The sequence below is a fragment of the Nicotiana tabacum genome, chromosome 4 (assembly GCF_000715075.1).
Source record: "Nicotiana tabacum cultivar K326 chromosome 4, ASM71507v2, whole genome shotgun sequence".
NCBI lineage: Eukaryota > Viridiplantae > Streptophyta > Magnoliopsida > Solanales > Solanaceae > Nicotiana > Nicotiana tabacum.
In genome coordinates this window covers 21,647,652-21,719,740 of record NC_134083.1, presented here as the reverse complement: position 1 = coordinate 21,719,740, position 72,089 = coordinate 21,647,652, and the positions used below count along the sequence as shown (strand labels likewise).

General features: G+C 35.6%; 4 protein-coding genes across 5 annotated transcripts; 1 reads left to right on the top strand and 3 right to left on the bottom strand.

Annotated features, from left to right (window-relative positions):
* Window positions 1-870: 870 nt before the first annotated feature.
* LOC142179823 (uncharacterized) lies at window positions 871-1,483 on the top strand. The gene is made up of 2 exons (XM_075250705.1): window positions 871-977; window positions 1,096-1,483. Exons 1-2 carry the CDS (start codon window positions 871-873, stop codon window positions 1,481-1,483), a joined length of 495 nt encoding a protein of 164 aa, XP_075106806.1.
* Window positions 1,484-32,879: 31,396 nt separating this feature from the next.
* LOC107811213 (palmitoyl-monogalactosyldiacylglycerol delta-7 desaturase, chloroplastic) lies at window positions 32,880-35,517 on the bottom strand. Its single transcript, XM_016636099.2, has 5 exons — window positions 34,777-35,517; window positions 34,543-34,683; window positions 34,299-34,439; window positions 33,361-33,467; window positions 32,880-33,255 (listed from the first exon to the last, which is right to left on the bottom strand). The coding sequence occupies exons 1-5, from the start codon at window positions 35,341-35,343 to the stop codon at window positions 33,054-33,056; spliced, it is 1,158 nt and encodes a 385-aa protein (XP_016491585.1). The 5' UTR covers window positions 35,344-35,517; the 3' UTR covers window positions 32,880-33,053.
* Window positions 35,518-41,065: 5,548 nt separating this feature from the next.
* LOC107811211 (phosphatidylcholine:diacylglycerol cholinephosphotransferase 1) lies at window positions 41,066-43,275 on the bottom strand. The gene is made up of 3 exons (XM_016636097.2): window positions 42,680-43,275; window positions 42,344-42,481; window positions 41,066-41,539 (listed from the first exon to the last, which is right to left on the bottom strand). The coding sequence occupies exons 1-3, from the start codon at window positions 43,073-43,075 to the stop codon at window positions 41,159-41,161; spliced, it is 915 nt and encodes a 304-aa protein (XP_016491583.1). The 5' UTR covers window positions 43,076-43,275; the 3' UTR covers window positions 41,066-41,158.
* A 1,914-nt stretch (window positions 43,276-45,189) lies between these two features.
* On the bottom strand, window positions 45,190-55,428 carry LOC107811210 (topless-related protein 4). Of its 2 annotated transcripts, XM_016636096.2 has the most exons (26): window positions 55,190-55,428; window positions 54,912-55,030; window positions 54,607-54,786; window positions 54,389-54,502; window positions 52,743-52,901; window positions 52,447-52,624; window positions 52,204-52,324; window positions 51,895-52,010; window positions 51,480-51,648; window positions 51,268-51,377; window positions 51,108-51,177; window positions 50,527-50,600; window positions 50,328-50,423; window positions 50,145-50,240; window positions 49,450-49,577; window positions 49,129-49,363; window positions 48,879-49,043; window positions 48,710-48,808; window positions 48,299-48,442; window positions 47,552-47,662; window positions 47,245-47,424; window positions 47,015-47,143; window positions 46,803-46,898; window positions 46,281-46,469; window positions 45,866-46,026; window positions 45,190-45,771 (listed from the first exon to the last, which is right to left on the bottom strand). In XM_016636096.2, the coding sequence occupies exons 2-26, from the start codon at window positions 54,989-54,991 to the stop codon at window positions 45,573-45,575; spliced, it is 3,399 nt and encodes a 1,132-aa protein (XP_016491582.2). In that variant the 5' UTR covers window positions 54,992-55,030; window positions 55,190-55,428; the 3' UTR covers window positions 45,190-45,572. The 2 variants fall into 2 exon arrangements, with proteins under 2 accessions (XP_016491582.2, XP_075107634.1); XM_075251533.1 differs by lacking the exon at window positions 48,710-48,808.
* Window positions 55,429-72,089: the final 16,661 nt, after the last annotated feature.

Genomic DNA, 72,089 nt, shown 5'->3' with positions numbered 1-72,089 from the left:
ACTTTCCAAATTAACTTCTTTTTTTTCACACTAAGCAAATTATCTACATTCTTCTTTGGATTATCAATTCTCTTTCAATAAATAATCATTTATAATTTTTTATGTTATAGGCTATTAATTATCGAATCTTTAAAATAGTTATCAAATCTAATTTGTGAAAATTACCTACAAATAGGTAATAAATTTGCAATTGCATCGCATAATCTATATATTATTAAAAAGAAGAAAAAACCTCCACATTAACCCAAGGGACACTCTCATAATAGGTCACTTGGCAATTTAGGAGAAAGTTAGTTATAATAGATAATAATTAGTTTCTTTTTAAATTTTAATTTTAAAAAAATAAATTATGCATTATGCGTTGTTAATGAATACATTACTACACAGATTGAGGAAGGAGATGGCCTTCTATTATTCCTTTAGAAATGCAAGACAAATTTTCTACTAATATGGAGGCGTTGTGTAATAGAATTAGAGATAAAATTATTGAGAAATATTATCATGTGTGAATGACTTTGCTTATTATATCATGGTGGATTATCAATATATAATAATAGTGCAATGTGCTTCTAATTCATACTGAATGATGACAATAAGTAATTATACTAAATAATATTATGTGCTTTGATATAACTATATATGTTATATTGATTTAAATATTTAATATGTACTAGACTTTGCTAGAGCATTTGATTTGGTGATAACAAATTCGAGTTTCCCGAAGAAGAGGAGCACTTGGTCACCTTCCGGAGCTCGGTGGCTGAGACTCAGATTGATTATTTACTCTGCAGAAAGTCCTATAGAGGTCTTTGCACGGATTATAAGGTCATCCCGAGTGAGAACCTCTCGACCCTTCATAGGCTCCTGGTCATGGATCTTAAGATCACGAGGAAGAGGAGGAAGATGACGATGTATAGCCAACATATGATCAAGTGGGGAGCCTTGACGGAAGCTAAAGCGCAGGAGTTGGGGGACAAGTTGGTGACTATGGGGCTTGGAGGAGTAGTGGGTATGCAAGCACTATGTGGACCACGCTGCGCAGTGCATTAGGGAAGCCGCGGGAGAGGTATAAGGGGTTTCAAAGGGTTACTCTAGTGGTCACAAGGGAGACTGGCGGTGGGATGGAGAGGTGCAAGAAAAAGTAAAAACCAAGAAAGTAACGTATCTGAAGCTAGTGGAAAGTGTAAACGAGGAGGAGAAGAGTGCGAATAGGGAGGATTATAAGTTGGCTAAGAAGGAGGCAAAACTAGCAGTTACGGCGGCCAAGACTGCATCATTTAGTCGTTTATATGAGGAACTCGAGGGCCGAGGTGGAGATAAGAGGTTGTTCAGGTTAGCAAAGGCACGAGAAAGGAAGGCGCATGACATGGACCAAGTAAAGTGCATTAAGGACGAAGAAGGTAGAGTTTTGTTGGATGAGGGGTTTATGCGTCGGATATGGCAGACCTACTACCATAGTCTCTTAAACGAGGGAGGGGGATAAGAGCATTGTATTATGAGATTTGGAACTCTCAGGGAGTCGTTGTGACTTTGGTATTGTAGACGGATTAGAGTTGATGAAGTTAAGGGGGTTATGCGTAAGATGAGCAATGGCAAAATGACCAGGCCGGATAAAATTCCGGTAGAGTTTTGGAAAGGTGCGGGCAAGGCAGGCTTATAGTGGCTCACTAGGTTATTTAATGTCATTTTTAGAACGAAAAATATGTCCGAATAGTGGAGGGGGAGCACGATGGTTCCTGTATACAAGAACAAGGGTGATATCAAAAATTGCAATAACTATCGGGGTATCAAGCTGCTTAGCCATACTATGGAAGTCTGGGAGAGACTTATTTCTCATTTTTAACTACTACACATTTTTGAGAACCAGATTAGGAAACAATTAGTTCCCCCAGACTTTATTCCCCCTTCTGGCATCATTAAAAAGGCACAAATAGATAAACAGCATAAAGAAGTCTAGCCGAGCTAACTCATGCCACATATGTACACATAATATGATAGAGAAGAGAAACATAGAAATTAAGCATTGAGATAATAAAAGAGGATAGATTTGATATTGATGAAAATTTTAAACACCTGAATGAGGACGGTGGATAGGGACTCAGACCATTTTCCGGTTATGATGGGGTTGCATCAAGGGTCGGCACTCAGCCCTTTTTTGTTTGCTCTGGTGATGGACGTACTGACGCACCACATCCAAGGGGAGGTTCCGTGGTGCATGCTATTTGGAGATGATATTGTATTGATTGACGAGGCGCGAGATTGTGTAAATGCGCTGTTAGCGGTATGGAGGCAGACCCTGGAGTCTAAAGGTTTCAAGTTGAGGAGGACCAAGATAGAATACTTGGAGTGTAAGTTCAGTGGTGAGACTCAAGGAGGGGAAGAAGAGATGAGGCTGGATTCGCATGTCATCCCTAGGAGAGGAAATTTTTAAGTACCTTGGATCTATTATTTAGGGGGATGGGGAGATTGATGAAGATGTCACATATCGTATTGGGGCGGGATGGATGAAATGAAGACTCGTTTTCAGTGTTTTGTCTGACAAGAAGGTACCACCGAAACTTATGGTTAAGTTTTATAAAATGGTGGTCAGACCACGGCGATGTTGTTTGGGGCTCAGTGTTGGCCAGTCAAGATCGCTCATATCCAGAAAATGAAGGTAGCAGAGATGAGGATGTTGAAATAGATACGCGGGCACACCATGTTAGATAAGATAAAAAATGAGGTTATTCGCGACAAGGTGGGTGTGGCCCCTATTGACGACAAGATGCGAGAAGCGCGACTTAAGTGGTTTGGTCATGTGTGGAGGAGGAGCACAGACGCCCAAGTGAGGAGGTGTGAGAGGTTGACAGCCTCGCCTCCGAAAAGGTAGAGGTAAGTCAAAGAAGAGGTGGGGATAGGCGATTAGGCAAAACATGACGCAACTTTAGCTGACCGATGATATGACCCTTGATAGGCCGGTATGGAGGTCGAGGATTAGGGTAGTAGAGTAGGTAATCTAGAGTGTTCATAACAGTAGTATTGATACGTAGTCTCGCTTTCTGTTGGTAGTAGATTTTTTTTTGACTAACCGTTATTTTCTTACATTGTTGATCACCTTATTATCTTGTTTTTTTCTGCTTTTATATGGTTTTTTGGTACTCTCCCTTCTTGTCTATATTTTCATTAATGCGGTGCTTATACTTTCTTGAGCCGAGGGTCTATTGAAAACAACCTCTCTATCTTCACAAGGTAGGGGTAAGGTCTGCATACACACTACTCTCCCAGATCCCACAGTGTGAGATTATACTGGGTATGTTGTTTTTGTTGTTGTAAAATAAAAAATAATAAAAGTCTCTTACGATTAATATTTAAGTTCATTCTTTAAAATAATTATAAGACATTGGTACTATCCTTTTTGGTAATTTGACACTCAAAAATACTTTTTAGAAAGATTGGTTAAACACAATTTGTTTATCAAATATTGTAAAAAGTAATTTTTAAGTTAATTGGTCAAATACCAACTATTGATTTTCAAAAATACTTTTGAATCAAAAAATATTTTTCAAAATAAATAATTTTTTACGGCTTAGCCAAACGGGTTCTAAGCAATTACGTATGCTAGGTCTCTCGATCAACAAATCTTTTAAAAATCGTAAAAGCATAGATAACCGAACAAACATTCTTATTGTTTATTATACTTTAATCCAATGTTAAACTAATTAACCCACTTTTGAAATTGTCTCTTCCTCCATGAAAGTCTAAAACATACTGCACGCTTGGAATTACATTAGAAAACTTTGAGAGCTCGGAAGATGAACCCTAAAACTTTGGTTATTAAAATTAATAATAAAGCACTTTTGAAGACGTCCATGCCCAAAATGCTTGTCGAAGTTTTTAATATGCATAGACTTCATAATCATGCTTTATGCTCCCGTGCTTATTTACTGTAGGTGTTAATTACTACTTTCAAAATACAACTTTCTGACTGTTGCTAATTGTTATTTTATAATTATACCCAACATGTGCTGTCTTTTGGCCTTGAAATTCCAAATGTATACTTCAAAACGTTAGTTAACTTATCAATAATCTAATAATTCGTGCGCTTCTGAAAAGTTGTTAATTAGGACACAATGGCATCCTCTTCATGTCACGTTTGTACTTCACAGTGGCATTGATACATTGCTCGAGATCACCATTATTTTGCCTTTTTAATTGCCTGATTACCTCTTATGAGTGGAATACAGAATTCAATAGCTAATGAAATTATTTGTCTACCTATATTCTACAATAATTCAAGGTAGTATCATAATTTCATTTGTGAGAATGCGCGCAATTAATTATAGTTTTCTTTTTTTATAATGAATCAGAGTGACAAATGATTAAATATCAATGGATCGTGACGAGAATGCCTGTCATTTACAATACACTATCGCATTGTTAAGTTGTAAGCAAAGGACGGAGCACAGAGCCACAGACTATTCTTTTTTTCTCTCAATAGTGAAATTTGGACAAAAGTAAGTATTTTCTTTATTATTGTTGATCAGATGACACCAATTTCATTTCAGGATATTCAAAATAATTGACATAACTGTATTATATATTAATAGTATTTTATTTCTAAAAAAACCCAGTCATTTAACTAATGAAATTTATATCGACTGCCTGTTAATTAAGAGAAAAACAAAATGTGTTTTCAAGAAAAAAGAGAGCTTCATTTATTTTAGATGCTTTGTAATTTTTTTAATCGTCAAAATTCAAATTACAAGAAGTATTTGAATTTCAAAATCAAGAAGTATTCAAATACATGGCTATCCAAGCAGCTGGTTAATACTAATAGGAAACCAATTAACACCATCCTATGCTTTTTGAAACCAATTAACACCATCCTAGGCTTTCTCTTTACAGTTGTTATTTATCATATTTTAAGAAGTTTCGTATTTGTTTTTTTCAGCTAAATAGTATAGATTTCATTTAATTTAGGTTGATCTAGGGCAGTGAAGGCCTACGTCAAGATACCTCAGCCTTTGAAACACTTTGGTAATGCTCCCAAATGATGAATCAAAGCACATAGAAAAAAAATTATGTCTCCCATGATGAAATCTGATAGTAAATATTTACATAATCTTCTTCTGTTGAAAAAAAATATTTATCGAAATAGTAAGTCACCATTAATATCGGCATATTTGAGATCTCCAAATGCTCGAGGGTTCCGCTATTCAATCTTTTTCCTTCTTTTTGTTGGATATCTCATTCGCACACATTATTGAAAGAAATTGCCGCAGGTTTCAACAAAAAGTGCAGAAACAATTTAGAAGGAAATTGTTTTACAGCTGCACATAATTGTGGGCAAAAGCATTGTAGATGGAAGAATGTGTTAGTTAATTTGAATTGTTATCCCTGTTAGAGGTAGTTGATGTTAAGGGAAGCTTGACTTATAACCTCCCTTGAAAGGGATAAGTCTAAGCTACAAATTGTTTCTGCTAGGCATAGGTCTTTAGTGATCAGTTTTGGTTATTTTTGCACACATTCTAGCCCTAGAATCTAAAGGTTAGTTTGTGTATATCCCTTACTTGGATAAATATAATTTTCATTTGACAAAAACATAGTATTCAAATACATGGAGATAACTTCAATTGCTAGTCTTCCACCACTTAAAAGATCTAATTTGTTATAAAATAAAGATTGTAAAGTAAAAATAAGTATAGAGAGAAACTAATATATTATTCAAACTTCAAATTTATGTACATAATGAACTGAAAACTCCTCTATTTATAGAAGAAAGGAAGCAGCTGCGAGGCTTTTCAGGAAGCAACTGCAAAGCTTTTCTTTAGCTGCTTGTAAGTTGTCTACATGAGCTGCTTGCAACCTCTCTGTTTAATAAGAAGCTGCTGCAAATTATTTCATTGAGCTGCTTGCAACCTGCCTGCATCAGCTACTTGTAGATAAACTTCAACAGAGTACTAAATGAATTATCTATAGCAGAGTAATAAATGGACATCCACAATATAATTATTTTCATGACACTCCCCTTTGGATGTTCATTAAAAGGTATTGTGCCTCGTTAAAACCTTACTAGAAAAAAACCCTGTGGGAAAAAATCCTAGTGAAGGAAAAAGAGTACACATATTTAGTAATACGCATTGATAGATGCCTCATTAAAAACCTTATAAAGAAAACCATGTGGGAAAAAACCTTAGTAAGGAAAAAAGAGTACATCGCGTATTTTACTCCCCTTGATAAAAATCTTGTTTTAAATATTTGAGTCTCCGCATTCCAATCTTGTATACCATCTTCTCAAAAGTTGAAGTTGGTAAAGATTTAGTGAATAAATCTGTCGGATTGTCACTTGAACGGATTTGTTGCACATCAATGTCATCATTTTTCTGAAGATCGTGTGTGTAGAATAATTTTGGTGAAATGTGCTTTGTTCTATCTCCTTTTATAAATCATCCCTTCAATTGGGCTATGCATGCAACATTGTCTTCGTATAAAATTGTGAGTTTTTTTTCACATTCCAAACCATATTTTTCTCCAATAAAATGAATTATTGATCTCAACCATACGCATTCCCTACTTGCTTCATGAATAGCTATTAGTTCAGCATGATTTGAAGAAGTAGCAACAATAGATTGCTTTATGAATCGCCATTATATGATAGTACCTCCACATGTAAACACGTACCCGATTTGAGATCTAGCTTTATGAGTATCAGATAAATAACCTGCATCTGAATAACCAATAAGATCTGCACTATCTTTATTAGAATAAAATAAACCCATATCAAGAGTTCCCTTTAAATATCGTAATATATGCTTAATCTCGTTCCAATGTCTTCGTGTAGGAGAAGAACTATATCTTGCAAGTAAATTAACAGAAAATGCTATGTCGGGCCTTGTAGCATTAACAAGATACATTAGTGCACCAATTGCACTGAGATAGGGTACTTCGGGACCAAGGAGTTCCTCATCCTCTTCTGGAGGTCGGAACAAATCTTTATTCACTTCAAGTAATCGAATAATCATTGGTGTACTCAATGGGTGTGCTTTGTCCATGTAAATACGTTTTAATACCCTTTCTGTATAGGCAGATTGATGGATAAAGATCCCGTCTGCTAAATGTTTAATTTTAAGACCAAGACAAAGTTTTGTCTTTCCAAGATTTTTCATCTCAAATTCTTTCTTAAGATATTCAATTGCCTTTTGGAGCTCTTCTCGAGTTCTAACAAGATTTATGTTATCAACATAAACAGCAAGTATAACAAATTCTGAAGCCATTTTCTTTATAATAATATATGGATAAATAACATCATTTATGTAACCCTCTTTCAGCAAATATTCACTGAGGCGATTATACCACATGCGCCCAGATTGCTTTAAACCGTACAAAGATCTTTGTAATCTGATTGAGTACATTTACCGAGATTTTGAATATGCTTCAGGCATTTTAAATCCTTCAGGGATTTTCATATAAATTTCATTATCAAGTGACCCGTACAGATAAGTTGTAACCACATCCATTAGATGTATTTCAAGCCTTTCACGTAAGGCTAAACTGATGAGATATCGAAATGTTATGGCATCCATAACGGGTGAATATGTTTCTTCATGATCGACTCCAGGTCGTTGTGAGAATCCTTGTGCAACAACGCGAGCCTTGTATCTTTCAACTTCATTTTTATCATTCCTTTTTCGCACAAAAACTCATTTATGACCAACTAATTTTATACCAGCAGGTATTTGGACTACTGGTCCAAAGAATCTTTTAGCAAGTGACTTCAATTCCGATTGAATTGACTCTTTCTATTTTGGCCAATCAGATCTTTGTCGACATTCTTCGACAGATCAGGGTTCAAGATTCTCACTATCTTGCATAATGTTAAGTGCAACATTTTATGCAAAAATATTATCCACCACTATTTCAGATCGATTTAAATTAATCCATCACCAGTAGAACTTATTAAAAGTTCCTCACTCACTCGAGTCTCGGGTTCATTGATTTCTTCAGGAATCTCAGAACTAATTAGATCTTGGGTCTCTTTAGGAGATCCCTTCATAATATCATTTTGATCATTTGTCGATTTTCTTTTTCTAGGATTTCGATCCTTAGAACCCAAAGGCCTATCACGCTTCAGGCGTGCTTTAGGTTCACTAACTCTCATGCTAGTAGATGGTCGTGCTAGGACATCAATTCGGATAGGAACATTCTCTGCAGGGATATTTGACTTACTTATCCTTTTCAAATCAGTAAATGCGTCTGGCATTTGATTTGCTATATTTTGTAAATGGATGATCTTCTGGACCTCCTGATTACATATAGGGGTATGTAGATCAAAGTGAGATAATGATGAAACTTTTCACACAATTTCTCTTTTGATTTCCTTTTTCTCTCCCCCTAATTATGGGAAATTTTTTTCATCAAATCGACAATCTGTAAATCGAGCAGTAAATAAATCTCCCGTCAATGGTTCAAGATAGCGAATAATAGAGAGTGATTCAAACTCAATATATATTCCTAACCATCTTTGGGGGCCCATCTTATTGTGCTGTGGTGGTGCTACTGGCACATATAAAGCACATCCAAAAATTCATAGATGGGCAATATTTGGTTCATGACCAAAAACTAATTGTGACGGAGAATATTTATTATAATGTGTCGGTCTGAGATGGATAAGTAATACTACGTGCAAGATAGCATGGCCCCAAAGAGTAATGGGCAATTTTGTTTTCATAAGTAGTGGTCTTGCTATCAATTGCAGTCGTTTAATAAATGACTTTGCAAGGCCATTTTGAGTATGAACATAAGCCACATGATGTTCAACTTTTATTCCAACTGATAGACAGTAATTATCAAAAGCTTGAGATGAGAATTCTCCAGCATTATCAAGGTGAATAACGTTTATATGATAATCTGGAAATTGTACCCTTAATCGAATTATTTGGGCTAATAACTTTGCAAACACTAGGTTGCGAGATGATAGTAGGCACACATGAGACCATCTTGAAGATGCATCCATTAGGACCATAAAATATCTAAACAACCCACTTGGTGGGTGAATAGGTCCACATATATCCCCATGTATACGTTCTAAAAAGGCAGAGGATTCAATGCCAAGCTTCATTGGTGATGATCTAGTGATCATTTTGCCTTGATAACAAGCATCACAAGAAAAATCATTATTTGCAAGAATCTTCAGGTTCTTTAATGGATGCCCGCTTGAATTTTCAGTAATTCGTCTCATCATTATTGATCCAGGATGGGCCAAACGTCCATGCCAAAGTACAAAAGTATTTGAATCAGTAAACTTTCGGTTTACGAAAGAGTGTGCTTCAACTGTACTAATCTTTGAATAGTATAAGCCAGAAGATAAAGTTGGTAACTTTTCTACACTACATTTCTGGCCAGAAATATTCTTTGTAATACAAAGATATTCCACGTTCATTTCATCTATTGTCTTAACATGATATCCATTTCGGCGTATATCTATAAAACTCAACAAATTTCTTCGGGACTTGGAGGAGAACAATGCATTGTCGATAATAAGTTGTGTTCCTTTAGGCAGAAATACAGTAGCTCTTCTGGAGCTTTCAATCAAACTTATATTATCAGAAATTGTAGAAACATATGCTTTTTTCTTATGCAAATAAAAAAAGTATTTCTGATCTTTGAATATGGCATGAGTTGTTCCACTATCAATTACACAAATATCTTCATGATTGGTCTTTGATCCAAACATAATTTGAAGATTATTTATATTCTTCAAAATGACATAAACAAAATAAATATGAAAGTAAATATTATTTTCAAAGCATAACTTTTATTTATGTACAACAATTATATAACCATACTATCTACTACAAACGATAAAAATTAAAATATTTACATTTCTACAGATTCACTACCGATCACATGACTTATTTTTCCTTCTGGGAGTGTAAAATAATCAGCTACATCCAAATGCATGAAGTCTAAATTATCTTCAGAAATAAAATTTGCTTCAGCATTTTTCTATGTCTTCTTCAGGGAGGCTTGGTACAGCTCTACTAGGTGCTTTGGCATACGGCATGTACATGACCAGTGCCCTTTTCCTCCACATCTATAGCATGCATTTTCTGGCTTTGCTACTTGTACCGCTTCATGCTTTTATTCCTTCCTTTTCCACTGCTAGTGGTGAGGAGGGTTCTTTGGTGTATTGTTATTATCATGATTAGAGTTTCCTCCCCGACCATGGCCAGGACCATGACTGGGGCCACGTCCTCTTTCACGCTTAGCTTGGTAGAAGTTCGTCTCATTCACTTCAGGAAATGGACAAGAACTAGTAAGTTGGCTTTCATGGTTTTTCATTAATAGCCCATTATGTTGCTCGGCTACAAGAAGATTTGAGATAAGTTCAGAATACTTTTTGAATCCCATCTCTCGATATTGTTGCTGCAGGAGCATATTCGAGGCATGAAAAGTGGTGAAAGTTTTCTCCAACATATCATGATCAGTAATATTATCACCACATAATTTCAATTGGGAAATAATTATGAACATAGCAGAATTATACTCACTGATAGATTTAAAATCTTGTAGCCTTAGATGAGTCCAATCATAACGTGCCTGTGGAAGAACGACCATCTTCAGGTGGTCATATCTATCTTTCAAATTATTTCACAGTATGACTGGATCTTTAACAGTAAGATATTCCATTTTCAGGCCCTCATCAAGGTGATGACGTAGGAATATTATTGCTTTGGCACGATCTTGGTTTGATGCCTAATTTTTATCTTTGATGGTATCTGCCAGACCCATCGTATTAAGATGAATTTCGGCATCAAGCACCCAAGACATGTAGCTTTTGCCCGATATATCCAGGGCTACAAACTCAAGTTTAGAAAGATTTGACATTATTTAGAAAAAGAAAGTTCGTACCTCTGATACTTTCAAAGTATTTTCTCGAGATGGCAGAGTCTCGTGCTAATAACGTGTTATAAAATAAAGACTGTAAAGTAAAGACAAGTATAGAGAAAAACTGATATATTATTCAAACTTCAAACTTATGTACATAATGAACTCAAAACTCCTCTATTTATAGAAGAAAGGAAGCAGCTGCGAGACTTTTCAGGAAGCAGCTGCAAGACTTTTCTTTAGCTGCTTGTAAGCTGTCTGCATGAGCTGCTTGCAATCTGCCCGTTTAATAAGAAGCTGTTGCAAATCATTTCATTGAGCTTCTTGCAACTTGCCTGAATCAGCTACTTGTAGATAAATTTCAACAGAGTACTAAATGGATAATCTTCTTCAGAAAAATTATCTGTAGCAGAGTAATAAATGAATATCCACAATATAATTATTTTCATAACCTAATTTTTATTTTAAGCTCGAGTATTTTATTATATAACGCAAATAGAAATTATTGGGAGCAGTATGATAGAACAACAAGATATTCGTTTGAAAATGCAAAACTAAAGCTTAAAACAGAATCTTTGAGCTTGACGTCGGATAGCTCTAGAATTTGATTTCTTGAATGTTATCCATTGGGGAAAGTTTGTTTGTCACTAACTTATTTGGAAATCATTGACTAACTGTAATACAATTTCAAGATAACAATTTCCTGATTGCAATTTGTAGGCTTCTGGAGCACTGGAGTGTCCTTGAGTTTGTAATGCGCTGAGATGATGTCTTGAGCTTCTCAAAACTCACCTCACAATTATCGGAACATCGAAACGGAGCACACTTCTGAGTTAATTTGGTTAAAGGTTCTGCAATAGATGAAAAGCCCTCCACGAATCGGTGGGGGGGGGGGGAAGGTGAAATAGCCTATTTATAACTAGTAATTAAAAATTGAGAAATTTTTTGACTATTAATTTGTTATAGCTATCATTTATTTAATTACTTCCTACAACTATATTTTTACTTGTTATAGAGTGTATTCGATGTATTCAAGCTATTGTATTCATGAATACAATAACAAAATTCGGCGAAAAACAAGTAAGTCCAACTAAACATAAGCTGTATTCATATGTATTCGCGAGCTGTATTCGTGAATACAGTAATAAAAATCTGCGAAAAAAAAGGTGTTCAGCTGTTTAAAAATGGTAAGTGAATCAATTAACGCGATAGACTCCTAATATAACTCAACAAACTCAATTATAACACGCAAAATTTATATTTTTACTAAAATATTTTTTAGTGGTATCTTTTAAAAATAGATCTTCAGAGAAATTATATAATTATATTGAATACAGTTAAATACATAAAAATACATTGAATACATGAAGTATAGCAGGTCATCTATAGTGCAAAAATATATGAATACATACTGCAGATACATTTGAATACATATATACATCTGAATAAAAAAATATATGAATACATACTACAAATACATTGAATACATATTGCTGAATATATACTGCTGGACAAAACAGTAAAATAAAGTGAAGCTTTGAAATTATATATCAACTTGAATACAGTTAAATACAGTGAATATATTGAAAAAGTAGAAAAAACTAAATTCGTGAATACAATGAAATACATGGAATAAATCAAGATACATTGAATACAATGAAAATAAAGGTAACGGACTCTTCAAGTTCCTCAGCTCCAAACTCCGTCCCCAATCCACCGATATCCAGGCCGCCGCCATGTGAGGAGTCGTCCCCGGTACCAACGCCCTCTGGGTCGTCCAGGTAGTGAATCTCTCATTTCTGCTTTGAAAAATTTGAGATCTGCACTTGTATTTCTCCAGATCTTTGTTTCTCCTCTATCTTTTTCTATTTCGTTTTGTCTTGTCTTTTCCATTCAATTCCGATACCAGCGAAAATCTATCAACTTTAACACTTACCACAACTTTTTGGAGCAAAAAAAATTAAAACTTTCGCGAGACAATGGAGATGAATTAGTCGAAAAGGGAGAGAGAAATGAGGGAGAAGAGAGAGAGAGAGAGAGAGAGAGAGAGAGAGAGAGAGAGAGAGAGAGAGAGAGAGAGAGAGAGAGAGAGAGAGAGAGAGTGGGGGGGGGGGTGGAGAGAGTACGGTGGTCTTGTGAGAGAAAGAACAGAAAGTAGGAGAGAAAAAAATATTACCCAGCGTATTTAATGTCTTAATGGTAGGAAGTAACCATAAATACATATTTTTCTATAAAACCTAAAAGGTAATATAGAAAATAATATTTTAAAAGGATATTTATTTATAATAAATAAGGTGTAAAACATTGTTATAAGAGGTAAAATTTTCTTTAAAATTAGCCATAATTTCAAAAGTAATCGAAATTTAGTCATTTTTTCATATAAAAATAAAATCTAAACAAAAACACCCTTGAAAAATTCGAAAAAATCCAGCACAATGTGTCGGAGTTCGAAATTTTTGCATATGAGATTCCAGTATAATGTGCTGGAGTTCCAACAGAATATACTGAAAATTTATACGTAGAAGTTCTATAATCCAACATATTATGCTGGAGCTTTTCATGTTTCAGCTAGGGTATTTTTGTCCTGATTTTTTCTCCACATAAAATAGTGATTATTTTTCAATGACTTTGTAAATGCTAACTATTTTTCAATTACTAGCCCGAAAACTGGGTAGCTCATGCTATTTTTACGTACAAATGATTTAAGAGAAACTATCAGCTATATATGTCCATTTATAAGTAGTTTATTATAAAAAATTGATCAATTCATTAAATATTACTAATATTAGCCAAATATTACCAATATTAGCCTACTAGCTATTTGTTTCCAAAAAAGGTTCATTTTTTTGAGTGGGGTATCATTAGAATAGATTGAGTACATCTTAAGGAGTTTGAATATCAGTTTTTGAATGATTTGGCGGAGTTTTGAGGTGGTTTGAATTGAAAATTCGAAGTAGAAGATGAAACATGAAAAAAAATGATATGTGTATCACATTGTGCATCATTTGTGTATCACATATGTATCATATTTATATCAAATGTGTTACACATGTATATCCATATATACTTGTGTGTATGATACATATTTGATACATGTGACGCGAAAAAATTTATTGAACTCGATTTTAACTACAAATTTTGATACCAAATCACCTCCAATCTTTCTCAAATATTGTATATGACTCACCTATATCTTTTCAGTGAGTTTCAACCTTACCCATTGAAAAATATCCTTTTTTGCTTAGATTTTTATAATTTTGTATAGATATATATATTTTTGTATTTCATCACTTTGTTTGCTACCTCATCTATAAAAAACATTTTTTGTCTTGCATCTAATATTGTTGATCACGCTTAAAAATATGGAAGGAGATCTTTGCGTGTAATACTTGGAGAGAAAGAACCTTATTTATTTGGTTTTTCTATTTTTATATGTGTTTGGCTAATTTTGATAAATATATGATTAATGGCTAGAGATTGGTAAGTCGGAACTTTTGATACATTTATGTAAGATTCTTATGATTTAAACAAGCCTGTTTTCCAAGTTTCTTTTCTTTTTTATGGGCCTAATTAAAGTCGTTTGTAGGATAGGCCCAAACCGTATTCCATTGTAAGGCCCATTATTGAGACTAACCAACCTCTGCTCCAAGAATGGGTGGGCTATAAATATAGGAAGTTTTATATTCTATAGCAAACTATTAGAGGCAATATCACTTTTAGCCACTCGGCTGAAACTTTAGACAAGTTCTAACCCATAAATCTATTATGTAATTTGAAGTCAAAAAATTAATTATAACAGCTAGCCAGTGAAATAAAAATCACAGTAGTCGTATTCTAAACCCATGTCAAATATTTCTCAAGTAATTTTTTATCTTAGAAATCTCATTTACAGTAATAAAAAATATATCTTCTGTCCAAAGCAATGTAAAGTATAAAACTATTTCAGTCAAATAAGTTTTCAATTACACAAACAGAACAATTCGGTCAAAAGTCTAAAAAGCTAGTGAATTCAAAAAAATATAATATTTTCAAAAGAGAAAAACTTACTTAAAAACTCAACTCAAGAAGAAAAAATACAGACAAATAACGAGATTATATGTGTGTGTGTGAGAGAGAGAAAGAGGAAGGGAGGGAGGGAGAGAGAGAAAGATGTACATTTCACAATGTATACAAGATAAATTTTAGATACACAAGCACGCTCGAATACACTCAATATACACAAATGACACACTGCCAAACTTAGAATATATTGCATATATAGTTTTAATATTGTATAACAGTATCTTAACAACTTCTATATAAAATTAATATATAAGTACCATGTATATACAACTTTATATGAGTGTATATACAATTTTTATAAAAAATTACAACTTTTAAGAATTAACTAAAAGAGAAAAATGTCACGCCCCAAACTAGGAGAAGCACGACTGGCACTCGATACTGTATTCGATCGAGTTAGCCACTAAACATACTAGCTAACTAGACTGGGGGCCCAACATATCGGGCAGCATAACATCTGAAATACTAAGCCTGGACCATAAGGTTATGACATGAATAACAATAAGCCATATAAACATAGGTAGACAAGCCAAAATAATAAAATACTAGCTGGCCGACGAGGCCGCGACTGAAGACATACATGCCTACACACCTATATATACATGCCAAGCCTATGGGCTGGAAACTGAAAGCAGCAAAAAGAAACCCAGAATATTGTGTCCACAATAGTCTCTAAGAGTGTCATAAGCACTGTCGGGATAAGACCCCAACTATACCCAAACTGTACAACAAAAGTAACCATCCTATGAAAGCTCCAGGAAGAGGCGGAGCTTACCAACTCACAGCTGAACCCCGAAATCCTAGTGGAGGGGTCGATCAGAGCCCCTACCTGGACCTGCACGCACGAAACAAAAATGCAGTGTCCCTAGGCAACGGGACATCAGTACGAATAAAAATGTACTGGTATGTAAGGCAGAAAGTAGAATCATACATAGCTGATGTAAAAAGGTAATAAAGATACCACCTGACATTGAAACTCTGATAGCCTCCATGGCCGACATCCAACCTCATAGTAATAAAATATGCATGGTATGCTCGTGTAATCGTATGTCGTGAATACATATATATTGATGTAAATGCATGACATACCCAACCAAATGCTAGCAATGGCGGTCTTTTTCGGTAGCTAACCGGTATCATATTGCCAACCCGTGACCATCTATATAATATATATAGTCTTTCGGGCAAATAGGCCCCTTACCTCCGATTATAGCTCGAAGTCCATGCATAATATGTCATGTATGATATGAACTTTGAATGCACATAATAGGCCGTAACAAGAACTTAGCCAACCTTGGCTCATTGGTACTCTTATTCTCATAATCTCATAATCACCTTCGTATCGCATACAAATGTCTCGTGGAACCTCATATCTTTTTTTAATAAGTTTGAAAACTTAACTCGACTTTTAGAAAGATAACTTAACTCTGAATATGTTCATAAAAAGCTTCAGGTGCTTCACTTAGTCTTTATACCTGATTTCTTGATAATTAGTAAAAGAAAGTATTTTAAAAAAAAATCAAATGTTTTAGTAGTTTAAACATAAAAATTATATTTGAGAATTTTGAAATCGACGTGTCACTTTAGAGATTTTAAAATATACTTTAACAAGGAAGAAGGACTGATCACCAATACTAAATGCCTTTATTTTTAAGTCACACAACCCAAAGATGAATAAGAATTCATATATATGGACATATATTTAAGAAAGCCGACAAAATGACATATATAGATGTCGAATATCCTTTTTAACCGAACGAGTGGAATATCAACCTAATAGCATCATGAAAATACTTCAGCTACGATACCAATGCCTTTCACAGAAGGTCTTTCCAGCAAAATAATAGTAAAATATCACATTTGGCGTGTTAGGAATTTCCCAAAATTCGTGCTAAAAGGAAGGACGAAGCTTAGCCTTAACATACCTCTCCAACGAACGTCCGAATGCCTGTAAATTCCTTCACGAAAGTTATTCCTTACGTCCTAAGATTCGAAACCACTATATATATGCAGCTTATACTCACCTATAAACAGTTCATAAATGAGTTTAAATCGGCAGATTTGCCATATGACCCTAACTTGACGAAACGCCCGTAGAATTTTGTAAAAACAATCATAAAAGAGTCCCAAGATGATTACCTTGGTAAACCAAGTATAAATCCTGAAGAACCAGCAAGAACAACAATTTTTTATCTTCCAAAAATAGCTCCAGACACAGCTAATAGAAGGGAAAAACGATTGCAAAGCGTAGAGATTGCGCTTCTAGGCAGGGGGCAAACTTTAACGATAGAAATCATTAAAAATGCATCTTAATCATTCAAGAACACCATGAAACCCTCTCTTAAGCTTTCTCACTATTTTGGGACGAAGATGAAATATTTTGGGGTCTTAAAAGTTGGATTTTCTGACTTATACCACTTGTTTGACCCGACCCGGTTTGCGACCCGATTTCAGCCCGGATAGTCCGCGGTAAAATAGTCATAACGTTTTACTCCAATGTCGTTTTGATGTGAGATTTCTTTGGTTGCAAACTAGACTTGTAGACCTTCGATTTGGTAGGTTGTGGGTCCCATAACTCTTTATATATTGGGAGAAATGATCTGATACATTTGACCCAAAGTTTAGAAAATTTATTAGAGAAATTTACGATAACTTTTGCTGACCTTTATTTCGCAACTTGCTTGACTCCAAAACTTAATATGTGACCAGTGTGATATTATAATACCTCATAAATGGAGAAAATCAAGATCTTTGCAAAATCTTCCAAAAATAATAATTTAAGATTTAGAGGTCGAATTGTTATTGAAATTCGATAAAATTTGTATGGTTGAACTCGTATCGGAATGGGTGTTCGGATTTGGTAAATATTATGTCGGGTTTCGAGATGCGGCCCCGCGTTGACTTTTGTTGACTTTTTAGAATAATTTTTTAAGTCGGCGTTTAATTATCCGGAATTATTTCCGATGAAGCTTAATTGGATAACACCAAACTAAATTCCAGACCAGGTGATAAGTAACTTCAATTCAATATAACACTTTAAACATGACTAAGTGATAATTGACTAAGCAGCAGATCAGCAAGTGAAGTCTTCAAAGTAGCAGGCAATTTCAGCTTAAGCATACAAATTTATCAACAGAACAAGTGTAAACAGATTTGATAGTTAAACACAATGAACATATAGATTTAGACATGGTTATGAAATCAACAATTTAACTCGTCATTTCTACATTCAAAGGATAGTTACAGATGAAGTTTCTACAAACCTAGCAGCAAATATCAACAGAAGAACTTGACCAAATAAAGGTCAAAAATGGAAGGTGAAATCCAGTAGCAGAAAACAGCAACAAACCCAGCAACTAAACAAGCAATTCTACAGCTTGAATGCCACCCGAAATCCCAGAAATGTGAAGCAAACGAGTAGAAAATAGACCAGATTTGAAAATATCTTTTGTTTGGTTGTTGCATTTAACTTTTAAAATCTTTTCTTTTGAGATATGAGTTCAGCTTCTAATTCCAAAGATTTTTTATTTTTGCTATTTTGAAGATGAGGCGTGTGTGAGATGAAAAATGAGAGTGAAGATTAGTGAAAGGGAATCTCTAGAATGCAGAATCAAATCACTGAAAATGCAGAAAAAATGAGTGTGTATTTATAACAGCATTTTAGGGCAACAACTAGATTTTTCTAATTTATTTCCACCCTTTTAACTTTCTGTTATTTACCTTTTTCCCCCAAATTCTGACCTATTTTGTTTTTTCCTTTGCAGAGGCAGTCGCTTTTTCTTTTTCTAGAAGTTTCTTCTCTAACTAACTAAGATTCCATAAGCTAAAATCCCCAATAACTCCTCTATTTACTGTTATTTACCCCTATCTAACAGTATCCGCATGGGCCTTAGGCCAACAGGCCTACTAGCCATGCATTTCCCATGTCCAAACCTCAAATTTAATGGGCCTCCCTGTCAAACAAGGCAGGCCCAAATCTTATGCTCAAAATAAAGACACAGAAACAAATCACTTTCCTAAAAATAAATAGAGAATTCAAACGAAATTGAAATCACTAACTAAACAATCAATTTATTGGTTGAAAAACAAACAAACACAAAAAATTAACCTGCAACTTATTACTGACTATTCTAGAAATACACAATTGAAGATTGTTTAAGATTGAAACACTAATTGACTTGAGGAAATGAAAGAAGGAAGAAACAACAAAGAAAAATAGAAGAAAAGAAAAATGATGATGAAGAAGAGGAATTATTAATCAAAATAAAAGGTATGGGATTACCTAATTAAGCTCAAACGAAATGACTGAAAGGATTTCCAGAACAACTCCGACCAATTCATAATCATTTGTCCAAAATTCGGCGGCTTTGGAATGAACCAAAACCAACGTCAATTAATTGTTCTTGTCAAGAACAATCAATCGACGTAGGTTCTAGGTGAACACGAGTTGAGTCCACTGAGGAATCGAGAAATAGGCAAACTAGGGTTCTTGCGATTTCCAGATCTAAAATTTTGTGAAATTTGGTGGGGATTTTGGGAAAATTAATGGTAGTTTAGTGAAGAGGGGAGGCTGGGGGTTGTGGCGTGATAATTTGGTGTGGTTTGGTGTGGTGTCGTCGCCGTAGGCGATTTCCGGCGGCGGCGGAAGGTGGGGCACGAGAGAGAATAGAAGAGGGAGTGTGTGAAGGGTTTTGAGGGTTAGGGGACCCGGTTCGGATAGTTATAAGAAAAAAGTATAATCAGTTCGTGATAGTTGGATTGATTTTGAGGGATGGTTGGGATTAAACGATGCCCAAACAGTGTCATTTGGTTTAGTAGAAGAGCTGGGCCAGGTTGGACCTAATAGGGATGGGCGGGTGGTTTCTATAACTGGGCTGCTGCATTTCGTTAGCCCTAATCGAAAACACGACTGACCCAATTTCATCCATTTCCTTAATTAGTTAAATGATTCTCTTTTCAATCTTAGCCATTTTAAATCCAATTGAATCTATTTTGCAAAAATGACTTGATTAGAAATTGGACCAAATTAAACTAGTTGATTAGTCAAAAAATGTAAAGGAAGCAAACTAATGTAATTTGTTTTGTGATTTTTATTTTAACAATGCTTTTAACGTAAGATTAATTCCTAAATGCAATTAAGATCCTAAAATACACTAAATGAAAGATTAAAAAAATATTTTTGATGATTTTATGATTTAAGATATTCCTAATTAGGCTAAAAATGCAGCTGTTGGAATCGCACCTGCAGAATTTTGGATGCAGAAGCGAGGATTTCACCGCGTAAGCAAATATGGAAGGGCATGGCAGTGGTCACAGGTGCGAAAAATTTCCCGCACCTGCGGAACCGCAGAAGTGGGAAAGGGAGGCGCAGAAGCGACTGCTTTCGCAGATGCGCAGGTTGCATCGCACCTGCGAATGCACAGAAGCGGAAAGGAGTCCGCAGGTGCGATGGGGTTGTTGGCAGTGGTCTTTTGAAGAAGCGAGAAGGGTCTCGCAAAAGCGGCTTCGCAGAAGCGCAAATATGTCAACAGAAGCGGAAACTGGGCAGAATGTTTAAGGACCAAAAATGGTCATTTCATCATTTTCGTTTCAGATTTTTGGAACTCGGATTAGGGCGATTCTGGAGGGATTTTTCACAAGATCGGTTAGGTTAAGTGTTATATATCCTAAAGTGATTATATTTCATGAATCTATGGTTATATTCGCATATTATACACTCTTAGTCTTATCCCACAGGTGCAAGTTAACTTAAACCTTCCGAACGCGCGGGGTGCTACCCGAGCCATTTCTTTAACCATGAACCTTTGTTTAAGGGATTCCTTTGACTTAAAGCTTTAGTTTAGTTCCTTGATATTACCACACATTTTCAGTCTTATTCTCCCAATGTGCTATACCCAATCATATATACCTAATATAACCACGCCACGTTACGTATATTACGTAAGAGAAGAGTGAAACACCTGGGGTCTCACAGAATATGTGTGATATGTGTGGTGGTCAAGATGGTCATTACAAAAAAGAAGAAGAAACCCAATTGTCTTCTCCACAACCACCAAACTACTTCCTATTATACACAAATTACAATCCCTTTTTTATCTTTTACAAAAAAGAATTAAATTTTTAGTGATCCAATCTAGAAAATATAATATTGCATAAGCAAAATTATCCATGATATAAGAAGAAGAGGAAGAAGGTGATGTATAGATTGTACACGTACTATACATATTATACACTACTATAGTGTGTATAGACACTTTTTTATATATTGTTGAACAAATATATATATATACACTTAAAATATATAATACGCTCGGAATACACTAAGAATACATTATCAAACTCGAAAAATACTGTATATAAAACTTTTAAATACTGTATAACTATAAATATATATATCTTCTATACACATATAACAGTTTATATATAATTTTTATACAAAACTACACTTGCACAATATGTATCAATTGTGTATAAAATATGTATATACTATACTATATAATATTATATAGTGTATATATACTTTCTCTCTCTCGCTCTCTCTCTCTCTCTCTCTCTCTCTCTCTCTCTCTCTCTCTCTCTCTCTCTCTCTCTCTCTCTCTCTCTCTCTCTCTCTCTCTCTCTCTCTCTCTCTATATATATATATATATATATATATATATATATATATATATATATATATATATATCCACTATTGGGGTGTTGTCACTTTTAGCCCGCGCCAAAAACTAATTACATATGATAGTCGAAAAAGTGTATAAAACTGTATAATTTTTGTATATAACATAAAGAATGTATATATATGTTTTCCTTTACATATAATTTTTCTTTCCTCACGAATGTGTATGTATATATATATATATATATACAGTTTTTATATATTTTTTTGGCTATTATTTTTACAGTGACTATCTAATGTCTTTTTTCGCCTAAGCAAGACTTGCTTCGTGAGGAAAGTTGATGAGCACTACAGACACGAACTGGTACTAGTTGCAAGACAACTAAGTTCTATTTTAAAGGAAATTTGCCTTGCCTTAGGGAAAAGGGTTAGCGGTACCATGGACATCCGGATATGAAACAGTCGGGGGCAACATCGGAGAGCCAAGGTCTCCAGGAAGCTATACAGAGAATCCAAGCATCTCAGTACCATACTGGAAGAATCAGTTCTTCTACAGCAGTGGCCGTGACTTCAAGCTACTTAGGGCATCAAGGCCGCAAACCAACCACCACTTTGAAAACTCACAGTTTTTCTTTGTTTGAATCAGGAACAAAGCAATGCAGAATGGTGATTCTCAAAGGACGAATATCACCAAAGGTAAGTCCCTCAAAATTTCCATTTTATTTTATTTTTCAGCATGCATCACTACTGTCTATACCTCTCATTTTCATAGCTTAACCCAGGTAGAACCGTTTCGCCTAGGGAGATCGAGCTCATAGTTCCGGGTAGAAGTACTCTTCGCTCAGGGTATTTTATGTAGCTTAACCCAGGTAGAACCTTTTCGCCTAGGGGGATCCAGCTCATAGTTCCGGGTAGAAGTACTCTTCGCTCAGGTTATTTCACATAGCTTAACCCAGGTAGAACCTTTTCGCCTAGGAGGATCTAGCTCATAGTTCTGGGTAGAAGTACTCTTCGCTCAGGTTGTTTTACGTAGCTTAACCCAGGTAGAACCTTTTCGCCTAGGGGGATCCAGCTCATAGTTCCGGATAGAAATACTCTTCGCTCAGGTTGTTTTACGTAGCTTAACCCAGGTAGAACCTTTTCCCCTAGGGGGATCCAGCTCATAGTTTCCGGGTAGAAGTACTCTTCGCCCAGGATATTTTACGTATCTTAACCCAGGTAGAACCTTTTCGCTTAGGGGGATCCAGCTCATAGTTTCCGGGTAGAAGTACTCTTCGCTCAGAATGTTTTACGTAGCTTAACCCAGGTAGAACTTTTTTGCCTAGGGGGACCCAGCTCATAGTTCCGGGTAGAAGTACTCTTCGCCCAGGATGTTTTTCGTAGCTTAACCCAGGTAGAACCTTTTCGCCCAAGGGGATCCAGCTCATAGTTCCAGGTAGAAGTACTCTTCGCTCAGGTTATTTTTCGTAGCTTAACCCTGGTAGAACCTTTTTGCCTAGGGGGATCCAGCTCATAGTTCCGGGTAGAAGTACTCTTTGCTCAGGTTATTTTACGTATCTTAACCCAGGTAGAACCTTTTCGCCTAGGGGGATCCAGCTCATAGTTCCGGGTAGAAGTACTCTTCGCCCAGGCTCGCTTTTCGGAGCTTAACCTAGGTAGAAACTTTTCGTCCAGGGGATTCATTTTTATTTCAGTAATACAGGGCACCATCCCCTGGTTACATTTCTTTTCCGCAATACAGGGTGTCATCCCCTGGTTACATTTCCATTCCGTAATACAGGGTGCCATCCCCTGGTTACATTTTCTTTCAGTAATACAGGACGCCATCCCATGGCTACATTTTTTTTAGTAATACAGGGTACCAACCCCTGATTACATTTCCTTTCAGTAATACAGGACGCCATCCCATGGCTACATTCTTTTCAGTAATACAGGGTACCAACCCTTGATTACATTCTTTTTCCGTAATACAGGGTACCAACCCTTGATTACATTCTTTTTCCATAATACAGGGTACACCAATCCCTGGTCGCTTTTCCAATATAGGATCTCCACTCCTTAGTTTCTTTCATTTTAGACATAGGGTTTCCATTCCCTAGTCTCTATTTTTTTTTTGGGTACACCATTCCGGACCTTTTATTGCTTTCACTAAAGAAGTAGTTTATAATTTTGTTACAGTAACTCACAAAATTTTCCTAGTGCAAATTGAGGCAGAAAAATTTCGTTTGTTTGTTTGTTTTGGTGTCTGAGTAGGTTTTACCTCGAGGCACAGGGTTCGAGATGGCCAAAAGAAGAAGTCTCGATTTATAATAAAAGAAAAGAAAAATTAGGTGAATCCAAAATACAAAAGTAGTTGAAAAGATGTGGAATGCTCAAGACATGACTGAAGCCACGAGCATTGGAGTCCCGCTTTCATTAGAAGAAGCTATAGAACAATGAACTAGCCCCTACAGCTAGCTAGCATCAAGGTTTAGATCAGAGTCTGCATGAAGAACCAGTCCAGACTCAAGATCAAGTTTCAGAAGACTCATAGATAGGAATCTTGTAACTCATAGCTGATAGGCTTGTTTAGTTTCTTTTTTATAATAGCAGGACCGCGGACCGGAGCCTCGGCGGAACCTCACTCGACTCCTCAACTCATCATTCCACCATTCTCCTGGAACTACACGTGACCTGATTTCCTATAACCCGGGATATGTAGGCTGTCCAAAATCAGGACTCGGTTGCACCCTATCTTTTATTTTTTTTCCTTTTGAATAACGGTTTGGTCAAAAATTAGTCACAGGGTTCACCTAGTCTTTTCCTAAAAACTCTTCATGTTTCCAAGCAAAGAGGGGCAGCTGTGAGCGCCTAATGTTTTACTATATTTGAATTTTTACCACCTTCTACTATGTAAATAATTTTAGAAATTTAGTATATATTTTTCTAGCTTTGTTACATTTTTTTTTACATAGGATAAGAATTAAAAATAATTTAAAAGTTCAAATTATTACTATTAGTATTATTTTTATTTTTTATATTTATTTTAAAATAAAATAAATTAAAATAAAACCAAAAAAATTAAATACTTTTTAAATTTTTGGATGGGAATAAATAATAGAAAAATTAAAAGTATGGAATAAAAAAGTAAAAGTAAAAGTAGGTGAAAATTATTATTTTTTTAAAAAGTAAAAGAAAGTAAAAAATTAAATAAATAAAAGTAAAAGAATGTGAAAATTTAAAAAATAAAAAGTAAAAGAAAGTTGGAATTAAAAAATAAAAGTAAAGGTAGCTGAATTTTTCTTTTAAAAAAGTAAAAGAAAGTAGAAATTTATAAAAAGAAAAGTAAGATTAGTGGAAATTAAAAAAAGATAAGATAAGTGGAAATTAAAAAAATAAAAGTAAAATAAGTGGAAAAAAATAAAGGTAAAGGAAAGTGGGGAATTATTTTTTTAAAAAAAGAAGAAAAATGGGAAGTGAGAATTCTTTTTAATTAAAAAATAATAAAATAATAGAATTTTAAAACAAATCTGAAAATATTCAGAATTTTTTTTCTATAAATAGAAGAGAAATGTGAGGAGAAAGAGAAGAAAAAAATAGAGGAGGGAATTGAGAGAATTTTGTGTTCTTCTTCTATGCTAAGAGAATTTCTACTCGTGTCATTCTTTCTTCGTCTCTTCTTTTCGAACTATCTAGCTATTCATCAACCAAAACCCAACAAAAATACTTCATAACATCCCTTTTTATACGCCAAAAAGTGAAGTCAATAGTCGAGGTCGAGGATTCCGTTGGAACTCCGTTCACTAGCTTTGATGTTCTTCTTCGCTTATGCTTGTTCGACGTTAGTTTGAGTTACTGTACTTGTTCTTGGAAACTCATTTAATTGGAAATTTTGCATTAAAGGTTTATTCTTTCCTCTATTCTTTTAATATTATTTCATGTGATTTTATTTATTTGCCTTTAAACTTTATAAATAATAATATAAATTAGTCCTTAAATGCTATATACTTAATCATGTTTCTGGAAATATGGTATTCAAACTTGCTTTAAAGTTGGGACGATTAGGACCCTAATAAGTTTGGGCTTCAATTATTGGATTGTAGGGTATTGGTATATGACGGTTTATTTATTCAAATATCTAAAATCATACACTTCTTCTACAAGCAATTTCATAATTTATGACCTTACAATAATCTCAAATATATAGGAAGAATAATGAACATTGATAGAGTGCTTTAGGTACGCCTTTAATTAGTTTATCGCGATTATGTATACGTTCGCGTGGCATAATTGTGATTTCCAAAAATCAAACTGATGTGTTAACTATGGCCAAAACAATCTTAATAATAAAATTCTATTAATTGTGTACACGTACGCGTGACAAGAGTTTGGCATAACAAACAAAATGGATTCACACACGTGATTCGTTTCAAAGATAATTTTATATTTTAATAATTAAAAGCGGATAGATTAAACATGAAAATCAATAAATCACTATTTATCCAAAATTAATTCAAGCAAAGTTGTAGTTAATAAAGCGACCGTGCTTGAACCACGGGACTTGGGAAATTCCTTACACCTTCTCCCCGGTCAACAAAATTCCTTACCCAGACTTTATTTTCGCAGACCAATAATAAAAGAGTCAAATCTTCCTTTGAATAAGGATTCAAATAAAATGTGACTTGGAACACCCAAAAAATTAATTCCAAGTGGCGGCTCTGTAAATAAAATAATCCCTACTCAAATTTGTCACTTTAATTGGAAAAACTCTTTAACCCACAACAATTCATACACATATCTTTTGTGGGGTAAAAGGGGGTGTGACACTCTTAGACGAACTTATCTGGCCATAGCTATGCCGGAGAAGATTTGAGGGCCGGATTTTTATTCGTCTCTATTTTTAGTTTTAATACAATGTGTACAGTATTTTGCTTGGCCGTAAAAAGCCATCTCCGACGAACTTTCTTTTCTTCTTTGCTTTTTTAGTCACACACAATGATACAAATACATTATATTCTGTACAAATACACTCAAATATTTTTTTTTGCATAAATACATTATCTTTTTACTTGTATTTATGTATTTTGAAGGTCTATATTTTCTGAATACAGTCGAATATCACTGTGTTTTGTGATTTTTTATTGTTTGAATACAGTCGGATTAAATACAGTGAATTGAATACAATGTATAATAGTGAATAATGAATATTTGTGAATTGAGTACAATGTATACAGTCGAATTGAATAGAACGGTATACATCCTATTTCTTGATTACCTCATTGTATTTATAAATACAATCGTGCGAATACATGGAATACAACACAATAGCAACAAAATTTATATAGCATTGATTTTGTTGAGTTAAATTAGGAGTGATACACGCTAATTGATCCTCTTTCCGTTATTAAACAACTGGACTCGCCTATTTTTTAGGCAAATTCTGCTACTGTATTCATAAATACAGTAGCGCGAATACAGCGAATACAATCGCACAAATGGACTCCTTTATTATTGTATTCATGAATACAATAGCGCAAATACAATGAATACAATCGCGTAGCAGCGAATTTATATAGAAATAATTTTATTGAGTTTAATTAGGAGTGATACACGCTAATTGATTCTCTTTCCGTTATTAAACAGCTAGACTCCCCCATTTTTTATGCGAATTTCGCTACTGTATTCATGAATACAATAGCGCGAATACAGTCGCACAGTTGGACTCCTCTATTTTTTTAGGCGTAGCGCGATTTCAACAAATAGAGTCGCGTAATAACTAAATAATAGCTATAGTAAATAATTATGTATATAATAGCTATAGGAAGTTAATATCTACTAAACAAAAGTACTTTCTGAAAATTTCTCATAAATATAACAGGGAGATAAGTGTAAAAGAATATTAGGAAATAATTGAGACATGTATTAAAGACAGGAATATATGTATTTTTTAATCAAAAATTGTGTAAGGTTCTCGATTTGTTGATCGTTTCTAAAAGGCGAAATACATAAATCATCCATTTAAGTTGTCCTCAACGATAAGCCAAACGCCCTAGCTAAGCCAATGACCAACTAAACACCGCATGTGTCTATTAAGAGTATCAACTAAACACCCACGCATGACTTGGCATATCGCGTGTTGCACACTCATGTAACAGCAAGTTGTCTCAAATTTTAACCCATTTTTAGCGGTAATAAATGGGTGTAATTCCTAATTTTTCCTTAGTCTAATTTTATTCCCAAATTGAGATACCTAATTACCACTTTCTCTTCAACAATCGCAGTCTTTCTTCTTTGTTTCTTCACCGTCTCTCTTTTCACCATTAAAACCAAACCTACAAACACAAAGCATTCATCTTTCTTCTTCCTATCTTCTTCTTCTTCGATTTTTTTCTTCCTGGTGTTTCTTTTCATGAATGCACCATAGCCCCCTATAAACAAAAATTCATATATATCCATTAAATACAAAATCTCCACCTTCAAAATCATTCTATTGCTGTATTGCACCGCTCTTTAATGCCATAAATACTAAAAAGGCAAGAAATTCTAATAACAAGTCAAATTGATGCAACTTCGAAGGTGGAGCAAATTAAATTTTGAAGGAGCCTTTCTGGGCGAGTTCTTGAGGGTAGGTTGGTTTCCTTTCCGAATCGTTGAGCTTTCTTGATTTATTTGCAATCTGATGAATCTATGGTTGTGGGATGGAGATCAGGTGGGTCTATGACAGTGGGGAGTGATAAAATGGTTGTATATGGATAATCAAAACTAGGGAAGCTAATGATTTTAGAGAGAATGAGGGGAGTGTTCGTTTTAGGGGTGGCAAGTGGGCCGGGCCCGGTCCTAAGTAGGCTTCGCGGGCCCGGTCCTAAGTGGGCCGGTCCTATGCGGTCCGGTCCTGGGCTTCGCGGGCTTATTGGTGGGCCGGTCTCGGGCCTAAGTGGGCATAAACGGGCCCAAACGGGCCTAAGCGGGCTCAACAGATACTTTCTATTTTTAATTTTTTTTTATAGAAGTTAGAGAAAAAAATAGTAATAAAGATATATAAGCTATATTCGATTTATATACTATATATACATCTTAAAATATATATATATATATATATATATATATATATATATATACTATATTATATATACATAGTATACATCTTAAAATATACTATATATACATCTTAAGATATATAAGCTATATATATATAGTATATCTTAAGATGTATACTATCGAATATGACTTATAAACTATGTATATATATATTATAGTATATATATAGTATATTATAGTATATATATATAATATATATATATATATATATAATATATATATATATATATATATATATATATATATATATATATATATATATATAATTATATACACACTATACTATATATACATAGTATATTCGATATACTATACTATATATACATATATATATATATAAGCTATATATATATATATATACTATACTATACTATATATACATCTTAAGATATATAAGCTATATTCGATTTATATACTATATATACATCTTAAGATATATATATATATATATATATATATATATATATATATATATATATATATATATATATATACACACACACACACACACACTATACTATATATACATAGTATATAAGTCATATTCTATAGTATACATCTTAAGATATACTATATATACATCTTAAGATATATATATATATATATATATAAGATATATATATATACACACACACTATACTATATATACATAGTATATAAGTCATATTCGATAGTATACATCTTAAGATATATATAATATATATAGTAAGATGTATATATATTATAGTATAGTATAGTATATACTATATATACAACTTAAGATATATAAGCTATATTCGATATATTCGATATACATATATATATATATAAGCTTATATATATATACTATACTATATATACATCTTAAGATATATATATATATATATATATATATATATATATATATATATATATATATATATATATATATATATACTATATATACATCTTATATATACACACACTATACTATATATACATAGTATATAAGTCATATTCGATAGTATACATCTTAAGATATATATAATATATATAGTAAGATGTATATATATTATAGTATAGTATAGTATATACTATATATACAACTTAAGATATATAAGCTATATTCGATATATTCGATATACATATATATATAAGCTTATATATATATATACTATACTATACTATATATACATCTTAAGATATATATATATATATATATATATACTTAGTATATCTTAAGATGTATATGTAGTATAGTATATATAGTATATCTTAAGATGTATATATAGTATAGTATATATAGTATATCTTAAGATGTATATATAGTATATCGAATATAGTTTATATATCTTATGAGATGTATATATAGTATAGACTATAGTATAGTATAAATATAAGCTTATATGTATACTATACTATACTATAATATATATACATCTTACTATATATAAGCTATATTCGATTTATATACTATATATACATCTTAAGATATACTATATATACATGTATATCTACTATATATATCTAGTATATCTAGTATACTATGTATATATAGTATATCTTAAGATGTATATATAGTATAGTATATATAGTATATCTTAAGATGTATATATAGTATATCGAATATAGTTTATATATCTTATGAGATGTATATATAGTATAGACTATAGTATAGTATAAATATAAGCTTATATGTATACTATACTATACTATATTATACTATATGTATAGCTTAAGATATAAAAGAACAGAAATATTGTAAAGAGATATTCAAATCAATGCGTTATATTTTTATTATAGCATTAAAAATCATGATAATATCTTTCTTAGTCTTCCTCCCCCGTATGGAATGAGCACAACAAGGTGCTAATACCACCATTGAGAAGAAAAAGAAACTAATCAAGATGTGCCAATATCTACAAATATTCGCAATCATGCTAGAAATAAACTGCCCTGTGTGACGTGAATTAATTATTCTATAAGCAATAATGCGCTTTTGCATTATCCAATGCTCATCAATCCAATGACTGGTAACAGTAAGGTAATCATAGTCATTACCACTTCTACCAATATCAGTTGTAATAACAAGACGACAATTTATATGAGTAAATAAATAGCGCAAATATTGTTCATATTCATGTTTATATTTATAAATATCACTCTTTACGGTTGTGCGAGGAAAACATTTATAAGTAGGATTATAAATTTTTCTAATATAATGCACAAAGTGGGGGTTAGAAGGAAAACTATAGGGTAAGCACATAACAGTGACCATTTTTGCCAATTCTTCCCGATCTTTTTTTGGATCATAATATAAAATACCACCGGTAACAGTGTTAATTCCCGGTTGAAATTGATTTGACCCGGTACTAAGGTCAGCCTGACTAGGTACACTTGTCCCCTCAGCCAAAGCTTTCATACGAAAATATCTAGCTTTATCTTGAGGGTGTAGCAATATGTGTCTAGTCAAACTTCCTGTCCCCCCTCCCCCCGACTTCCAACATATTGAAAAACTAACTCTTTGCCACAAGTTTTACACTTAGCCCTATTTTTTTTCTTAGTTGAGTAAAAAATTGCCAAACAAGAGATGTTTCTGCCCGTTTAGGAGGTTGTCTAGAAAAAGTAGGGGCACTAATAGGAGGGTCAGATGGGGGATCATCTAAATTATTATTAGTTGGGTTAACTTCAGGAGCAGGACTAGTGGGTGTATCATCATCCGGTTGCGTTTCATCAAATCTATTTCTTCATCATCATTTTCATCAATAGTTGGATTACCATAAAGAGCATTCATATATTCATGGTTTAATTGTTCACCGGGTGCAATATTATGAAAAAATTGACTCTCGGTAAATTGTAATAAACTATTATCGCTATCAAGAATAGGAGGTGTAGGACGGGTAACATGTTTGGGTCGGGGAGCCGGGGGAAGTGGAGGAGGAACATATTGGCCACTAGATTCACCACTCTTCAATTTTTTCTTATTTTTTACTAAACATATTTTTTAAGGAATAAGCCATCTTAATTAATCAAGCAAAGTAAATAAAACAAACAAAATTATAATATTAAAAGTTAAGAGTTGGAACGAGTTTACCGAATTGACGAACAACTTGTTGGAAATTGATTATCGTTGAAGACTTCAATTCACCAACTTCACAATTGTTTCACAAATTGTAACAATAAAGTAAGCAATAGTAGAAGTAAATTAGAGAGAGATTGTGATAGATTGATGATTTTGTAAGAAAAAATAAAATAATGGTGGGGTATTTATAGTTGAAAATAGGAAAAAAGTGTAATTATAAAAAGTTTGGGATTAAAATAAAGTTGAGGGGTTAAATGGCTATTTCATAAATAGCCAACGGCTATTTTTGACAGTCCAACGGTAAAAAAAAATAGCCGTTGGGCCCGCTAGGCCCGCTAAGGGACCGGGCCGGTCCCGGGCCAAACGGTCCCGAACCTGACGGGTCCAATCATAGGACCGGCCCACGAGACCGGACCAGGCCCGCTAAAACCGGACCAAACGGTCCTGGCTCGTTTAGCCGTTTGGCCCGTCTGGCCCGCGGTCCTGGGCCGGTCCCGGGCCTGGATCGGCCCACTTGCCAGCCTTAGTTCGTTTTGATAGGAAAATGGTGGCCGAATTGGATGGTTCTGTGTGGTGTATGGGTGATATAGGAAAAAAGTTTTTTTTTTTTCTTTTCTTTAAGTGTATTTCTTTGTTAATTACAAATTCAGATTTTTTAATTATAAATTACACGTGTCATTGTTTAATTGGTTCATTTGACACGTCATCGGCAAGTGTAACTCACGCATCTAGTCTGCTGCAGTGTCTATTTGATTTACTTAACAGTCACTTGAAGTGTTTAAATAATAAAGGGGTCAATTGAGGTGTCTGGCTCATCGTTGAGGACAACTTAAAGGGGCGTATTATGTATTTCGCCTTTCTAAAATGTACCTTACATTCTCAAGACTAGACTTCGTCAGGTTATCTGAAAAATACATTCTTCATTAGTTGGGATTTATTCTGTGACAACTATTTTGTTATTTACTAACAGTGTAATTCAGCATATTGTCATCAGCACGCAGACATACAATTAAGATATGATCTCTAATACAATCCCCTTATTAACCTATGCAACCCTTTTAGAATATGCTATGATGCTAGCAAGCCTAATTTCCCTTGGCAAATGCTACGAGCCGCCATTCGCATAACCATCTGCTTCTTAAATTAAAGGAACTGACAATTTTCCATAGTATAACAGCTATCAACTTTAATGGAAACTATGGCAAAAGTGCTAGCAAATTGAGCAAATGTGGTTTTCATTCTAAGAAGTTCCAAAATGAGGAGCAGAAGAAAGAAGCTTCACCCGTGTGCTCAATGTATAGTCACCTTAGTAGGCAACAAATTACTGAAAAATCTCAATTTCATGTGATAAACTTCGACGAAGTTGAACCTCAAACAATATTGTATTTTGTCCTAACTGTCAGCTAAAGCCAGCCTCTGTTTATGAGTGTCAGTTGGCAACTTGACATCAGAGGCCAATCCAATAGCTTGAAGAAACCTTACTACATACCAAGTCATGTCAAGTTGCCACCATTCTAAGCCATGCCTAGCCGAATACTCAAATGCGTGGTGGTTGTTGTGCCAACCCTCTCCAAATGCAAGCAACGCCACCCACCTACATTGTATCAAATCAATTATCTCGAGGGAGTCCAAAAAAGGGGGCGAAAATGGATTGAGTTTAACTTTTATACACGAACAATAAAAAATTAACGATGCATACCAGTTGTTCCTTGAAAGGTCACCAGTATTCCACGCCTGCTTTCCCCAAACATGGCATGCTGAATTTACCAGCCAAGTTATGTGGTATACCCACACAATTCTCACCCCCTACATGCCCCAGCAAATTTAGCAAATGAAATTTCAAAATCTCCTAGCACTAGATGCATAATAGCAACGAATTCACACTTGAATAAGCTTGTCCTGTTGTTCGTTTTATCAAAAAAATTAAGGACCCTAACAAGAGATACAACAGCAATTGTCTAACACACAAAATTGGCTCACAACTTGAGTTAGGCGGGTAGAAATATCCAAAACCGTTGGGAGATTTGACACATGATGAAAATACAGTACTCTAGCGGGCAGAGGCGGAACTATGTATTATATTGAGGGGTCACCGGACCTCGTAAACTACGACAGAAGTCTTGTATATGTTATGTATATATCATAAAAATGATTAAATTAAATCGCTTGGCATCCTGAACGCTAAAAGCCTTTAGGGGCAATGATTGAACAAAATATCGTATTAAAATTTTGGGTCCGCCTCTATTAACGGTCAGTTTTCTTACACAAGATTGGCTCACAACTTGAGTTAGGCTGGCAGACACATAAACATATTGGGATATTTGAAAAGATAATACTTTCTAAACATTGTTATAAATACCAACAAAAAAAAAAAATCAAAAATACCTAAATAGAAACAAATTAAACAGCAAACTTCATAAGCCACACCACCTTATGTAAATTTCCTTTTACTCATTTGCACATATGGTATTTCAAGCTTCAGGGTTGTCTATGTGGAAATTAAATCATACTAGTATAAGTTCTATCAACAAAATCATCCTTTTCCCCATTCCAATTGTTTTCCCAAAATGTTGAAAGGGGAAAATGAAAGGTTTCTCCACAAAAGCAGTTGTGCAGAGGAAGAAAAGCTGCACTTACCATGCCCCAAACAATATAAGGAAATCCTCCCATTGCATATAACAGAGCTGCAAGTACGACGGGATGGAAAACGTAAGTGTCACGAACAAACTGATAGAAAGGCTGCTTCTCCAAATCCCCCACATTGTTGGGCTTTCCTGTCTACACATTAAAAAAGACATAATAAACAAACACAATTAATACACAAAAAATTTCTATATTTTGTAGTACTATATATAAAGATACAGTAGAATGAAGCAATTACCCTCTCAACAATGGTGTCAGTATCGAACATCCAACTCATATGACTGAACCAAAATCCTTCAATAGGACTGTGAGGATCTTTATCAGAATCACAAAATTGATGATGATACCTATGAGTACTCACCCAATCAATTGGATTTCCCTACAATCACACATATCAACAAATATAAACCACAGTGAAATTATAAAAGCCAAATACTGTACTAGATAAAATTAACGCACTGATTTTATTTACCTGAAGTGCTTGGACACCACAATAGGCAAAAAAGTATTCTAACCACTTGGGAAGTTTGAAACTTCTGTGAGAGAGGTTTCTGTGAAAAGAAAGAGTAATCCCCAAAAGTCCAGTTACTATATATAAGCCAAATGCAATTCCAACAGCAGCCCAATTGAAGTTAAAGGGTGCAAGTAGACAGAGCAAATGCATAGCCACAACCACAGCAGCTGAGCCCAAATCCACTGAATTCCACTGCCTACCAAAAAGTACATTCCTAGGCCGCTTCACCACTACATCAGAAAACAGAATTCTGTTAAAGCTTGATTCTTTTCCATTTTCTGATACTGTCGTCGATGCTGCATTCACAATTGACATTACTCTTCTGCTGATCCTAACTTTTCCTTCCAAACTATAGCCATTCCACTTGTTAAGTACGCTTGTTTTTGTTGACTTATATGATAGGGTATTTACATTCTTTGTTGGTTGAGCAGGGGAGAAGCTTCTCGCCGGCCTATGAATTGGTTGAGGAAGCGGCGAAAATGGGTAAGGCTTAGACTTGGACGGCGGTGGTGCAAAGAGGGCCATATTTGGGCTTGGCAATTGTTTGGTTGGGGTTTCTTTGGCTTATATAATGGAAATGAGAAACATAGAGTAGAAGGGGGTTTATGGTGGAGATTTAACGTTGTGAAAACACCTCAGTTGCAACATAGAGGCGGAGAGCCAACTTGACAAAGAAGGTGATATTACTGATAAGGCGGTGGGGCTTTTAAGATTTTGGGATAATTGGAAATTTAGTTAGTTAGAGGCCGCAGATACAATAGTAGATTTTTGTGGGGCCACAACTTGACGCCTACGTGGGAAAACGATTGTCTTTCCTTTATTTTTCTTTTTAAGATAACTCGAACAGCTTATGTATACCTCGATCACGGGTATTTGAAAATTTACTTATCAGAAGATTATAATTTTTGTCTAAGCCGAAATTTAATATCTGCTCTCCCATGATTTTTTTGACAGAAAATTTATGGTTGGGGCAGTTGGTGTTAGAGATATTTCTGCTAACTCCATGTTATTTTTTGGTTTATGTGGTTGCGTTTCTATATTTCTCACGCTACGTTATCCAAGTGTCTCTCTACTCCATTTGCACAATAGCAGCAACGGCTGCAACAAGTGCGTCCATGTAGCAAACTAGCAATGCCAGTCCCTTCGCTATATATACATATGTTGGTGTCTTGCTCCAAATTATTTCAACTTATTAAAGAACATTCTTGATCTGTATATGACTCAATGTACTTAAATATATATGACAATTCACAGATAACTGCTTATTGTTATTTCAACCCTGAAGATCTTGAAATTTATCCAATTTGTTTAATACTTCGAGATGAGTCTGATGGTTTATGGGCACAAAATGTTGAAATATTAAGATCAAACTAGATTGTTGACCAGCAACTGACCAACAAAAATATGCAGGGGAAGAAAGAACTGAACAAGATTCATAGGATATTTTCTGCGTGCCTTTCGAAATCTTGTAATTTACTTAAGAGGAAGTATCAATGTATGGTAATTGAATTAGGGAGTTGCAATTTTACTTGCTAAACAGACAACTGTTTCATCTTCTTTAACCTATACTTCTGTATACCATGAAAATAGTTACTATAGCGTCTGCAGTATGTTTTACATTTCTGAAAAGATGACTTGCTTTCATTGAATTAGTTCTCAATACCTTTTTACCTAGACCTACCTGCTTCTGACAAGGGAGAGACCGAAACTTTTCCATAATCTGGAAACAATCTGGTGCCTGATGAAGATTTTGGAACTGCTTTTAATGGTAAATTTCTTGCTTCTTTTGAAGAACTGAGTGTAGGAATTTCCAGATCACATAATAGTACTAAATTAATCAGTAAGTGTGCCTCTTGACAAAATCATCAGATTTCTTCCATTCTTTTTTCTCCCTTTAATTTTCTTGGCAATTTGGGATAAGTTCTCCCTTGGCTCACAGCACTATCTTGCAAGTTTTTTTCTTTTTTCTCTATTTGTTTGCGTCAGGGGATAGCTGTGTGGAATGCCAATTGACTTACAAAAGTTAAGTACATAAAAAAATTTGTTCTCAGTCCTCTGCATATGCACAAAATGTTTCATGTTCCTTAAACAATCAGAATTAGAACCTAGCGTAAAACTGTATTTATAGTACCTCTATTTCACAGGTCCAATGCTGAACTTTGAAACTTATGTTGGCAGGAGGTTTTATCAGTCAAAGTTTCATCTCAATGCTAGTGTTGATCAGTGAGGATTATCGTTGCAATCTGGACCTTGTACCTGGATGTACTGATCTAAACTTGCCCTTGTTCAATCCACCAGACACTTATGAGGATGGATTTTGTCCACCATATTCAGATTCTGAGGACTAACTTAAAGTATACATGCATCTCAAGCCTTTTGCATTGGATTCACATTTCTTTTAGTTTCCGGTGACACAAGCTGTACCAAGACTGGGCATATAGCAACCAAAGCTCTTGTCTCGTGGTCCTTTTTTTGGGCATATATACCGCTAAAAAAAAGGGGAAAAACCGACTGCCAAAATCGACCGATGTTGGTAGGTAATTGGCAAAAATCGACCGATTCGTGGCGGTTAGAGCCAATCGACCGACTTCGGTCGATATTGTCCGACCGATTTACGTTGGGCAATTAAATTCCACAAATGACCGAAAACTGACTGATTCGTGTTGGACGGTAATCATGTGGTCGGTAGAGCCAACCGACCGATTCGGTCGGTCAATTAAATTCCACAAATGACCAAAAAAGAAAAATATATGTCGCAAAAGCAGACCGACTTGGGAATCAAACCGGAGTCTATAATGTGTAAGGATACTATTCTACCACTAGACTATTGGTGCATTTTGGCATAAGACTTTATTTTATTTTATTTATATTCTTTAATTGCATTTTCGAGCGAAAATAACCAACCGATTTCGGTCGGTTCTATTAAAAAAAATAAAATTACCAACCGAAATCGGTTGTTTTTTTAGAATGATCGGTCGTTTTCTTTAATATTAATTATAATTTATTTTAAATGAAAAACCGACCAAAGTTGATCGGTTTCTTGAAAAATAAATTTTGCGGGAAGGAAAAATAGTTTCCCGCATTTTTGCCCAGAAAAAAACTGACAGAAGTTGGTCGGTTTCATAAAATATAAATTTTGACAAATAAAATATTTTGAAAAACCGACCGGCTTCGGTTGGTTATGCGGCCAGTTTTTTGACCAAGCGAAGTTGGTCGGTTGGCCGTGGTTGGTAATGGCCAAATTTCTAGTAGTGATATAGAATTTTAAATATAATGAAACGAATGGGAAAGTTAATAATTTCAATAAGCTTTAAATTTATTTATTTATATATTTTTGAGAATTAGTTGAGGCAATCAGGCAAAGCAAACTAGTTATTCAGGCTGAAGCTTGCAAGTGAGATTTTTCTAGCAGTATTACATTTAAACTATATTCACTAATCGTGCTCGTGCAAAAGACAAAACTGACATGCTTAGCATATTTTTAGATAATCTATCTGTACTCTTTTCAAAGTTACTCATCTACGCTGAACATAGACAATTATATATGACTTTATAAGTAATCTGACTCTGTGTAAATATTTTGACAAGTCAGTGAACATATCACAACAATGGTTAGCCCCTCCAAACCATTACCGGCTCCCGCCCTCCCCAGGGCCCACCCGGCTACGTGGCCAGGTTTTTAGTGGACACATCACAACAATAGTAGGTTATCAAGTTTTTCTTAGGAAAGTAGAAGTAGTTGGGAACTTCTTATGTTGAAATATGGTGAGGTCCAAGTCGGTGATTTTATGTAAAGAAGGAAAGAGAAAAAGCAGATAGAATTGCAAATGTCAAGTGAAAAATGAACGAACTGGAGAGACATTATCAAAATACTCGATTAGGAGGCACTTCTTTGCTTTCCCGTTCAATTCTTACACGTTTTCTCTATATTTTTAGCACCATGCTTTTGCACTTATCTTTCTATATTTTGAGGTTGTTAGGAAATTGGGGCCTAACGGTAGGGCGGTTCAAAACTGATCCGTAATCGTTAATCGAATCGTAAAATTGATTTATTGGCTTATTGTATCGGGTTATCGGGGTAATGGTTGGTAAACGGATCAAGAACAACAACAACAACAACCCAGTGGAATCCCACAAGTGGAGTTTGGGAAGGGTAGTGTGTACGCTGACCTTACCCTTACCCTGGGGAGGTAGAGAGGTTGTTTCCGAAAGACCCTCCGCTCCAGAGGGTGGTGAACGGATAAAGATTTTATAATTAACGGCTTAACGGTTTGGGGACGGATTACTCAATTTCCTTATCGAGATAAACTATTAACATGTTAAAAATTTTTATATTTATACGTTTACCTATAGGTATATAAAGTACTATTTGAAACACTATATCCTTAACCATAGAAATTTATGGGGAGACCAATAAGGGTGGCACACATTAAAAGATATATGAGAGAAGAAACAAAAAAGAATTTCCAGTCCCAAAAATTATCATCTAAATTGATCTCTGTGGCAGAATGAGCTAAAGCTGCTGGAATTTGAATGTTATTCCTGTGAGGAAGTGAGTTTCTAGGCCCTTTGTTTGTATAGTAGGATCCAGGCGGATAACTTGAAAAATTTTGTGTCAGAAATTTTAATATGGCTTCATATACGTACCCTGTTTCTTTTGTTGCCTATATTATCCGGATTATGTTCTGTTTTCTGTCTCTTCTGTTTGTTTAGTGGCGAGGACAAAATGTTTAATTAGGTATAAGCTTCAAGACAAATGTTCACTATGGTAATTGAATGCAATTCGAAGGTGACACATCCAAAAAATTTCCTTATCTCTAATTCTCTATTATTTTTTTTATTGTCTATTTGATTAGCCGATAAACCGGTCGATAATCGATAATTTGTTATCAATCAGCCCGATGTCTTATTGGTTGGCTAGCGAATTATTACATTTATAAACAAATAACCGATAAGTCAAACCGTTAAACGTAAATATCCGTTCAATCTGCCCGATAAGCGCCCCTACCTCACGGCATTGCACTAATTTTCTTTTCTCTACCTTTTTTTTGGGTAGTGCAACTCTTATTTTCAATGCTCATGCAATGTTTGCTTTATATAAGTTTTTTCTTAGTTTGGTTTATTTTAAACAATAAGTATCTAGTAGTAACAGTTTGTCATTCATTCATACAAGTCTTGCAAATGAAAGATAAACTTGGAAGGTATATTAGCAAAGATTGTGTTGAAAGTACGCAATGGTACGGTCAAACTAAGAATAACTTTGATATTACTACCAATGTTTTCCATTAGATATTGGTATTTAAGAATTGGTTCTGTTCATGGACGGAGAAGACCTGAACCCCATGCTAATAATGTGATCTTCGTGCTTTGTGGACCTCCGCCTTAAGAGTTTTTTTTGGGAACTTATAAGACCTTAAATATCTTACGGGTATATTGTCCCGTCAAGATTTAAATCATTAACAAATGTGTCTATTTCCTTGAAAAGCCCTGATTAGTATACATCCGGAGGCGGATCCACGGTGTAAATCGTGGTTTACGTGAACCCGTGGTCCTCCGACGATATCAAATATATTGTGTACATAATTTGCGAAAAATGACTTATTATCACTTGATGGAATCCATGATCAAAAGAGGCAAAGGGGTTCATTGGTTTTGGCCCCTTATTTCTTGCTAACGTAAGTTCATGGGATCGAATCCCTTCAAAATTACTGCTTTAATTTCTTATTCTTAAGCCTTTCTTTTTCTTTTTTCAACGGTGCATCCATGTTGTCGAAATCCTGGATTCGCCTTTGTATACATCTAGTCTAGTACTAATGCAGCAACAATTTTAATAGTCAAAGGTTTTTCTTTATTTTATACAACATGGGGAGTTAAGATGAAAATTCCTATACACAACAACAACATGGGGAGTTGCTTTTCTTTTTTTGGGGTGGACGGTGGTGGGAAGCTGCATTAATAAAAAGCCTAATTGGAATAAAAGTGCATTAAGACCCTACAAATTGACTAAGACAAAGTTTTCTTTACATTTCAAGATAAAATCCACTCCACGTTTGAGTGGATACGTTTTAATTTAAAGATACGCTTTGATATTTGACACCATTCTCGTGCTTAGGGGAAGAGGTGTGAAATAACTATTAGTGCCATTACTACCATTCACATCAAGCTGCTAACGTTATCAAAACAAAATCAAGAAAAGCATGGAGAGTTGTTGTTGATTTTCTTTTTTGGGTGGGCGGGAAATGTAATCTGCAGTCAAAGAACCTAATTGGAATAGAAGTGCATTACAAATTGACTAAGCCAAAGTTATCTCTACATCTCAAAATAAAATCCACCCCACCTTTTAATTTGAAGATACACTTTGATATTTGACACCACCATTCTCGTGCTTAGGGGAGGTGGCGTGAAAAGCACCATAAGTAGTCCCATTAGTACCATTTGCAGCAATATCTTTTGTCCTAGTCTCCACATACTTTCCGGCCATAGAATCAAACAAAATCCCAGCTCCAATTCCAACAGCCAAATCAATAGTGTAATGACCTCTAGTGCTTAGCAACCTCACCACTTGCAATACATTCAAGGTGTCAAATGCTCGAGCCAATTCCCATCTCTGCATCCGTTTCATATCCAGCGAAGCAATCACGGAGGCCGCAACATGTCCTGAATAAAACAAGAAAAACGACACATTCCCTACTGGGAAATCGACCCCCGACCCCAAGAAATCCTACAATTGGAAAATCAGAAAGCGATTTATCAGTGCATTTTATATACTAGTACTAGTATTAAATTGAATCGTAGAATAAAATTATCGCAGCACCTGTAATGTAATTAAATAAATGGTAAGAGAGTGACCACTTGCCAGTTTCAAAGCTGAGTGAAACATATTTAATGTTTTAAAAAATGCAGAACTACCACCAAGCAAATAGTATACTTGTACCGTATTTATTAGACAGCTACATAAGCCCATTAAGGCTAAAACTATATATGAATGACAGTTGGATACGTGACATAATGTGCAGTTGGGCCATATGGTCCCCTTATTATTTACGGAAAATAAGGTAGTATATAAGCAGAGCAACACTTTCAGCATTACTACTTTTGTTTTAAAAAAAAAAATTGTTTGAAACATAACGTAATTGCTTCTTTGAGCACAAGACTACACGAAAGTTCAAGACAATCCGTCAAGAAATGCTATTTTAGTCAAGAGTTTAAGTTATAAGTAACATAGCGTAAAACTTTTTTAGACACCCAACTGATACACTAAACCTCCTTAAAACATGAAATTTGTAGTCCTAAAAATAAAATATTCTAAGGTATCTGCTACAACATGTAAATTTGACCAAACACTGTCAGTTAGCATAGTTTACATAGCTTAAATGATGTTGTATATAACTTAAACATCCTAAGTCAAATGTAGACGGTTAACTTTTTATCTAAGCGATTAAAGTGGAAAGGATACTTTTCTAAAAAAGCTTGAAAGCAAAAGACATATAAAGCCTGTAAAAAAGGAAAGGCAAAGAAAAAGTACCTCAGGCAATGGCAGCTGTGTAGCATATCCAAGAAGGCCTCTGAATGTAAACATGAACAGCGCCGATATTGTCGCTCGCGGCCGCCCTTCTATTAAAAAAGTCCCCAAAATGTACGCCGTTTGCATAGCCACGAACACCTAAACAAACCCAAAGTAGATTTGTCAACCAAAAAAAAAAGGTCCACCAAAAATAATCCTACACTATCTTAAATCACAAAAGAAAAAATGAATGAATTTTGATTTTATGGTAGAATTCTATCGATAAAAATGCAGACATTGTAGATCCAGTACATAGCAAGAAAAAATAGACATGCACAGATTTAAACAAGTGTTTACCGTGTTTAATCCAGCAAAAAGAGTGTTGAGAGCGGGTTTGGCAGCAAGCAAACGATTAAGAGGAATCGTAACAATGAATCCCAGATCAAACGGTGGAGAAGTAGATGGGACCATACGAAGAGTGTATTCCACTCCCATGAAAAACAACAACGAAGCAGCAAAGACACACGGTATCGGGTGGTACTTCACCACACCGAATACATCCTCCGCCTTCCACTTCATGAAATACGCATTACCTAGCCACCCATTATAACCACCCAAATCCGACGACGATTTCTTCTTCATTTCTGTAATCTTACCGTTCTGTTCAGTTTTCTCCTTGCCGTTATGTTTTCCGTTAATGCTACGTCTATTGCTGAGGGTAGGGGAAGAACCATTACAAGCGTCTCCGTTCATTGCAGCCGTTAGAGATGGCGGAAACGGAGACGGAGAAAAACATAGTGAATGTAGGTGTAGTATTTATATAAATATGGGAATGAAAAGTGACGGATTATCCAAAGATGGGTGTCGTGGAGATTTTGTAGATCTTAGTCTATGTCTATGGCAGAAACCAGAGGAAAGGGGATAGATAGAGTTTTCACAACAAGTGTTGGAAATGCAGGACAATAGGGATACCTACTTGTCGACTAATTATAACGCCAAATAAAGGAAGATGTTAAAGATTCCACACGCGACTCTAAACGCGTAGAATAAGGAACTTTCGTAAAGTGGTGCGCTGTTTCAATAGAATATGGGGGTTGACACCCACGTTAGTACATTATAGAGGAAAGAAAAAACTTTACACGGCATGGCCATCACCCTCACTTGCCTAACTTCCTATTTGGGATCTAAAACTTTTTTAGTATAACCAATTTCTTAGATTCACTCCTACGCCTTTACTTTACTTATTATTATAGATATAGATTATAGATTATTATAACCCTTTAAACACTTTCTGGAAAAGTTGATGAACATTCAAATACATATCTATCTATCTAAACATTAGGAATAATATGATGCTACTCTGTTTTGTTCGCATTATCTGGCTTGTTTTCTATACTATTTAAAACAGACGTTTAATAATTTTAATCGTAAAGTACTTATCAGAAGTCAGAACTACCAATTTGTATTTCTTTACATGTCTCGCTTAATATCAGAAGTCAGAACTACCAATTTGTATTCTTTTAGTGTCTCACTTAATAACTAATGCCTAATTGAAAAAACTGTAGATTTGAAAAATGAAGTAATAAATGACTAGTACAATTAAAAGCAACAAATACGTACTCCTTCCATTTTAATTTGTTTATCTTAATTTGACTTGGTACAAATTAATAAAAAGATAAAGATTTTTGAAATTTTTGGTGTTAATTACGCTATAATATTTGTGTAGCTAAAAAACTTATGAAATTTGTAATTTTAAATAAGTCATAATATTTATGTGACTATAAAATATTCCCGTTAAGAAAATATTGCAACGTGCCAATCATTTTGAAATAGAATATGCCAATTATTTTGAAATACACTAATAAAAAAATAGTGTCAATCTTCTTTAAACACAAAGAGTATTTATTCTCAGTACAACAACAAAGGGAGTATTTATTCTCTGTATATAATGTTTTATGGGATATTGGTCCGGCGGGATCCAGCCGCTATTAATACAATATAGAGTACATATTAAATACAGACTAGTACGTTAGTAATTTGTTTCTTCAATTTTTGTCTCCGGTCTATATATAACACACGCTTTTCAGTCCATTTTAAGTGATCGTATTAATTAACAATGAAATTCATCATATTAACCTTAATTTGTTTATTGTAAATATAGCACATTACTTATAGGCTCTTTACTTTAAGGATAACTTTGAAAAGAAGAAATTAATTTTTTCTTGATATCGGAAGAAAAAAAAAATTATGAACCACAAAAAAATAAAAAAATCACTTAGCGAAGAAGTACTATAATACGATGGATGGATGTTATCACAATGTCACTACATTTTGTCGTTGTCCCCATGCATTTGCACTCTTTCTACCTCTCCCATGTGTTGTTTTTCTTCTTTTCATGCACTCTCTTAAAGTGAAAGAGAAATTTTCTCAAATTAGTCGTTTGAGGAATTGATAATTACTAAAAAGAACAAAAAGAAAAATTAAAAGAAAAGGACAAAAAGAATAACAAAAAGTAAGTTGATCTATTATGTAAATGAAGAACTTACCTCGGTTAAGAAGCCATTTCCTTTTAAATAGTTTAGTTGGTAAATTTTATAAAGAAAATGTAAATAAGTGAAATATAGTACTACTTGTATAACTAAAGCAGTTAAAATGATAAGGTTTTTCTGTTTCCTTTTCCAAATTTGAACCTTTTAATTATTTTGAAAAATAAGATTCGCTATACCATTTATATATCGCTACTGTTATGTTTTTCCCTTAATTTAACACTACTATAACTTTTATACAGTACTACCGCTTTTGTACTTAATTTATTACTTCCTTTTACAAAGTTTATTACCTTTAATATCATTCGGAAAAAAGTGCGCTTTTTAACCTGATTTAGTTCCTTGTTGAAATGTCACGCTTGATAATGCCGATAGGTGACTGACTTTCTGGAGCTGTTAATAATTACACTGCCATAGTTTAGTTCTAGAACAGAAAAAACTTACAGGCAAAATTTCTCAGAGGTTGAACTGATTACCTATTCCTTTACCTATGAATATCAACATTTTGGCTTTCCTTGAACCCTTGTATAAATGAATACTGATTTCCGTAGTGTCTCAGCTTCCAACTGGAGACGGCACCAATCTTCTCATCACTGGTGTCAGGTGTATCCTAGATCTGAAAATCTACAGCTCCCTCGAAAATATAGTACAAGAGCACTTGATGGGCATATTAAAAAGTTGCATCAGAGAGGCACTGTGAACAACTACCTTGATGCTTGATCAAGACCAGTGGCAGCAGAGCTTATGCCAGCGGCAACACCATTTTCATTTGGAGGCGGCGTACCCCATTTACCTTCCGATTCCAGAGGCTCAAGCACATACACTCCGCCATCAGTAAGTCCTACTGCGCACTGGTTTGCTTCAGATGGATGAGCAGCAATGACAAGTGGATACACTCGGGAGCTGTCAAGAAAATCATCAGACAACAAGAGGACAAACATGAGAGAATGTGAAACTAAACCAAGTTTTAGTCTGTTGTCCCTGATATGATTCATACCTTGGGTTAGAAGGCAAATAGGCAGCAGGATTCACTCGACACCTCAGTTTGAGTGCTGCAGCAGTAAAGATACTCACACTTCCATCATCAAAACTTGCATAAATTGACTGGCTATCACACGAGTACGTCGCATCAGTAATTGCAACATTTGGTGAAACCCACTGCAACGAAAGACTTTGAATGAGTTCAACCTCCTTTCTTGAGTTGATCAGATCAGACAAACATACAATGACTAACAGCAATAATTTTGATGATAATTCCAAGTTTGCGTGATTACAGTCTATTTATCTGAAAAAACATAGAACTATCTCCCACCATGCAACAATATAATGTTTGCCCAATAAAATAGGACATAACATTATCGTAACCCACCAAGAGCAAAGCAAAACGTAAACCAGATGTATGCCTTACAAACCTGCTTCACGCATTCAAGCTTTGATGCCTCATATATAGCTATTTGCGTTTCATGAACAACCAACAAGTGCGTCTGATCTTGATGGAACTGAACGCGTGTCTGAGCAAGAGGATTTATTGCTCTACCAGAGGGAATCTGCAAAAACTTGCTGGCTTTCTTCTCCCAGCCATCCATGCTCCAAACACAAAGCTGAAGAGTGTAAAGGTAAGAAACACAGTTAAAAAGAGACATTCATGCCACACTACAGATGTCGCACTCGAATACATTACAGGATGGAAATATTCTGAAGAAACCAAGAGAAACAATTTTGGAAGGAAGCTGCTGTGTTTTAACTTTTCCACCATAGACAGATAATAAGAATGACAAGGTAGAAAGCTTCTTTATTTTTATGAGAAATTCTACACTCTTATCACCTACTGAACTTTCTTAAGCGCCAATCACAAAAGCATCACTCAAAGTCCCTAAAGTCCCAACAGTAAAATCTGGGTCCTGCAGAATTTCTAAGTAGAACTCGGGATTTACCTGAGCATCAGCTCCGGATGATACCAGAACATTCAAAACATTAGAGAAGGCCAAGCCAGTTACTCTCTTCTGATGACCTTTAAGTTTGCTTTTCACCTGTAGATTTTATTCACACAGTGAACTAAATTGTCGCATAAAAGCAAAAAGTAATTCATCACATTATGCACACATCACATATCTGTATGATATTTAGTCTTAATTTATTTCAGGACCTCATCAACGCGAACATTGTAGATTTGTATCGAAGAGTCCTCCATTCCGATAGCAATAATGTTATTATCCTGTGGATGAAAGGCAAGAAAAGTTGCTGCAGGTGGAGGGGGCATGAAAGTTGTCATTGTCTGCAAGGCATTAAGTGCACGTTAACCCTAATATTAATCACCGCCAATCACACCGATACACAAGCTATACAACCAAGCCAGGAACATTGGTTTATGAATACCTTAAAGGTCATCATGTTAAACAAGGAAATTTTTCCACCAGATGCTGACATAACATACGAGTCATTCTTGGAAAGTGCAAAGCACGGAACAGCTTCTTCGGGGTTTGTCTCGCTTATATCATTTGTCATCAGAATTCCACTGGAAGGTTGCCATAATTGAGGCGGGACAACAGTAGATGCCTGGAGAGATGTATTGCGAAAGGTCTTCAGAAAGAAACATTAACGATCAAGGTAAAGGGGAAAAAAAGATAATTGAATATGGAATATGGGAAGAGAAAAAGAACCTCAAACAAAAAGTCCTAAGTACCTTTCCCGTAACATTCCTCTCATTCCGTGGCCATTTCCAAAGTTTGTGTACAGCATTGTATGCCAAAGCCAGAATTGCACCTCCAGAATTTGTATACATTAATCTAATAATCTGAATAGAGCAAATAAAAAAGTATATCCAGAATACGTCAAGTTAGTTTAGATATCTGAAATATAAACTTGATAGTAGATCAAAGGCGAAAAGCGCAAAAAAGCTCTAATGCTTGTTGGGGTTTTAAGCGCAAAGCGCAAATACAACATGGGTTTTAATGAAAAAAGGCGCAACTGAAGAAAAAGTAAAAATATGTATATGTAGTCCAAGACCAATAATTATAAGCATGAATAACAAATATATGGACAAAAAAAATTGAAAAGAAATTACGATAAAGTGAAATATCAATTGTTCAGTGTCGCCTTTTCAGGATTACACTCATTGGCTAGGAAAAGTATGCCTTGGAGTCTTGATGCGACAGTGAAGCGCCCGCAAACCAAGGCGAATCGCTCAACATGTTTTGAGCCTCGCTTTAGGGCTTAAGCGCGCTTTAAGCATGCCTTTGACAACACTGGAGTAGTTATGAAACCTAATTTACAAAACCAGTGTAGTTACCAATTGTTTCTTTCCAGTAAAATAAATTGACCGGACAAAAACTTGTTCGGGAACAACTAGCTAACAGTGAACTCCTAGACACCTCACCCACAAGCAGAAGAAATAAAACAAATAAGCAACAGAAAGGAACCATATGCTTACTCTCACGGACAGTAGACTATCTGGAAGCCTCGAGGAACGAACTTGAGCAGGTTCACTAATTTCAGTCAGTTTCCAAATTTTGGATTTCTCCAGCTCATCAGAAACCCTGGGCTTGGCATCTTGCAGGCTGCGATTATCTCCATTCTGAAAGGTAGTCTTAGACATAGTCAAGAAAATATTCAAAGAGTTCAAATTGATGAACATACAATATCTTGCACATGGAAACATAAACATAACAAGAGCTGACACCATTTAATTAGAATGAACATAAAATATCTTGCACATGCAAACATTAACAAAATAAGAGCTGATACCATTTAATTTAAAATAAGTAAAGAATGTTATTCAGTGAAAACCCAGCAGCTTTGAAACCGACTCTTTCAACCGCATAAGCTAAGTAGAAAAACCTACCAGCTGAACAACGGCGTTCACTGGCGCAGTTCTATCTGCAATACTCATACTAGTTCCAGCAGTGGAACTAGAAGCACCATATGTGCTGATCATGGGTGCCTGCCAAGAGTTAAAATATAAAATGAAATAATAGTCTTAAACTAATACTGATGCCACCAAACAAATATACCTTCGCAACAGCGCCAGGAGGAACTCTGGAGGGATCAAGAGCACGGCTTTCAATAGCACGGATCAGGCGAACACCATCAGCATTTGCCAGTATTTTAACACCATTCTCACTGGTTGATACAGCCAAAAGTGTCCCTTCTTTACTAAACCGGATGCATGGAGATGCCTAAAGGTGAATTTGCATATTTTTAAAAGTGCTTGACATTTTACACAATAACCTTCAAAGTAGTAATAAGATTTTAACTACATACTGGTAATCCGCCCTCAGCATCTATGCTTGTTAAGAGGTTTGTATTATCCATGTCCCAGAATTTGATTACAAACTCATCACCAGCAGCCAAGAATCTGTTTTTTGTTGTATCAAACTGCACCACCCCGACAGATCTCTTCCCAAGACCAATATAGGTACGTTTAACAGCACCTTCACTTTCATTCCACTCCACAAGGTATGATTCACCATCTTTACTGGTGCCACAAGAAAAGAGCCTACAGTTTTTGGAAAAAGAAAATATACTTAGGCACTTTAACCTATCACCATTACCAAGAGCAAAGGCCACTAACTAGATTCCTACCTTGCTCCATCAGCACTATAAGCCATTGTAGTACATGAGTGGCCTGGAGCATCATAATCAACCCTGGATCCCATGTTGTCATACAACCAAGCCTTGATCTTCCCATCAACCGCAGTTGCAAAAATGAACTAACACAAAAAAGAAGACTTTGATGAGAAAGAAAAAAGATTTGATGAGTAGGATAGATAAAATCGAAGGAACTCTCTCAAAACAAAACTCATTAGGAAAATACACAAAAGTTCCTTGTCCTTCTGTGGACATGCCTAGCAACATAGCGTATCAGATAGTTGAAGCTACACAAAGTTTTATGTCTAAAAAATGTTTTCAAGATATAATTACAAAGATGCCTAAACAGTAAGCAGAAAAACAAGATTAGAATAAAAAACACATCCTAATTCAGCGTTGATTAATGCAAGTTTAAAAATATGCAGTGGCCACAAAGGTAAACAGCGATGCCCAAAAGCGTATCTTAGCAAAAATAGAAACATTTGTTGACATTACATTTTCTCTTGTAATGGTTGTCCACATTTTTTTGGGGGAGGGAGATAAACATGCATAGGATGTTCCCCTATCAATTTCACACTCTTCCGTCGTCCACAAAAAATCTTAAAAATCTTCCATTAAAATGAACTGCAACCAACAATCCATATATATCTCATCATTCTGATTCTATGGATGTACAAATTAGATGGTACCTGAATGTTTTCCTTATAGTGAGGACACACAGAATAGACAGGCGCCTCATGGCCCTCAAAAGTATATTGCTTAGATCCAGTGGCAGCATCCCACACCTGTGTGAACACCAAAGACTCCAAAATGAGACCCTTTGATAATTTAAATTCAGCTTTAGAAGACTGACAACTAACAACAATGTATACCCTGATAGCCTTGTCATCTCCACAAGTTATGATGCATAATTGTTTGTTTGGATGAGAGAAAGCAAGATCATTAACATTGCCAACATGGGCATCAATCTAGAAAGAAAAAAAAGATCAGGTAATAGTTGCTTATAAGATGGTGACAAGATCTCAGACAAATAAAGCTTAATAGAACTGAAACCTTAAGATCAACACAAACCTCAAGGTGGTTTCTCAAATCATCACCACCATGGTAGGAGTATAGATGAACTATGTGCTTAGAATACGCAACACCTGGATCAACATTGAAAATCAAGAAAATAGCATGATTAAATAACAGAAACCACTGACCTTATAAATTTCATTTGTAATATCACATACTAAAACAGAAAATAGTGGTTCAATTCACTTTCACAAAATCTTATGGAGTGGGAAAAACTTGTCATACTCGAATCCTACTTATGCACTTTTTCGACATGTATGTGGCTAGAAATTTCTATTCTAGTCCATGCTATTCTCGTCCATGCTACTAATGTAAACCAAGATGGTTTTGGGTATATAAAAGCATTTCATACAACTATACTTAATTTTACCAAATATGAATCCATCCATAATCTCCTCTTAGCACCTGAAAACCAAATGATATAGTAGAGAGTTTTTTAAAATTTAACAATGAGCTCTCAGTCCATCAAAAATTCTGCAGACTACAATTACTCTCTCCATAGCAGCAGCCCTATCATAATGCCTCCACCCAAGAAAAAATCCTCACTCAAAATGACAGGAAGGATGATTATTACATACCAAGAAGGTTCCCATCAGGACTCCACATCACACGGTTGACTGTAGCAGTATATTCATTCGCTAAAGAAGCCTATAAGTAAGAAAGAGGAAATTAAAATCTACCAAAATTGGAAGGAGGCCCTTAAAAGTTCAATCAAATACTCTGTAAAGATACACTAACCTGAAGATTCATTGAACAATTACTTATCTCCCAAACTTTGAAATTTTTAAATGCAAGCCTCTCCCTGCCACCAACCTCCCATATAGCAATGTCGCCAAGGTTTGTTCCAACTGAAAAGGTAGACAAGCGCAATCTTCAGAAAGATAAAACATCACATGCTTAGAGTGAAAAGCAACATGTATTTAGATAATTCAGTAACATGGAAAGCTGACCAAGAAGAAGGGTTTGTTGCACAGGATGGAAATCCATGCTCTTAACAGCAGACCCTTGGTTCAAGTTCACCACGACAGTCTTGGGTAAGTCATCAGAAGAATACAAATTATGAGCATGGCTCTGACCAGGATATGTGACAGGGAAGATGTTGACGGGGAGATTATTGACCTGCAGACGTCCATTTAGACCAAGAAATGAATACCGGATATCCCATTCTCAAGCACAGTTTGACATTTTAAGATGAGATGATATAAAAAGGAGAAGTAAAGTCTATATCAGGAGTTAATAATTCCCTTACTCCAACAAAAGTATCTCAAGAGCTGCAGAACTACGAACTAACCCAAGAAATAAAATGACACCCCACCCCCACACCCACAAAGGAGAGAGAAAGAGTGTAAATGGCATATTACATACCTCTTCTGACATCCCAAAGGGTCTTGGCCTCTTCAGCACATGCTCAGAATCTGCAGTTTGGTAGTCCAATGCTGGATTATTAGCAGGAGGAGTCCTAGGATGCTTTAGCATGGATGCTATCGTATTGCACACAGACAAAACAAGTCAACAGATTAGCCAGAGGGAAAAACAGTAGGAAAAGAAGAACCATAAAATTAGATGTTTTTTTCAATCGTTAGAACTGTAAAATTAGATGTTAACACTGATATTGCAATAGGAAACAGATATAAACACTCAAATGACACTCATTAGTAGGAAAACCAAAATTACCGGCATTAACAGGAGGGCTTAAGCCTATTGGTCCTCCTGAAATAGCTTGGTGTGGCATAGAGGGTGGATTAGCCATCCATCCTCCAAGTGAAGCAATAGGTGCTGGTGCTGGCTGGAACGGCTTTCGAGACAAAGAAACAAGAATAGTTTCAAAAAGAAGTTTAAAAATGTTCTAAGTGAGCTTATATTATTTATAAAAAGGGGAAAGAAAGAGAGGAGGTAGTTGTTTTAAGGAACACATACTCCATGGGCGCCAATAGGTGGAAAACCACCTACTTTAGGCATAGCACCAATAATGGGATTAGCAACTGGAGAAGGAGCCCGAGCACCATTTGCTTGCCCACAGGCATGGTCCACAAAGAGAGTTTTTATGTCAGGATTGGGCTTCGGATTCTTGCATAGCTGATGCTGCCAATTTAAACTGCAAAACAATAGAAAGGAATAATAATGATAAACACTTAAACTTGGCCAGAAGAAAAAACAGACTCTTCTGTTGTTGAGAAACACAGTGTAAAAGGATAAGTGTGTTCCTTGCTCACCTCTGGTTTATCAATGTCCGCAGCCTTGAGTTCTTTAAGCTAGGAAACTGAAGCTTGTCTCGGAAAAGAGGATTTGCCTCGATCAACTTTTTTAGCTCAACAAGCATTATAGCCCTAGCAGACTTGGTATCTCCATACTTAGAAAGCTGCTCATTCTCCCTAGCATTAAAAATTTTCCACCATAAATTTTTTATCACGAAATAAGCAATGAAAGATAGACGGGAAGGAAAAGAACATAACCAACTGCTCGCCAACAGATAATTTCCTGTCCCACAGTTAACAATACTAAAGGCAGAGAGATACTAGCATATTAATATAGAAACCTTACAATTATGAGAAAGGTCTTTTTTCTTTTCCCAATTAACCATTTTCTTCTTTATACAACTTTGTCGAGCAAAAGTGCAAGCCCCAAGAAAGTCAGGATATATACAAGTAACAAAATTATTTTGCCAACCCATCCAAATGTTATAAATTCAAACCGCTGAAAGAGCCTCTTGCAGAAATGCAACGCAGAAACAGCCTCTTACAGAAATACAAGGTAAGGCTGCTTACATAAGACCCAATGTGGTCTAGCCCTCTCCCAGACCCGACGCATAGCAAAAGCTTAGTGCACTGGACTGCCCCTTTTTATCCGGACAACACAGAGATCACTTAATAGAATGGACCTAGCAACCTTTCATCTAGAGTAGGACGTAATCAGTACCATATCAAACCTCCCCGCGAAACAAGAAATAAACTAGCTGTGTAATCTTTGATAGTAGTTGCACCGAAGCAATCAGATTATAACTAAATTCTTAAGTATCTCTTTCCAAATTCAAAAAGGCGAAGGGACGACTTTTGGCTTTAATGCAAATAAAAGCGGGGCCGAATAAAGGAAACCAAAGCCAGATCATCAAGATCTCCTAAATCTATGTCGCACAGATTCTTCATATCCCCTTGCAGCAACGTATCAATCCAACACGATTTGGTGCGCGTGTGGGATACGCATTGGATTTGGTCAACTTATCTTGGGTGCTTTGATTGAGACTAGGGCAAAAAAGTATCGGATTGATGGCTTTTTGGTTTCTGTTTTTTGGGTTTTTAGATATATGGAAACATGTGTGTGTGCGCATGCGTGTGTGTATATATATTCACATAGTACTAGAACACTGCTAGAACACTGTGCTATTACATGAGATATCTTACTAGGTATTAATAGGAATTTAATTAAACTAGTTTTAGTTCAATGAATTCAACTATTTATCGAAATATAAACTTATCTATGTTGTACTATACATTTATAGCCGTATCTCGACACCTATACTCCTTTGACCTTTCCACAACCCGAATCTTAAGATAACATTTAGGTGATGATGAATCCGACATCTAGATCTACGCCCGTACCCGTGTAGATCAAAATCCAAGAAGGAAATTGTCCACTTCACAGCAAACCTGCTTACTTATAGCCATTTATATACCAAACATATAAAAAGCAGATTGCCGGGAAAACAGCCATTCTGCATTCATGCTGAATAAACAATTTTGCTCAATTAGTACTTCTCAATTTCTCAACCAAAGAAAACTACACACCAAATCATGAATGCTAGCATCTCTTCACTGTAACAACCACTACCCTCTTAAATTACACCAACATAAAAAAATTATACCTAAAATTCTGCAACGTCAAGAGTAGTGTTATTTCCTTAAACAAATCTTCATTAAATGTGGAAAATACTTTCAGATCTTTCACTAGAATCTCCACAGCCTTTGCTTGATCATTCCTGCAACAACAAAAAGAAATTAAAAAAAATCACCCAAATCAAATCAACAACGAAACGGCTAAAAATCAACATGGAGAATAAGGCGCCATAAGAGCCGGTAGTACCTGTCGAGTGCTTCAAGATACTTCTGTTTTCTGATCTCAAAAAATATTTTCATGGAGTAGCGGTTATCATCTACCTTAGTAAAACCAGATAGATACTTTTCCACATCATCCCACTCTCCATTAGTAACCGAATCCTCAAAGTACCTCATGTTGAAGAAGAAGCCCGACTCCTTCTCCAACCTTTAATCAGAAACAGACAACATAAAACAACCAAAAATCCTTTTAAAAATTAAAATTACTAACAAGGAGAATTATTACCAAAATAAAAACTAGAAACAGAAAGAGCAAAAAGGAGCAGTCTTTACCTGTGAACTGTTTCCTTGAACTTCTCTTCATCTAAGAACTGAAGTATAAGAAACACCAGTTCTCTGCTCAACGAAGTCATCACGTTGACTGATCAAACTAACCTCGTACCTAGATCCACCTTAACAACCGCCATAGGCAAATCAATTTAGGGTTTTCACGACCGATCGAGTCGAATCAAAAAACCAATGAACAAACATGCACCAAACACAATTGGAAAAACACACGCGACAATTAAACAACCACAAAAAATAGAACCAAAATTAATATCAAAGTATACCTTGAATTCAGCAATAAACACGTACAGATCGGGATTTGCAGAAGGAAGCAGACAACGACGAAGAAGAAGAAGGTGAGGTTTTTTTGGGCTTTTGCGGTGGGCCTCCGTCTTTTTCCTTACTTTTTTCCTTACCCTCGTCTTTCTCTTTCTAATCTAATCTAATTTTGTGCTGCTTCTTTCACTCTCGCACTGCTTTTTATTTGAAAATGGAGAAAGTGTAGCGAGAATGTTCCTTACGCGCCTGCATTAGTCGTGAAGTAAACGATAACACAAGAAATTTTGGTCCACCAAACGCGTCGACTTTTGAGTAGTTCTACAGCTCGCCACGTCGCAGTATGAAGGTGTGATAAGACATGAGTTATTATCATTTAAAATAGTTTGAATAAGGTGATAACTAAAATAACAGATCGATATAGGATTCCATTAATGATAAGTAAGAAAAAGAACAGTTGATGATAAGTGTGATGACTTATCAGCGGTAAGTTTTGCGTGTTTGAATGGGAAAGGTAGAAGGTATAATAAGGGTACAACGACCAAGGACTATTCTTGAATGTGCTTTAATAATTTGATCTGATTAAATGGTGGTCCCCACTTTCTTCAATTATTAGCTTTACTTATGCTATAAACACAGAGTATCTAGTTTTTCCGCAAATGAATGTTTTAGCATAAATGTATGATAATTGAATAGTACGACGTTTACGGTTGAAAAGGATCCGTTTATTTTTAACAAAAAGTTTCGAATATAATTTTAAATATGAAAAAATCATAATAAAGAATTTTTTTATATATATTTTTCACGATTTGAAATTCATTTCCTATGAGAGCAAGAAAACTTTCCAATATGAGAGCATGTACAAAATTATTTGCATAAATATGGATATATACATGTGTCTACTCTTTAATTGGCTTACTAACCCCTATAACTTGTTGATTTAATATGAGAAAACAAAATTTAGATTCTCTCGTCAATGATTCTAATTCATTTTCATAAAAACTTTTGTTTATATCTCTAAATGAGTAATTGCACATTTGCACAGTAGTGTATTTTTTTTTTTTACAAAATCATCAAATTTGGTAATTTTATAAATTTTCAACTTTATCTTTTATTAGAAAGAAAAAGTAAAAATAGAAGGCCTTTAGATTCTTAGATGTTGATAGAATTAGTTCCAACACGCTAAACCAAATACTCCCTTCGATCCACAATAAGTGATCAATTTGCTTTGGGCACACCTATTAAGGAAATATAAATTTCTAGACAAAAATAGGTAGTGTGACTAAATTATCCTTAATTAAATGTTGCAGCATAATTAATGTGAGGAGTAAAAGACTTTTTAGGGATACATACATAAGGGTAATTTTGGAAAAATAAATTGAATTTTTTCTTGATTATATAAATAGACACTTATTTTGGACTAAAATAAAAAACTAAATTGGTCACTTATTGTGGACCGGAGGGAGTAATTGGGAATATCAGAAAAGACAATTAATTTTATGATTTGATTTTCCCCAAAAAAAGAAAGTGGAAAACACATGCTCTACTTTTAAATTCGACATACATTCTTTTTGTACAATTTCTCGTTTGCATTTGATTTGAGCGTGGGAAATTAATCGTCTTATATTACAAACTCGCACAAATACAAGATGCGGTCAAAGAAATAATTGATCTTCAAGTCTATCTTCTACTCTAATTAAGAATCATTTTCATAAAGTCTGCATGCTTCGTATTTAAACCTAATAAATTAAGTAAAAAAAAATTGTCCCACTCAAAATCAATGTACCTATAAGTCAAAGTCAAAAACAAACCCGTGACAAGTTTACTACAATACCATACAGACTGTTGTCACTTAAAATAAAGTAAAATTAGAAAAGGCTAAAGCCGAATCAGTTCGACGTTGAAAATTATTTATTGATGTTATAAATAATATTAAGAGCGAACGTTAATGTATTATGAAATTACTTTGGAGCAAATTATGGTCAAGTGGCATGGTCCTTAACAAGTGAAAGGGTCTTTCAACAAATGTAAAACTTTCAACGAGTGTCAAAACCTTTTCAACAAATGTCAAGATTTTCAACAAATGGCAAAGCATTTTCAACAAGTGTCAAGACTTTGGACAAGTGGCCAAATACTTTCATGCAAAAGTACCTATAAATAGGCCCAAACACTTGAAGAATAATATGGAGAAAAGTTTATTAATTATCTCCCTTTAAATTCCTCTTGTTTTACTTTATTTTCTATTATTCAATAATATGTTATCAGCACGAGACTCTACCATCTCAGAAAGCTTTTTGAGAAGACTAGGGTATAATTTTTCTCCTATTTTAATTATAACTGATATTATGAAAAGAAAGTTCGTTGCCCTTGAAATTCCGGGCAAGAACTATATGGCATGGGTGTTGGATGTTGAAATCCATTTAGATGCAATGGGTCTTGGAGACGCTATTAAAGATAAAAATAAAGCATCTACCCAAGACTGTGCTAAGGCCTTGATTTTCTTGTGCCATCACCTTGATAAAGGATTGAAAATAGAATATCTCACAGTCAAAGATCAACTTGTTTTGTGGAATGGCTTAAAGAAAAGTTATGACAACTTAAAGTTGGTCACACTTCTACAAGCACGATATGTTTGGGCTCATCTAAGGCTCCAAGACTTTAAGTCTGTTTCTGAATACAATTCGGCGATGTTCAGAATTACTTCTAAATTGAAACTTTGTGGAGATAGTATCACTGACTATGATATACTTGAAAAAACGTTCACAACGTTTCATGCCTCCAATATTGTTACGACCCAATTTCTCCTATAGGTCATGATGGCGCCCAACGTCGCCGCTAGGTATGCCAACGGTGAACTAACCATGTAATTGTTCTTTTTAATAAATTTTCAAGTAGTTGAATTTCATTTATTAAGAAAATAAGGAGTAGAAAATTTAATAAAATAAAGCGAAAACTAAAAAGTGAGCAAATGCAGTGAAATAAATGCTCCAAAAATCATAAAGTCTACTAGCATGTATTTCAAGACCTGGTGTCACAAGTGTATGAGCAACTAGTTGAATATACATAACACTAAACTATTGTCTAAAATAGAGTAGACAGAAAATAAAATGCAAAAGAGAGACTTAGGGTGCTGCAGAACGGACTTAGAAAGCAGCTCACCACTAAGCCTCGGGGTATCGAGGGTGCGCGCCGGAATGACTACCAGATGCACCTGCCTCAGATCCTGCACGACTAGTGCAAAAATGTACCGGGGGTACATAAACAACATGTACCCAGTAAGTATCCAGTCTAACCTTGAAGAAGTAGTGACGATGGGTAGGCATCGATACTTACTATAGACTAACAATATAATATATGAATGCTAATTAAGCATAGAAAATGTGAATAATAATATTAACACAATAGCAACAGTGATTAAATAATTCTTTAACTAATATTACATTCCAAAAATCTTCCACTAACACATACTAATTCCAAGTAAATCTCAAGCAATTAAATAATTATAACCTCTCAATTCATGAAAATAATATCAATTGTGTTCAGACTCCAAGCATTAACACGCACGATTTATGTTGAGGTCATACGGCCCAATCCAGAACAATGTGTACACTCCCGAGGGTCGAGCGGCACGAACCACAAATGCATCTATTATACTGCTGAGGTGTTCGGCCCGCTCCACAAGAAGAGGGATTACTTTATAAACATCTGATTTAAAAGCTATTATAAGGCTAACACACAAAGAAGCACAATCTCTATTAATGGGCAAGTGACCCGCCAAAACTCAAGTAAGTGAAATTCGGTCTTTACAAATTCTTTAACAAGTTTCAATATAATTTAGGCACTTTAATTAACAAGTAGGGTACAAACATCACAAGTATTTCATGATTTGGGTCCTAAACTACCCGGACTTAAGCATAATTAGTAGCTACGCACGGACTCTCGTCACATCGTGCGTACATAGCCCCCACAATTTGAATCAAATATTAATTTAAATCACCTATGGGGTAAATTCCCTCTTACAATGTTAGGCAAGAGACTTACCTCGTCTCAAAGCTCACTTTCCGGCCACAATTTACTCTAAGGACCCAACTTGGTGCCGAACAATCCGAAACTAGTCAAATGCCATATAAAATAATCAATATACGCTCAAAAGTTAATAATTTAGCTATTAGAGTAATTACCCAACCCAATTTGGAAGATTCTTAAAATTTACCCCCGGGCCCACGTGCCTGAATTTCGGAAATTTTTGAAGATAGTTGTTACCCATAAACCTCACGAACTCAAATAAATTTCACCCAATTTCATAATCATTTTCGTGGTTAAATCCCATTTTTATCAAAACCTAGGTTTTTCAACTAAATCCATAATTTTTACAATTTTACATGTTAAAATCTACCCTTAATCTATGTATTTAACTTACATAGGATAGAAATTATTTACCTTCAATAGTTAGGTGAAAACCCCTCTCCAAGAAGCTCCAAAATCGCCCAAGAAATGAAATAAATGAGTAAAAAATGGCCAAATTCCCTACTTAAATGAACCTCACTGCCGAGAGGTTTTCGCACCTGTGATGCCACTGTCGAACCTGCGGCTCCGCTTCTGCGGACAAAATATCGCAGGTAAGGACCAAGCCCAGGTCCGCCTCCTTCGCTTCTACGTACAACAGCTCACTTCTGCGAGCCCACTTCTGTAGCGTCTGCGTCGTACCTACGACCTTCCCCGCTCATGCGATCAATTCCTTCACATTTGCTGTCACGACCCCAAAAACCTAACTTGTCGTGATGGCGACTATCATGGAACTAGGCAAGCCGACTCAATCCAAAACAAACCGATATTCTCATTTCAAAGATAATTTCAAGGCTATTTAGCGTAAAAACCTTCGTAAAGGTGTTCAAATCAAAATAAAAGTACGAAAAAGAAAAGCCCGACATCGGGGTGTCACTAGTCATTAACATCTACTACAATCCATCTAACAATATCAAGACTAACTCAGCTTGGAAAATAGCTAAATACAACTAAAGGAAGATAATAGGGTGAAGAGCAGGGCTGCGATCGCCAGGCAGCTATCTTGCTATCCCCGAAAAAATCTGCAATCGGAATAATAAACAACCGCTACCGTATCCAGCTACACCTGGATCTGCACACAAAGTGCAGGGAGTAACGTGAGTACGCCAAATCAGTAAGTAACAATCATAAATAAAGACTGAGCAGTAGTGACGAGCAATAAGCATATAGAGTTCATATCATGAAATCTGAGTACCACATGCTTTTAAAATCAGGGTTTGAATCAAAACATCTCGTTTAAACCCAGTTCCAGAAAAATCATTAAAGATATTTTTAACAGTTTTCAAACAAAGGCTCAATGCAAAGTAAGCAAAAAAATGATGAAATCATAAACAGCTCCTCGAGCAAAACATTACTCATATACTGCCCCTCAGGCAAACCTCACAGTCACTCGTATACAGCCCCTCGGGCATACCTCACCATCACTCATGCCTCTCAGTCACTCAGCACTCGGCACTCAGTAGGTACCTGCGCTCACTGGGGGTGTGTACAGACTCCGGAGGGGCTCCTTCAACCCAAGCGCTATAATCTGCACGGACAACTCTGGAGGGGCTCCTTTGAGCACCCTGATGGAAAAATAAACTACTTGATCGGTGATGGATCCGTGGTTAAAGATGATTGAGTAGTTTGGTTTTTATTTTCGTTTATTTATAATAGCTAGTGAATAAACATTATGTAATCATATTTTTTTGCATGAGTAGTAGTTATTAGTATCAATTAGTATCCTAATCAGAGTTGCTCAAAATTGCATTAAAAGGTCATTATTGAATCATTAATTTAACTTTGTTTCTTTTCCCTTTTTCTCTGAAAATACTAATATTTATTCCTATATTTATTTTGTATGTCAAATCATGGGAAACAAATATGGATACCTCACAAAGCAAAGTTGGATCAAAGTTTAATTGTAAAATTTTTTGTTTAATTGATTCATGTACGACACATACAATATTCAAAGAGAAGAAATATTTCTCTCATTTAAGTATGTGCAAGGCGGATGTTACTACAATTTATGGTTGTAGTAATCTAATTGAAGGCTCTAGAAGAGTTACTATAACTCTGCCTAGGGGAAGAATACTTATCATAGATAATGCAACGTTCTCCTCCAAGTCCAAGAGGAACTTGTTGAGTTTTAAAGATATCCGCCGAAATGGATATCATATTGAGATAATAGATGAGAATAATCTTGAATATCTCATCGTTACCAAGAATATCTCTGGCCAAAAAAGGGTTATTGAGAAGTTCTCATATATATCTTGTAGCCTGTATTGGACAAGAATTAGTGCAATTGAGGCACATTCTATCGTAAACCAGAAGGTTATTGAACCCAATACTTTTGTATTTTGGCATGATCGATTGGGACATCCTGGATCAATTATGATGAGATGAATTATAGAGAACTCAAATGGGCATCCATTAATGAATTTAAAGATTCTATTAAATAATGAATTTTCTTGCACTTCTTGTTATCAAGGTGATTTAATTATTAGACCATCACCAACAAAGGTTGGAATTGAGTCCCCGACATTTTTGGAACGTATATAAGGGGACATTAATGGACTTATTCACCCACCTAGTTTCAATTACAAAAGTTACGGAGCCTATGTAGAAGTTTGGTCGTTTAGATATTTTATCGTCTTAATAGATGCATCTTCTAGATGGTCTCATGTGTGCCTATTGTCATCTCGCAACCAGGCATTTGCAAAATTAATGGCATAAATAATTCGACTACAGACACAATTCCTCGATAATCCAATTAAGTCTATTAGACTTAATAATGCTCCTGAGTTTTCATCCCAAGAATTTAATGATTATTGTTTATTAATTGGGATAAAAGTGGAACATCTTGTAGCTCATGTTCATACTCAAAATGGCCTTGCAGAGTTTTTGATTAAACGTCTGCAATTGATAGCAAGACCGTTACTCATGAAAACGAGGTTACCCACTCTGTTTGGGGTCATGCCATTTTGCATGCAACAATGCTAGTTCGTCTCAGACCGATAAGTTATCATAAATATTGCTCAGTACAATTAGTTTTGAGTTATGAACCTAATATATCCCATTTAACAATTTTTGGGTGCGCAGTATATGTGCCTATAGCAAAACTATATAGCACCAAGATGGGTCCCCAAAGAAGGTTAGGAATATATGTTGGGTTTGAATCGCCATCTATTATTCCCTACCTCGAAATATTAACGGGAGATTTGTTCACTGCTCGATTTGCAAATTGTCGATTCGATAAGACATTTTTCCCAAAATTAGGGGGAGAAAATGGTGAAACCAAACGAGAAATTTTGTGAAAAAATCCATCATTACCTAATCTTGATCCACTTGCCTCTATTTGGTAAAAAGAAGTGCAAAAGATTATCCATTTGCAGAAAATAGCAAATCAAATGCCAGATGCATTTATGGATCTGAAAAGGATAACGAAATCACATATCCTTGTAGAGAATGTTCCAATCCGTATTGATGCCCCTGTTGGACAATCTTCTAGTTTCATAGCTAATGAGTCAAAAACACGCCTAAAGCGTGGCAGACCATTGGGTTCTAAGGATCGAAATCCTAGAAAAGAAAAATAAATGATCAAGGTGACACTATGAATGAGTCTCATAAATAAACTAGTGATTTCACCAATCTTGAGATTCATGAGGAAATCAATGAGCCTGAGACTCAAGAAAATAACGAACTATCAATAAATCCAATCGATATTGAGACAAAGTTAAATCGATTGAATATAGTGGTGGATTATATTTTTTCATACAATGTTGCATCTAGTATTATGCAAGATAATGAGGATCTTGAACCTCAATCTGTTGGAGAATGTCGACAAAGATTTGATTGGCCAAAATGGCAAGAAGCAATCCAATCTGAGTTAGATTCACTCGTGAAACGTGAAGCTTTCGGTCATGTAGTCCAAACACCAAATGGTGTAAAGCTTGTTGGCTATAAATGAGTCTTTGTATGTGAGAGAAATGCGGTACAAAGATATAAGGCACGCCTTGTTGCACAAGGATTTTCACAAAGGCCTGATGTCGATTATGAAGAGACATATTCACCTGTTATGGATGCAATAATATTTTGCTATCTCATTAGTTTTGTTGTCCATGAAAAGCTTGGCATGCATTTAATGGATGTGGTTACAACCTACTTTTATGGCACACTTGATAATGAAATATACATGAAAATTCTCGATGGATTTAAAATGCCTGACACACATAACTCAAAATCCCAGAAAATATTTTCAATCAAATTACAAATATTTTTGTATGGTCTAAAGCAATCAGGAAGAATGTGGTATAACCGCCTTAGTGAGTATTTATTAAAGGAATGTTATATAAATGATGTCATTTGTCCACGTGTTTTTATAAAGAAAATAACATCGGAGTTTGTTGTACTTGCCGTATATGTTGATGACATAAACCTTATTGGAACTCCTACAGAACTCCAAAAGGCAATTGATTATTTAAAGAATGAATTCGAGATGAAAATCTCAAAAAGACAAAATTATGTCTCAGTTTGCAAATTGAACATTTGGCAAACAGGATTTTTGTTCATCAATCTACTTACATATATAAGGTATTGAAAGGGTTTTACATGGATGGAGCACATCCATTAAGTACTCCGACGGTTGTTCGATCACTTGATATGAATAAACACCCATTTCGACCTCAAGAAAAGAATGAAGAGCTTCTTGGTCCTGAAATATCATATCTTAGTGCAATTGGTGTACTAATGTATCTTGCTAACATTACAAGGCCTGGCATAACTTTTTCAGTTAATGTCTTAGCAAGATATAGCTTTGCTACTACAAGGAGACATTGGAATGGAATCAAACATATATTGCGGTATCTAAAAGGGACTACTGATATAGGCTTATTTTATGGCAATGATTGCAATCCTGACCTTGTTGGTTATGCCGATGCTTGGTATTTATCTGACCCACACAAGGCTCGATCTAAAACAGGCTATGTGTTTACATATGGAGGCACTGCCATACCTTGGCGATCGACTAAGCAATCAATCGTTTCTACTTCATCTAATCATGCAGAGATAATTGTTATTCATGAAGCAAGTCAAAAATGTGTGTGGTTGAGGCCTATAATACATCTTATTAGTGAAAATGTGGTTTGAAGTGTGATAAATTACGCACAATTTTGTATGAAGGTAATGCAGCATGCATAACCCAATTGAAAGGAGGATTCATAAAAGGAGATAGGACAAAACTCATTTCACCAAAGTTATTTTTCACTCATGATCTTCAAAAGAATAGTGATATCAATGTGCAACAGATTCATTCAAGTGATAATATGGTTGATTTGTTCACTAAATCTCTACCGACGTCAATATTCAAGAAGCTAGCGTACAAGATTGGGATGCGAAGGCTCAAAGATGTGAATTGATGCTCTCGTCCGGGGGAGTCAATACACGTTGTACTCTTTTTCCCTCATAAGGTTTTGTCTCACTGAATTTTTCTTGCAAGATTTTTAATGAGGCAATCAAAAGGCGTATTATTAAACATGTGAACTCTTTTTCCTTTACTATAATTTTTTTTCACTGGATTTTTACAGGAATTGTAAATGCGTTCTTGTTAATCTTAATTCCATAGACATATAGGTATTAAGTTAGCTTAAATAGGCGAGCAATGACTTGACAGATTCTTATAAGTAATATCAACCCTGTCAATCAACAATCCAGATAAATTAATTAGCTATTTTAAGCTAAGAATGCAATATGATTGTTAGACAACCCGTGACCCTGGAATATTATCTCCTATTAATTGTTATTCGAAACTATTTAAGTATTGTGGTTGATTTCTAGTATTTCATTACTTGATAGTTTTTAAGTAGTAAATAAGAAAATCTTCTATTTTGTAAGAAATCGCTTGAATCGATAAGTTATTTGAGTTTGAATTAGTCAAAAGTTAATCATAAGTCTTCGTGGGAACGATACTTTATTCACTACTCTATTACTTGACGACCACGTATACTTGCGTGAGTGTGTTTGGTCGCAACAAGTTTTTGGCGCAGTTGCCGGGGACCAAAGTTATCGTCTACACAGATCATTCAGCTATCAGATACTTGTTTGAAAATAAAGATGCCAAGCCGAGGCTGATTCGTTGGGTCCTCCTCTTGCAAGAATTTGAATTAGAGATCCGAGATCGAAAAGGGACAGAAAATCAAATGGTTGATCACTTGTCCAGATTAGAAAGTCGGAACCATGTAGCTGAAGGAGGGTCAATCAAAGAAACATTTCCTGATGAGCAGTTATTAGCAGTCACCTCAGGTGAAACCCCATGGTATGCGAATTATGTGAATTTTATTGCAAGTGAGGTGACACCACTAGAATTAACACCTAATAATAGAAGAAGATTCTTACATGATGTGAGGCTCTACATGTGGGATAAGCCATTCTTATATAGGCAATGCGCAGATCAGTTGGTGCGAAGGTGTGTTCCTGAGGAAGAGATGAATGCAATATTGCATGGCTGTCATGCTTCGCCATATGGAGGTCATCACGGTGGGGATAGAACCGCCCAAAAAGTGCTACAATCAGGTTTCTATTGGCCAAAATTATTTAAGGATGCACATGCCTTTGTTAAAAAGTGTGACAGATACCAAAGAACCGGAACTATCACGAGGAAGCACGAAATGCCTTTGCAAAATATTCTGGCAGTAGAGCTTTTTGATGTTTGGGGGATTGATTTCATGGGATCGTTCCCATATTCTAATGGTCTCAGGTACATCTTGGTGGCGGTCGACTATGTTTCTAAGTGGGTGGAGGCCATTGCTCTTCCTACTAATGACACAAAGGTAGTGGTAAGCTTTGTAAAGAAGCACATCTTCACACGCTTTGGGACTCCAAGAGTGTTAATAAGCGACGGAGGAACTCACTTTTGTAACAAATTGCTGAATAATGTTCTTACAAAGTATGGAGTTAAGCACAAAGTTTCCACTGCCTATCATCCCCAAACGAGTGGTTAAGTGGAAGTTTCAAACAGAGAGGTAAAGTAGATTCTGGAGAAAACAGTAAGTGGAAATAGAAAAGACTGGGCAGGGAAGCTGGATGATGCATTATGGGCATATCGAACTGCATACAAGACTCCCATAGGTACTTCTCCGTACAGGTTCGTTTATGGGAAGGCATGCCACTTGCCCGTCGAGCTTGAACATAAAGCTTATTGGGCGATCAAAAAGCTAAATATGGATATGGACTCAGATGGTGAGAATAGGTTGTTACAACTCAACGAGCTTGATGAATTTCGATTGCACGCATATGAAAATGCCAAATTATATAAAGAAAAGACGAAGAGGTGGCATGACAAGCACGTTCAACATCGAGAGTTTGAGTCGGGTCAAGAAGTTCTCTTGTTCAATTCAAGGTTGAAGCTATTCCCTGGAAAGCTTAAGTCTCGTTGGGCAGGTCCTTTTGTTGTGGTAAGTGTGAGGCCTCACGGAACGGTGGAACTACGTGATACGAGCTCAAGTGGTACCTTCTTGGTAAATGGCCAGAGAATAAAACATTATTGGGGTGGTGACATTGCACGTCACAAGACCTCAGTGGACTTGGCAGATGCTTAAACACGTGTTGAGTCGTGCCGCGATGTTAAATTAGGCGCTCGTTGGGAGGCAACCCATATTTTACCGCTTTCGAAGCATAGTTTTTTCTTTTATAGGCCATAATTTTTTCTTTGTAGGTTGAAATGGTGTGTAATGTATATATTGAGTGCTCGGGTAGTCGGGATTATTTTAAAAAAAAAAATAGCAAATTGAGCGCCCAGGCCAGCGCCCCACGCTGCCTGGGGCGCACTTTGCAGCAGCTCGGAAGCTTCAACGCCAGCCCCAGCGTGGGGCGCTTGGCTGGCGGTTCAGGTAAGTAAATTTTTTTTTTCGTTTTCTTTGTTTAATTAAAAATACCCTACCCAATTACCCATATACACTCATAACCCAACCCATACCCAATTACCCAAACCCATCCCCCACCTAAATTAAAATAGCTAAAACCCAAAACCCCCCATTTTCTAAAAAAAACCACACGGTTTGCTCTTCTTCTCCCCCTTTCTCTCAAGTTCTCACAATATTCCTTGCTCAATTCCATCTCAATACTCTAAGGTATGTTCTTCTTCTTATCTTTTTTCTTATATTTTGGAAGTTCTTAGAGTATTTGTAGTCTTCTTTCTCCCCCAATCCTCAAACCCCCTAGGTCTCTTAAACATATTTGGATGTTATTGTGGGTGGAATGATTATACACGAAATTGGTACAAAAATTTGGTTGAGCAGTTGTGTTTGAAGTAGTAAACTATAATTTCCTCTACTTCATGTAAATTTGGGAGGCCCACTTTCTCCCACCATTGTTGAAATAGAAGAGCAAAATTGATGCCCACAAGGTGTTTGCTAAAATGCTTAAGAGAGTAAATTTGAACACCGGTGAAGTCTAAGTAGCCGAGTGTAGTTGTATATGAGTTAGGGCGAAGTGTGGGGTGTTTTGGGGGTATTGTATCTTGTTGTAAACTTTTGTAAGTTGTAGTTAGTGTACTAAAATAGTGTAGTAATGTAGACTTTAGCTTTGTTATGCTTGCACCATAGTTAAGTTACGGCCATGTTAGACTAATTGAATTTTATGGCATAGGGAAATCTAAGTACCTATAGACTTGTGATGACACATTGGTGCACATTGAATCAATATTATGATTCGATTATACATAGCCTTAGGTTTTAAGTGTGGGGTCATCTTGCCTCTCACGATAACCTTAGGCAACATCTCTTGATTCATTCTCATCTTTGTGTTTATCATGTGTAGGTTGCTACGGCTCGTGACGATACCGCTAAAGGAAAAGGGGTGGGGAAGTCCTCCACTACTGCTCCCCGTCCAAAGAAACGCAAGCAAGTCAAGAGCTCTTCCCGATAAGCCAAGGGAAAGCAACAGGCTAGCGGGTCTACGAGGCCACCACGGCCTCGAGTAGAACTTGTTCGGGATGACGCCATCAAATGGCATGATACTTTTGTTCCATATGGGAGATATGTGTCTGAAATGTGGATAAATGTGAAGGCTTTAGAACGGAACTTCCCAGATGTACTTGCTACATTGATTGAAAGGAAGATGGATAAGCTCCTCGAATGTCCGGGCCCGACAAATCTCAGCATAGTAAGAGAGTTATATGCCAACTGGAACGAGAAAAATGACGAGTCGTGGGTCAGAGGAAAGGAAAATCCAATGGATAGGGAAGCCTTGTGTCATTTTTTGGGAGTTGATAGTCCTAACCCACGAAGGCTTCGAAATTTCGTCAAAAGTCCAAGCTACCAAGCAATACATCACACACTTTGTGGCATTGATTCTCATGAAAAATAGACGTGAACAAAGGGAAATATTCACCTTGAAATGCTCCGGTTCGACTTCAACAAAACGGCCAAGGTTTGGCAAAACTTTGTGCAAGCTAGATTAATGCCCGTTGAACATAATAGTGAGTGCACTCGAGCTCGAGTGTGCGTGATCTACTTTTTGATGACCGGGCGCCCCATAAATGTGGGTGAGCTCATGCTTGGGGAGATGACCCACACCCGTTTTGGAGAAAGGATCAAAAGGGTTTTTTTGGCAATATCCTGACACAATACATGCTCTCTCGTAGGGTACCAGAGTACCCTGGCTATGATGAGGTAGTAGAGGCACCCACAATATTGTTAGACATCACATCCATGCTAGAGTCCACATCCAAGCTCACCCAAGATGCTAGGAATGAGAGGGACAAAAATTTCAACAGGTATCTTTACAAATCCCTCAATGTTATTATGAGCAGGCTTGGGGTGTCAGATGAGGAGCGCATGCAATTGCGAAATGATCTCTCCAGTTCTTCCAAGGAGATGTTGGGCATAATACCAGGCAGTCCCGTTCATCCGTCTGCGGATGAAAACACTGACAAGGAATCTGATAATGAGGATGCGGATGATGATGAAGTTATGGGACCAATGGCTTTGGTACCCTTAGGAGATGATGATGAGCCCATTGCCGCAGCTGGTTGGCATCCTGATGAGGCAGACTCCGACTAACAGGGAGTTCTTTCTTTCCACCTTATTTTATTTTACAATTTATTAAGCATCAGGGACTATGCATTGTTTAAGTGTGGGGTGGAGGGAATACTCCTTGAATTGTATAAAAAAAAATTAGTGTTATTATTATTTTCTCTTTTATCACCTTTTAGCTTAGTTTAAGACTAACATAGTCTAATTAGCTAGATTACATAAAATAAAATAAAAATATTAACAAAAACTTGGATTTTTCCCGACGATGGATTTGTTGGACAATTTTCTTGAGGGATTAAAGTCCGATTAAAAATACCAAAAAGATTTTCTTTTGTTTTATTTTTGATAGTTAGGTAGTATCCCTTGGTTTTTCTTTGGACGCCGGTTCTTTTCCAAGGGTGTAGCTCGAACCGGGTGTTTTATTTTATTTTTTAGTAGGATAAGGGAGAAAACTGAGATTGCTCTGAGGTACCTGTTGACATGTTTGGTGTTGGCAAGTTAAGTTAGAGCATGCGCTCTGTCTTCCTGCATATATGATTTGAATTGTAATGCCCAAGTAGATTAAGTAGCCTACTCTTTGACGCCTTTTTCTCAGTTGATTGACTTGTATGCCACTAGTGCATTGTTGCTTAAAATCCTCAACTTGATATGCTTGCTTGACTTGAGAGTCACACAGAACCGTCTTGAGTGAGTCAAGTGCCATGTGTGTGTAAGGATTGTTGATATTCTATGCTATCATGTGCAGTCTAGAACTTGCCCCATGTGTTAATCAACGCGAAATCATTAAGTTGTGCTAGTCTAGGAGATGACATGGACGTTTCTTGCTTGACCATAAAGGTGCTTGTTACTGACAAATAAAATTTTCCCATTGCTAGCCCCTTTGAGCCTATAGACCGTTTCCTTGGCAACCACATTACAAGCCGTACTCCTAGTTGTTCTTAATTTGAGCTTGTTGAACCTTTACCTCCTAAGGAACTTAGTCGCTAAAAGAAGTAAGGTGAGAGATTAGGAAGTGGCTTTCGAGTGGAACCATGAAAGGGCCCTTAAGGTGCACTAAAATGGTGAATAAAGGTCACTAGCTTATGAATTTCAATGTATGGAGTGTGTGTTAAATAAAATAAAATAAAAAGAGGAAAATTTTTGCAAGAAAAAGCAAACAAAAGTTCAAATAATGTAGAAATATACACACCTCCTAATCTTTCTCACTTGTGCTAGTGAATCCATAGAGGTGCTTGATGGAAAAGAGGGCTATGTTAGTTATGGTGTATGACAAGTGAATGGGTTGAGAAGATATTGCGCTTGAATTGTGAGTGTAGTATATTAAAGTGCTTAGGAGGGTTAGTCACTATTCCTAAATGTATCCTACCCGTCCTTTAGCCTACATTACAACCTTAAAGTCCTAATTGATCCTAGATTTAGCTAGCTTAGATTAGTAGAGATGTACACTATGGGCAAGCTTATGGTACGACCACGGGATGCACATGAATTCTTTGTGAGAGTGAGTGAATGTTGTTCAATTGTGTGATGTCCTTAATTTATGTTCAATGACATATTTAAATTTGTGGACTACTTTGATATTCACTCTTTTTCTTTTGGTGAGGGCACTTGATCTCATGACGGATTGGTGAAATTGTACACTTTCTTGTGTTGGGTGAGTGCGTGTGTTGAGGATGCTTAGTGGTAACGAGTCGTCTCTTGAGGTAAGGTGGTTGTGGAGAGGTTGCTTGAGTTGGTTGAAAAACATTGAGTATACTTGGGCTATTTAAAAATGGGAAGAATGTGAAATTTGTGTGTTCATGCTTAATTGCCGACATCGATCACGGTCAAAAGGTAGGGTGTTTGATTGAATTAATTGTGAAGTCCTCTTTCATAGTGCTAAGTATGTTTTTGGGGTGCTAATATAGTTCTATTGCTCGAGGACGAACAAGAGTCTAAGTGTGGGGTGTTGATAATTGGTTTAATGTATGCATATTTTTATATATATCGCCTCACATTTTACTCATGTCTCGACGATTTGAGATGTTTAATATGATTGTTTGTGCTAAATTTTGGTATTTCTATGTGTAGGGATCATTCGGATGCAATTTGGGACGAAAGGGCGCGAATTGGAGCAAAATCGGGACAAAATCGCAAAAAGTGAGATTTGAGGGCCACAGCCAGCGTGGGGCGCTGGTTGTGGCGCAATTTACAGTAGCCAAAATATTTGAGCGCCAGGGCCAGCGCCCCACGCTGCCCTGGACGCTCAAGACGGAAAAGTGTCCTTTTTCGACTAGGACTCGATTATTTCGACCCCTAGACGCCCCCAAGTCATATAAAAGCCAACCTAAACCTATTTTTGAAGGAAGGACGTGATTTAGAGAGAAGAGGGAGGCGCCAAACACTCGGAAGCAAGGATTTGATCAATTCTTCCATCCCTTTCCTAGTACTCATTAGTTTTATGTTTAAAACATTATTTTTGATGATTGTATGAACATGAGTGGCTAAGAACCCTATTGTTCTAGGGTCATGGGTATACATGAATGTTGATGTTTGAAGTTTAATTTGACGAAGTTGATTTTATCATATTGGGTTGTTTATTTAATTCTATTTTTAATTATTTTGCTGAGCAGCTAACAGTGAAATACTATCTACGAATCTAGAGTTGAACTCGAAAGTGGGAACTCTAGATTGCATATAGAATTAAATAGAGCAAGTTCTTAAACCCGGGCATCGGGGAACAGATTCGCATTAGGATAGACATATACCTAATTGCCTTGCTCGGTTGCAATACAGAAATTGTAAATGCCTTCTTGTTAATCTTAATTCCATAGACATATAGGTATTAAGTTAGCTT

What these genes read in the sequence shown, in the direction of transcription:
- LOC142179823 (XM_075250705.1), top strand. Translation starts at nt 871, where the DNA reads ATGGATCTTAAGATCACGAGGAAGAGGAGGAAGATGACGATGTATAGC. An exon ending in GCGCAGGAGTTGGGGGACAA is followed by an intron (nt 978 to 1,095) that starts GTTGGTGACTAT and finishes GGGTTACTCTAG; the next exon opens with TGGTCACAAGGGAGACTGGC.
- LOC107811213 (XM_016636099.2), bottom strand. Translation starts at nt 35,343, where the DNA reads ATGGCCCTCTTTGCACCACCGCCGTCCAAGTCTAAGCCTTACCCATTT. An exon ending in CTGACACCATTGTTGAGAGG is followed by an intron (nt 34,440 to 34,542) that starts GTAATTGCTTCA and finishes TTTAATGTGTAG; the next exon opens with ACAGGAAAGCCCAACAATGT. An exon ending in CTTATATTGTTTGGGGCATG is followed by an intron (nt 33,468 to 34,298) that starts GTAAGTGCAGCT and finishes TGGGGCATGTAG; the next exon opens with GGGGTGAGAATTGTGTGGGT.
- LOC107811211 (XM_016636097.2), bottom strand. Translation starts at nt 43,075, where the DNA reads ATGAACGGAGACGCTTGTAATGGTTCTTCCCCTACCCTCAGCAATAGA. An exon ending in TTTTTGCTGGATTAAACACG is followed by an intron (nt 42,482 to 42,679) that starts GTAAACACTTGT and finishes GGGTTTGTTTAG; the next exon opens with GTGTTCGTGGCTATGCAAAC. An exon ending in CACAGCTGCCATTGCCTGAG is followed by an intron (nt 41,540 to 42,343) that starts GTACTTTTTCTT and finishes TTCCAATTGTAG; the next exon opens with GATTTCTTGGGGTCGGGGGT.
- LOC107811210 (XM_016636096.2), bottom strand. Translation starts at nt 54,991, where the DNA reads ATGACTTCGTTGAGCAGAGAACTGGTGTTTCTTATACTTCAGTTCTTA. An exon ending in ATAGTCTACTGTCCGTGAGA is followed by an intron (nt 47,663 to 48,298) that starts GTAAGCATATGG and finishes TGCTCTATTCAG; the next exon opens with ATTATTAGATTAATGTATAC. An exon ending in CATCCGGAGCTGATGCTCAG is followed by an intron (nt 46,470 to 46,802) that starts GTAAATCCCGAG and finishes TACACTCTTCAG; the next exon opens with CTTTGTGTTTGGAGCATGGA.